This window comes from Cornus florida, unplaced genomic scaffold (assembly GCF_030987335.1).
Source record: "Cornus florida cultivar Cherokee Brave unplaced genomic scaffold, ASM3098733v1 CherokeeBrave_3.0.0_Hap2_Chr09, whole genome shotgun sequence".
NCBI classification, from domain to species: domain Eukaryota; kingdom Viridiplantae; phylum Streptophyta; class Magnoliopsida; order Cornales; family Cornaceae; genus Cornus; species Cornus florida.
Window position 1 is genome coordinate 36,844,104 of NW_026775579.1, and position 72,089 is coordinate 36,916,192.

At 36.5% G+C, this 72,089-nt stretch overlaps 4 protein-coding genes across 4 annotated transcripts in view; 3 read left to right on the forward strand and 1 right to left on the reverse strand.

Moving 5' to 3' along the window:
* Nucleotides 1-10,964, forward strand: part of LOC132272487 (O-fucosyltransferase 1-like) — a 16,069-nt gene extending 5,105 nt beyond the window's left edge. The window contains exons 5-8 of the mRNA XM_059773629.1: nucleotides 5,965-6,121; nucleotides 6,970-7,060; nucleotides 7,633-8,135; nucleotides 10,901-10,964. Of these exons, the coding sequence (XP_059629612.1) occupies nucleotides 5,965-6,121; nucleotides 6,970-7,060; nucleotides 7,633-8,135; nucleotides 10,901-10,964 (815 nt within the window). The remainder of the gene's footprint in view (nucleotides 1-5,964; nucleotides 6,122-6,969; nucleotides 7,061-7,632; nucleotides 8,136-10,900) is intronic.
* A 6,657-nt stretch (nucleotides 10,965-17,621) lies between these two features.
* LOC132272488 (F-box protein At3g07870-like) lies at nucleotides 17,622-18,899 on the reverse strand. Its single transcript, XM_059773630.1, has one exon. It carries the CDS (start codon nucleotides 18,897-18,899, stop codon nucleotides 17,622-17,624), a length of 1,278 nt encoding a protein of 425 aa, XP_059629613.1.
* A 20,135-nt stretch (nucleotides 18,900-39,034) lies between these two features.
* Nucleotides 39,035-40,873, forward strand: LOC132272489 (uncharacterized). The gene has a single exon (XM_059773631.1). It carries the CDS (start codon nucleotides 39,035-39,037, stop codon nucleotides 40,871-40,873), a length of 1,839 nt encoding a protein of 612 aa, XP_059629614.1.
* An 18-nt stretch (nucleotides 40,874-40,891) lies between these two features.
* LOC132272490 (uncharacterized) lies at nucleotides 40,892-41,788 on the forward strand. The gene has a single exon (XM_059773632.1). The coding sequence runs from the start codon at nucleotides 40,892-40,894 to the stop codon at nucleotides 41,786-41,788; it is 897 nt and encodes a 298-aa protein (XP_059629615.1).
* The last annotated feature ends 30,301 nt before the right edge of the window (nucleotides 41,789-72,089 follow it).

Genomic DNA, 72,089 nt, shown 5'->3' on the forward strand with positions numbered 1-72,089 from the left:
GAGCACCTTTAGTTTGACTACGTGATTTACAATTGGGATTTTTACATATAAATGAAGTTAGTGAGCCATATTTACTCATGGATGAAGTCAAAGTCTTATATTTTCACAAAAATGAGTTTGACCTAAATGATGACATGGTACATGAAGTTTTACTGTTTAAAATTTTTGTTACCTAAAATGCCCTTCTCCCTATTCCAATGCATTTACCTTATTATCCTTGTTTAGAAAACATGGTACCTGGAGGTCAAAAAGTGGTACCTTTAGTTCAAAAACGTGGTATCTTTAGAACAAAAGTGGTACCTTCGTAAAAGGGACTTATTTTTGCAATTAAAAATGGCATTAAACCCCACACCGCTAATTAAGTTGCACATTACATCCATAAACAGCTCCATTAGCGCCATGAATAACACAAAATATTCTCCAAGCTAGCTAAGCGAGTATTTAGAAAACATGGTACCTGGAGGCCAAAAAGTGGTACCTTTAGTTCAAAAACGTGATACCTTTAGAACAAAAGTGGTATCTTCGTAAAAGGAACTTATTTTTGCAATTGAAAATTGTATTAAACCCCACACTGCTAATTAAGTTGCACATTAGATCCACAAACAGCTCCATTAGCGCCATAAATAACACAAATATTTCTTAATTATCATATACTACATCTAAATAGTTGGTATGGTAGATTTTTTTTTTTTTCGCACCATTTTAATCGGCAAGGCTGTTTGGGACTTTTGAATAACTATTTTAATAATGCAATTGTTAAAAAAATTATGGTATCCAAAGATCATGTTTGATATGGATCTGGGTCATAATTAAATCTTTAGAATTTTTCAATGATAATAGGGAAACAATTTGGTCTCTAGACCTCTTATACATGAAGGTCATTTAGAATTTTGATATAGATCTGGGTCCTAATTAATTGTAGGATGCTACTTATATATATATATATATATATATTAATTGTATGATAAGAATAAAATGATTATCATGAATTCAAACATACATCTTATACATTATAACTTAAAGAGATTAATGTGTTATTGAGATTCTGGAATGCCCCAGTCTAGAATTATATTTTTCTTTACATACAATTATAATTATACTAATGTGTTATTGAAATTTTGGAATGCCCCAGTCTAGAAATTCTGGAATGCCTCATCTTATGCATTTAATTATATTTTTTCATTTTGTTTAAGAGTTTGAAAATTTGTCCACGTTTTCAGTTCCTCTCCTTCACCTTTTCTGTTTCGCTTACTTCTTTAAGGTTGGTTAATTTTTTTGTTAATGTGATACAATTAAATGTAGTAACCTTTTTTTTTTTTTTTTTTGACAGTGTGATTGGAGAATCGATTCTTGCTATCAAGACTTTGTATGGATGAGTGGGGGCTAATATTACAATCAAGACTTTGTATGGACGAGTGGGGGCTAATAAATGTTCAAACTTAATAATTGTGTTTTTATTTTGCAAAAGATGATTGCTTCCTTTAAATTTAGTGATTTAGTTTTTTATTTTTTGTTGACTTTATTAGATTGGTTGGATGATAACTTTTTTGACATTCGTGGTGACTTAAAGTATTTTGTAGACATGGTACTTCCTTTGATGGTTTTGATTTAATGAAAAGTAATGAATTTTGGTTGTTCTATTTAATAAATACATGTTAGGCTCTTCTATTTAATAAGAAGGTTTATAAATTTTTCAACAGAAGTTTATGGATCTAATGTGCTACTTAATTAACGGTGTGGGCTTTAATACCATTTTCAATTACAAAAATAAGTTTCTTTTACGAAGGTACCACTTTTGTTCTAAAGGTACCACGTTTTTGAACTGAAGGTACCACTTTTTGGCCTTCAGGTACCATGTTTTCTAAACACTCGCTTAGCTAGTTTGGAGAATATTTTGTGTTATTCATGGCGCTAATGGAGCTATTTATGGATGTAATGTGCAACTTAATTAGTGGTATGGGGTTTAATGTCATTTTCAATTGCAAAAACAAGTCCCTTTTACGAAGGTACCACTTTTGTTCTAAAGGTACCACGTTTTTGAACTGAAAGTACCACTTTTTGGCCTCCAGGTACCATGTTTTCTAAACAAGGGTGATAAGGTAAATGCATTGGAATAGGGAGAAGGGCATTTTAGGTAACAAAAATTTTAAACAGTAAAACTTCATGTGCCATGTCATCATTTAGGTCAAACTCATTTTTGTGAAAATATAAGACTTTGAATTCATCTATGAGTAAATATGGCTCCCTAACTCCATTTATATGTAAAAATCCCTTTACAATTTAGATTTGAAAAGTCAATGGTGATTCCATGTTATAAAAGGGACAAATGCTTTATATATATATACATATATATATATATATATATATTGTTTTCTTTATATATTGCTATACTGTGTGCACACCGAATCGTAAACAAAATCAATAAATTTGATTGTAATAATGTATAGTATAGAGTGATAATATTTAATTATTTCTTTAAATTATTCTATATATATGAGGTAGTAATTTCATATATTATTTATTAAATTGCTCACTGACTTATTGATAGAATTCCATATAATGGTGATGAAATTGCATGACCTCATGGGTGTGCTATATATATAATTTTAAATGGAACTTCTAAATATAAGGTCTTTCATGGGGGTTTATGAAGACCGGTAAAGTGATCGTTTCAAAATTAATAGTCAAAGTGAATGATACCTGCTAAAAAGTGACATGCTCATAGAGGTTATTATTTTTGAAATTTTAAAGCATTGGTTTTATTGAGGTCTCATAGTGCACTTACCTACATGAGGGTATTTGTTCTGCCAAAAGGTGATCAATGTCTTAGTGTGGGATAAGTGAGTAGAATATTTGAGAGTGCTTGGATTATAACTAAATAACCCTCTTGCCAAAAGGTAGTGAAAGTGTTTAGTAACAATTCAAGTATAATCAAATAGGTCTATGTGTGATTTAATCACAAGTTTGGGATAAAATAAAATCTAAAATTCTGCCAAAAGGTGTTTTTTAGATGGCATTTTATATGTTCCTGCAGAGTGGACAGTTTTGCATATAATAAAACACCCTATAAATTCGTCTTAAAACCCCAAGCACGAATTAAAGAAATAATCCATAAAGTTGTAACATATTAATTTATACGTTCATTTTTATGTTATTTGATATAACATGTATTACAGTTATGGACGCTTCCGCTATTCAAAGACAGCTCACAGGGATTGAACCATTGAATGGTTCGAACTATACTACTTGGAGGACAAGTGTTGATATTATGTTGGGTTTCTTGGACTATGAGTTTGTACTTTATGAGGAGAAACCCGCTGCAATCACTGAAGAGTCTTCTGAAGCAGTAAAATTGTTACATGCTAAGTGGACTAAGGCTAATACCATGACCATCAGGTTGATCCGTGCTTCTATTGGTGAGACTATTCATGGCTGTATTCCTGTATTTGATACTGCCAAGGCGCTTCTTAATTTACTTAAGAAGCAATTCATGGGTACCAAGAAGCAACTTCAGTATTATTATTTGACACAACTTATGTCAACCAGTTATGATGGCAGTGGTTCAATGTGGGAGCATATCTATAAGTTATGCAAGCTGGTTAATGGTCTCAGAGAGCAGAGAATCACATTTGATGATGAGTTATTGGTCCACATGGTGATTTATTCTCTGCCAAGATCTTTTGATGCTTTCAGGGTAAATTATAATTCACAAGAGATAAAATGGAACATTAATCAGCTATTGGCATTTTGTGTGACCGAGGAAGAGCGGCTCAAGGGTGCTAAATTTGAGTCAGCTCATCTTGCCATAAGCAGGAAAAGCAGGAATAACTTCAAGTGGAAAGGCGGCAAGAAAGGGAATCAGGCAATTCAGAAAAATGGAAAGCAGGACAACAAAGGAAAAGGCATTGAGTATGCAAATGCGAATGATGAATGTTGGTTCTGTAAAAAGAAAGGACATCAAAGGAAAGACTGCTACAGCTACAAAAATTGGTTAAAGAAAAACAAAGTAGGTATGAGAGTTACTATGGTAATCTTTGAATCCAACTTAGTAAATGTGCCTAATCATACATGGTGGATTGATACGGGTGCATCTATTCATATCTCTTGTTCATCACAGGGACTTCGAAGCCAAGAGAAAACCCAGGGCTGAGGAGAAATTGGTGTTGGGTAATGCTGATGCAGTTCATGTTGCAGCTGTTGGGATGCTTGGAAGATTTCAGCAAAATCCAGGTATTGCTCATTGGAGGGCGGTGAAAAAAGTTTCGAGGTATCTTCAGAGAACAAAAGAGTTTGTCTTGGTGTACAGGAAATCAGATTGTTTGGAGATAGTTGGTTATTTTGATTCGGACTATGCAAGTTGTTCGGGTAGTAGAAAATCCACTTCTGGATATATTTTTATGTTGGCTCAGAGAGCTGTATTATGGAAAAACTTTAAGCAATCTATTATCGCAGATTCAACTATATATGCAGAGTTGATCAGTTGTTATGAAGCGACCAAACGTGCTATGTGGTTGAAACAGTTTATTGCGGATTTAAAGGTTGTAGACTCCATACACAAGCCTTTGATAATTTTCTGTGATAATGAAGCTATCACAAAATATATGAAAAATGAAAAATTGACCAAACGTAATATGCAAGGATGATTGCAGATCCTCTCACTAAAGGTCTTCAGCTAAAAATATTTAAAGAGCACGTGATTCGGATGGGTATTCAAGAGTCATTGTGTTATAATGTCTGATTTCTCGATTACATCATGTTACAGTGCAGTTGTTTTCTTTCAGTTTATTTACACCTGATGGTGACAGTTGTTTGCATGAAAATAAAGTTATGATGCATCATCATCATTATTATTATTACATTGTTGTATATGATATGTGGACGTATTATTCTTGTTGCCTGAGAGTGGTATTGCACTCATGAAGTTGTTTGGGCTAGATGTGAAATTGGCACCACATTGGTAAATCCAAACATAACTACTAAAGTTTGCCTGTGGGAGTGTTAACGCTTTATGATCATAGCTTGGGCTAGATATGAGATTGGCTCCATATCGGTAAACCCTCACACTGAACAGAAGGTTGGCGGTTTGCTGTAATATATTCAGGTGACATACCGCGATGGTATGAAGCAGGACAGATAGTGAGGTGTGCGTTTAGACCACATGCAGTTTGCATATCTCATGAAATACAGTAAAACCAATATATTTGCTTGAATCCTAGATGGAATTGGTTTTGAGACCATGGAACTGTTTAGACTAATATATTACTTGTCTACACATTCATGATTCACTATTGAGGAAATTTATGGAGGAGAGTGTTCTAAAGTTTCAATCCATCAATTTCGATAATTGTGTTTTCTAAATAAAAATGAGTGGCCACTCGACTTTTATAAAGTGTGTTGCAATCCATAGTGTCATTTTATAAAACTTAGAGTGCATGGACCAAGTGGGAGATTGTTGGAATTATATATATATATATTTAAATTATAAAATTATTTTATGATCCTATGTATTACGTTTTCTAAATTAGGATTACAATGTGATTATTGATACTTGATGGATTGGGTTGTACTTTCCAATTTGGTGGTCTAATTGGGAGTATGGTTTTTATACCGTTGGATTGTGATTTTCCAACTTATTTGGTGTGATTTAATTCTAACCATTGATATCTAAGTTTCCATGATAGGAATGGAGACTTAGATATGCTTGTTTGTAGAGAAGCCGTCCCCCCTTATTGTTGTTATATATAGGGGTTTTAAAACCCTTATTCAGTCCTATCGTATCACAACTTTCAGAAGGGGGTAAAGCACTCTATTTTTCAGATCTCTCAAAGGGCGATAAAGAATTCTCAAAAAGGTATCTCAAGTTTAATTTTCTAATCAGGTATGAGATCAAACCCTCTCTTTAATTGATGATCAATATTGATTTATACTTGTTGTTTGTTAATTAAACCCAACATGACTACCCTAAATACCAAAGGTTGAGGTGTAAAGTTATTTATGGTGCCCTGTCATTTAAGCAACACATTTTAGAATTGTGTACCAGTGCATTTCGTAAACTTCGTCGACAAGGTCCCTTCATCGTTATAGATCTTCATGTTGGGATGGAGAAGCAGGATATTGCTGAGTAAGTTCTCTAATTTTCGTAACAAATTGAAATGGTTTTGTTCAGAGGATGGGATGAATGGGTCAATTTTGTTTTCTCTAGCAAGAGTCATTTGTATAAAGATGTAAATTGGTATATAGAAAGTATGGACATTCCTCTGGATGCCGTGCAGTGTCAAGCATGAGTTTGATTTAGACACGTGTGGAACAGATCCAGACACGTGTTGAGTGACCTGGAGTTTGAAAATAAAATTTTGTTGGACATGGTAGGGATTTGCTTAGGACATGAGAGTGACACATTTTGGACACTTTCATGACACAGTGGGATGGTTTTAAAAAAGTAGGATTCTATTGTTAATTTTAAAATTAAAAGATTTCATGTGTTAATAAAAAAAATAAATTAAAGTTCTTATAAACAAAAACAACATCCATCCATCCCTAAGCCCTAAATTTAGTGATTAAATCGATGGTATTATAAAAGAAGCAAAAATTAGTTTTTTTTACGTGTATATTATAATATATATTATATAATTATTTTGCTGTCGTTTTTTTGTCATGTCCTTGTCTTGTTTTTTTAAGACTTATCGTATCATCGTGCTACTTCAGCTCCTTATACTTTCCATTAAAAGGAATAAATTACTATTTTTGCAAAAAAGGTTAGGCCTATGTGACTCAACTAAATTGTGCTACTACTAGTATAAGATTGGCAGTAATTTTTAGTGGCACCCCTAGTTTTACTCTTTGAGACTAATGAGAAATCTAATGGCTCTTGGATTTAATTTCCATTTAATTATTTTTTTATTTAAAGTAAAAGAGTAAGATCTCACTAATATTTAAGGAAGTTATATGTTTGATGCGAAATTTATGCAGGTGCTTAACACTGAAGAAATATCCAAATGGAAGCTTTACAGAAAAGAAAGATGGAAGGGCCAAAGGAAATTGCCCATTAACTCCAGAAGAGGTAGTCTTTTCATCCCTATAGTACTTTTTTACAAAAATATGGAAGGGCCAAAGGAAGTTGCCCACAATTGGAAAGCATGTTTCGTAACGTTCATTTGTTGCAAGATTTTTGGAAGCAAAAACATGAAAATATATTTGGTATAAAAGTGTTACAAGTTTGAAAAATATAATGGTTAGTTTTAAAATGTAATTTAAGAGTTTTACAAAAGAAAAAAAAAAATTAAAAATTTACTTCCATTGCTACAATACCAAACGCTACAGTGCGGAAACATACAAAAACATGAAATTGGTGTTTCGACTTTTGGCCACCATTCGTGAAACGTTTGAACACTGTCCAAAACAAAACAATTTTTACCAAATGCGTTTTTTGGTCATTGCTACAATACCCGACAAAAACAAAAATACCAAAAACAAAATGCGTACCAAACAGGCCCTAAGTTTCTTTATGATTTCTGTCCAATTCCATGACTACTATCAGCAGCTCTAATAAAAAATTACTGATCTTTTCTAGCCATCATTGTTAATATCATTGACATTCTTTAGATTATGATATTCTGCCATTGTTTTCTGCAGGTTGGCCTTATCTTATGTGCAATGGGATTTGACAGTTCTACCAGGATATACCTCACAGCTGGGGAAGCCTTTGGTGGTGAGCGATTCATGAAACCTTTTCGGACCATGTTCCCACGCCTCGAGAACCATAGCACGGTGGATGCACAGGGCGTACCAGGTCCTGTTATTGATTATCTGATTTCTCTTAATGCCGGCATTCTCTTGCCTTTCATGCCAATATACGATAGACCTAGTGAATTTGCCAATACTCTCCTGGGCCATCGTATCTACCGCTTTTTGACCACAGTTAGGCCTGACAGAAAGGAGCTTGCACGCATCTTAAATGTTTGGGAAAAAGGAACTGCTGATTTTACACAAGCCATTTGGCGTATGATGCACAATGCCACTTCCAATGAGCCTCACAATTGTCTACCACAAGAGTCTTTTTACGCGAATCCTTGGCCCGAATGTTTTTGTCACAAATCGCTGCTCAATCCTGCTGACAAGTGCCCATTTCGACAAAGGTTTTTTTCCAAGCCATAGTAAACTACTATATATGGTTGACTAGTATATATACATTAGAGACGATTAAATGCATATATTATGCTACACTACAAACATTTTAGTGGAAAATATGTAGTAACTTGAGAACTTTTGATTAAGGCTCTGTTTGGTTAGATGGAAATAAGTAAGAAAAAAAAATGAAAAACGAAAGAAAAGTGAAGTGAATGGAAAAAAAATTATTTTCTAACATGCATTTGGTTAGAATGAAAATTTATTCAAGAAAATTGTAGAAAAATATTAATTTATTATTTTGGATGGCATGAAAGTGAAAAAAAATCGATTGAAGATACCAAATTTACCCTTATCATTTTAAATACTAATAAATAAATGAATTTGTATTTGTTGATGCATATTTTTAGCAAGGAAATAGTAAAATAATGGATTATTAAATTTAATAATATAATTATTTATAATTTATTTATATTTAAAATAAGACTTCATAATATTTTCTGAGGCAGAAGTAGAACTAATTATTAATGTATGAGAAATGAAACTTAAAAAAAATATAGAGATGTATTGATGGTAATACTATATATATATTTTTTTTAGGGAGATTTGATTGTATTTTGTTGTTGTGGGTTATATATGAACTTTTGGAAAAACAAAGAAAGGTGAAAATAAAAATAAATAAATAAATAAATAAAGAAAAAGTTGTTTTGTGGAGAACATGCATCTTAGAAATCCAGTACAAAAATAAACGAAAAAATTGTTTTTCACGATTAAGTTAATGGGTAAAATAAGAATGTCAAATAAAAAGGCAAACATTTCAAGTGAAAAAATTATTTTCCTGTGTTCTGTGCATGAAAAGTTTTGAAAGAAAACAGACGAGTATGGAAACAAACTTTTTCATTAGTTTTCTCTTTCTATCTATTCAAACTCTAAAAAAAATTAAAAATTTTATATTTCCTTTCTTTTTTAGGTGTTTCCACCTAACCAAATGGAGCCTATAGATTTTTAGATGTACACTCTACTTGGTCCTTATAATATTATTACAGAAGAAGAAAAATTGTGCCTCTCTTATTAATATTTATCAACGTATCCTTAAATTCTTAATGCTCTCTCTTTATAATGAAGCTTTCAGATAAGGTTATAACGAAGCTTTTAGAGTTTGAACAGCCAACAAAAGTAAGTGAGAATCAGAAGAAGGAAACCAAGCAACCAAAGAGTTTCAAAAAAACTCTCAAGCTATAATTTCTCAACTGATGAGCATATCTTGAACAATATTATGACTACTTCGTCCTATAGTTATAAAAATAAGTTCAACCAGCAAACAGGTAAGAATAAGAATCAAATTAGGGTTCAGTGATTGTATTAGAAGGGAGTTGTGACGTCATAATATTGTACATATGGGTAAATATATATATATATATATATATATATATATATATATATATATATATCTTTTATTGGTGTGTTTAATGAAGATCAATAGATTTGATCTTGTTATTGGACACGTCCTATTGGAATGTGCTCTCATAAATGGTAGCGCTAATGTGAAACAATGCCACAAGGAACACCATATTTGCACTTCCTTTCTCTTTCTCACTAGTCTTAAATTAAATGACACTTCTAATTTTTTAACTGTGAGTAGTGTGGTACGGAAGCTATTATGTTCAGTAAGTTGTGAATCACACTCTAATAATCTAAAGGGAGTGAATTGGTCAATTTGCCCAATTTTTGTGATTAGTGATTAATTACCCACAAATATTACCAATTAAACATCCACAGTTACAAAAATAAAATCACTATAGTAAAACAAGTAGAGTAGAGTTTGAGAGATAACACCCACAAATATTACCAATTAAACATCCACAACTACAAAAATAAAAACAATATAGTAAAACAAGTAGGGTACAGTTTGAGAGATGACACCGTGTTTTTAGTTAGGAAATCATGATTGGTGAAAATTAATTAATCGACGAAAAAAAATCTTAGAGACTTCTGCCATCTCCAGCGAAACGATCCACTAGTGTCGAAGCAAAATATAATGGGCTTTGACTCAGTCTCACATCCTTTCATCTACCAAGAATAATAGTTGAACACATTTGGCTTTGCAACTCCCCCATTCAACAACACTTGACTTCAGACCTACTTCCTTAATCCATGTAAAAGGATAGTTAGTAGATCAACAAGCACTCCACGAATGCCTTGATCCCCTCGTAGTGTGATCAAAACCTCCTGTTCCTTTAAATCTGAATTTTCTGAAGGTTAATAGAAAATTTGTTGTTTTAATCAACCAGTAATTTCAAGTGTTTGCTCTAAAAAAATACACAATCAGATTTCTTTGAAAAATATCTAAAAAAAAACTTCAATATTCATACAAAAGATGAAAACTTTATTTTTCCAATTAAAGCAATCAATCTCTTCTAGGGTTAGAGATAGACGTGTTATATATATACTACAGAGTCCTTATAATAGGTAAAAAGAAGTTTTAAAATCGTACAAGACTAAACACAGTCAAGGAGATTGAACACAGTGTTGATAGTTTTAGCCTGAAGTGCTTTGAAAGCAATTGTTTGGACTTCTGCAGCTCTGAGTCAAGCTTCTTGATTTAAAACTTCGATCTGTTGATCACACTTAACAACTAATCTTTCACATTCTTCAAGAATTTCATCAACTTCAATGTCACTATCTTCTTCCACTTCACCTTGATCTTGAGAGGTTTCAAGAATAGCCATGAACAGACACTCATCCTCTTGACCTTCATCTGGTTTATCTTTTTCAGGAGCAACATCTCAGTCAGAGATAAAAGCCTTTATGTTGTTAACTATCTCATTGATCCTGGATAAGTAAACTGTTATAGCTTCTCTCTCCTCCATTTTACAATTTTCATATTCAACTTTTAGAAGCTGTCTTATTCTCTTTAATTACATTGATCCCTTCATGAGTAGCCTTAAGAGAATCCCACATTTCTTTAGTTATCTTGCAATTTTTAATCCTTGTGAACTCATGTTGTTTAAGAGCACAAAAAAGGGCATGTTTTTCCCTTTCATCATTAGCCAAAGTAGCCCTGTCATATATCTATAGAGGGATTAATTGGATTGAGAACAACAATGCCAAACACAATGGCATGCCAAACATCATAGGATTGAGACATTAGAAAGGCTTTCATCCTAGTCTTCCAAGAATCATGGTTAGAACCATCAAACCCCTGGTGCCTTATTGGTGACTTAACTTTCTTCCATTGCAAGGATCAACTGCAAGCCTGTTAAAACCTTAATATACAGACTAAAACTCTAATACCAATTGTTGGACCAAAAGGGGGGATGAATTGGTCAATTTTAAATCCTTCTTCAACACATCAATGTTCACAATTGAGATTAAATACAACTAACACAAGGTTTATAAGGAAAACCCTCTCAATAGGGAAAAACCTTGGTTCTTGGCCTTAGACAATATAAGCTCCACTAGTTGTATACAAGTAGTTACACACTTAGCTATCTCACACTCTGAGCACACACCCTTGTACAAGTTGAAACACTAGTTTTCACATCCTCTATAGACATGTACACTAGCTCAACACAGTGCTAACAAGCACTCCTCCTGTCCTAAGCACCCTTGCTTGGACTTTACAAGCTCTCACAGCTCACCAAATACAATAAGAAGTATGAATATTAATAATATTCAAGCCTATACAAAAGATAATTGTGGTTGTGCAGCTCAAAACAACAATTTGTACCTTACATAACACATTCTGCTGAAGTTAGGGTTTTAGGAGTAAAATTGGAAATTTGTGTCCCCAAAATTCTGAGATCAATCCCACATCATTATATCAGCATTACAAATATGCTTAGATGATAAACAAGATAAGTATAGCATGTGAATCAGAATACAACATCAATAAGGCCTTGACAGCAGCTTCAACAATAAATTAAGAACAAGGGTCTTTCAAATTTGTCAAGCCAGTGAACCATTGAACTCAAGGTTCTCTCCATAAAAAGTGCTAAGAACGATGATTATGTCATCGGGGCGAGCAAAAATCATTTCAAGAAGCAAAGTTGTGCCCAAGAGTATTGCGGGCGCCCGCCATGCACTGTGGGCGGCCACTGATTGGTCCAGAAAGTTTCAATTTTTGTGGGGCCCCGCCAAGTATTGCGGGCCCCCGCCAAGTGCAGCCATCAAGCTCCCGTGACACCTTGTAGGCGCTCGCCCTGTGCTGCGGGCGCCCGCCAAGCTACAAATAGCAGGCCACCAACTCCATTGTTTTGCTCAAGTTGTCCCCTTTGACTAAATAAATGGTTATGATACCTTCTAAGGATTTCTGAGCCACGAATTGAGGAAGTTAGATAGGATTTTTGACCTATATTTGGTGGCTTGTATCATGATAGAACATCATCACACATTTGCAAGGATTTTCTAAAGAGAGAAAGATTGTTCTTGAGAGCTTTGGGTTGGAGCTACCTCTAGGTGCGAAAATGGAGGGGTTGGCCATCTCTACTCCTTCATCCCTTGCTTCTATGGGTAAACTCCCTTTCTAGGGAGGTGATAAAGCACTTCTTTGTAAGCATGCTCTAGTTTTGATTTTAATTTGGGGAATGATGTGTGTATATGGTATTTTCATAATCTAGAGCACTTTTACATGTTGTAATGGATATTAATGTCTATAAATGATCATTTTGAGTTGATTATCTTATCTTAGATTGTTTCCTTTCATGATCATATAGCTTGCATCTTCATAGTGAGAATGAAAATGAGATTGTGAAATGGATTTATTGGCATGTTATATGAGAAACTTGTTAGTCTATAGCTTAGGGCCTCCCTTTGATGGATTTTTTTTGGTTCTTGATTTCATGTGCTCTTACCATAGTGATTCAGGGGTTTGATAGTCCCTAGCTTAGTAAGCATGTCAAAGCTACACCCTAATTTAGGTAGTTCAAACATGTGGAACTTTGAGGGATTATACTTAATTCTTGATTCTATGAACATCTTGAAGATAATGTAGTAATCTTGTATTGCTACATATTATTGCCATATATCTAATTTGTTTCTCAAGTTAATTATAAGCTAGCATGTTTATAGGGTTGATAGTTGATTCATTTCCCTAGTCCTCTCTACCAAAGTTTCTTTCTTTTTAATCTCCTTCAATTTATTGCTTTATGCACATTTTAATTCCAAAGTCTAAGTGACAAACAAACCAAAAACTCTACACCTCTTTTATCAAACAAAGTGATTTTAAAGACCTTGATTGCCATAAACTTGCAGTCCTTGTGGTTCGACTTATCCCTATGATAGCCTTATTTTACAATGATTTGTGCTATTGCAAGGGTTGATTAATTTTGGTAGACATTTATCAACCGACCACCTATAACCAATCATTGGCCAAAGAATATTCTGCCATTCTCTGTGAGAATAGACCATAATGCCCTTGCCAATTCAGCTATTTTGTCCTCTAGCTTACTAGAAAATACAGCTTACATTTGCAAGGCTATGTAAGCATTCTTATCCAAAACTTAGAGATTAAGAAATGCAATGTAATGTATATAATCTCACTCTAGGACCACAGTAACGTGTCACACACATGAACTTCAAGCAGAAAAACCAAAATACCCTTGAAACAGCCACTTGTCATTCTCAGCATAAAACTGTTACTAAGACTGTATAATTCACAATGCAACTCAAATCACAGTTGTTCAATGCAATGCAGCAAGATGGACAAATGTATAAAGATATAATACAACTATGAAATGACCATAGTATCCCTAAATAGCCCTATAGCTAATTTTCATATGTTGAATCTCAATTAAAATAGAAAACTCGCTGTAAGTATATGAATAACTGCAATATACTATCTTAAACCATTGTGAAGTTGTACCACAAGATGGAAAAAGACTATACTACCCTTGAGAGATGATATAAGCCATAGTGCACAGCAATGGTAGTGATATAAGGCCATGGCAGCCCTGAAACACCTAGTTTTAACATTAAAGAGGCAAACACAAATAGGTACTAGGACAAACAGTTTCTTTTGACCCGTTTTGAAATAACATTAGTTTTATTTTTGCAATGACTTGACCATAGACTTGTAATTTTTGTAACATAATATAAAAATGTTGTCACTGTATTCTTTTGGGCTATACTTTTGTATTTAGGGCATGTTGATAGTGGTACAAGCATTATTTTGTATATTGGGCATGTAAACCATGAAATTAATCATATGATGTATATAATATGCAATGAATGGAAGGGACTATATTTACCATTGACTCAATTTATTGATTTACATAAGTATACACATGTGTTGGTATTTTATTGATCCATATTGTGTTTAGGTTAAGGTTAATTTCACAAGTAACAATGTTCGACTTACAAAAGAGTTAAGATTACATTTTCTAGGTTCTATGATCGGTCGTACGTAGGATCCCTATGACCGGTTGTCCACTCTACAAATTTAATTTTCCTCCCAGTTCACTGTAGACAAGTGAGATTTGGTTTGAGCGATCGGTCGTTGATCATGCGACCGATCATTGCTTGTCCTGGCACGCGCACGTGTGCACCCTCCACGCGCTCAGGTGCACGTAGGACACTAGGATCGGTCGTCCGACGCTTGCTACCGGTCATCGCCGTGTTCCTATACATGTGGATATTTACACAATTAACCTAGATCTTCATTTCAACCATGATATAACCCCTGCAAATGACCGGTATAACTCTAGTGGACCCATTTACTAATGAAGTGACCCATAATGACCGTTTTATCCTCATTTATTTCTCAAGTTCGGTTAAGGACCCGGTTGCGTGTCATCGATCATTAACGATCCAGATCCACCAGATTTGGATTGTTAAATGTGAAGTTGTAAGCATTTGGATTCTTGAGAGTTTAAATAAAAGTTCTCAGCATACTTGTCTTACGGGTTGGAGTAGGCAATCAAATTAGTTAGTTATTGTATCAACTCTCTTGATAAGCTATTAGCTTCTACTTCTTTGTTATGTTGGTCTTTATTTCTTTAATTTTTGGGTTTTTTTTTTTTTTTGTCCAACAAATCTTAACCAAATAGAATTACGTTTCTGAAAAAGTTCAAGTTTCGTTTATATCTTTGCTTTACCTACAATTTGTTATCCCAAAGGCAACAAAATTAATTCAATATTGTGTTCGTCAATCTGGATCCACCACTATCTATGTGGAAAACTGTGTCTGAAAAATTTAATGTTTTAAAAAACAACTAAAAATTCGCTACTTGTAAAAAAAAAAAATAATAAAAAAAAAAAATAAAATAAAAATCACAAAAAAACGAAACAAAACAATAATAATAATGATACACGTTGAAGGAAAAATGAATGAAGAGAAAAAGGGGAAAGAAATGTGAAAAGAAATAAACGATCAAATTTGTGAGAAACTTTGCTTTTGTTTTGTAAAAGGTCTTTAAATTTATCTAAAGTCAAAATAATTCTTTATTTTCTTCATATTTTCCTAACAGTTGCCCAACACTATCACATGAAGAATAACATGAAATCCTTGTTATTCCATTTGTTTTTTCCCTCCTACTTTCTGAGTTCCAAAAAAACAAAAAGTAAAAATCTAGTACTTAAGTTGCACTTTTATTGTAAGATCTTATTTTATTTTATTATTATTATTATTATTTTTTTTTGGGGGGACAAACTATGGAAGGGAACTCAAATACGGGGACACCAGCTTGGGACCCTATCAACTAGACCAGTGTTATCACCAGACTTAAACTAGATAAAGAAATCTATATTCTAGCACTTTAAAGTGCAAGACACTACAAGTGAATTTGAATCCCATGAAATGACCACGTTGGAATCTATTGCCTCTCATCAGAAGGCCATCTCTGGAAAGCCGATAGCTACCAGTTCCATGCATCCTCATTAACGTTTCTTCTTGTCACCATCGATCACTTGCCAAGGCTTGTTGCGCTTTAGCCTTTAATTTTGGGTGTAAATGACCAATTGATATAAATCCATTTTGATCTACATCAGTCTCAGTAAGTAGTTTTCTTATTGGCCATTGCTGATCTCAATCCACTCAAAGAGCCAGCTTTGGAAAGACGATAGCTACCATTTCCATACCTCTTCATTGACATTTCAATATTTCATAACTTTTGTTCTCGTCACCATCGTTTAAAGTTATATGTATGGCTTCAGCATTTGCCAAGGCCTATCGCGCCTTAGCCTCTAATTTAAAAACAATCTCTCTGTACATTTCTGCAACTGGCCAATGTATAATTCCTTTTTAACTTATTAGCCTTTGTAGGTAAGTCATTGAATATGGTAGGGGAGGCATGGCCCCTAAGTAATTGTAAACTTCAAGTGAAAATCGAACCCGAGTGATTTTAAGCTCATATGGAATAGATGAGTGCTTTTATCAAAATAGGTTTAAAACTGAAATGTAATATGAATTTATTGTCCATTTAACAGCCTAGATATTAAGTTTGTAAAAAAGTATAGGTAATTGAGACAATAACTTTTTCCTGTAACTAATTTCACCACTAGAGCTTATGGGAATTCAATTTTTAAAAAAATTATCATTAAATTCTTCATAGTCTATCCACCAGGGGCCAATTCTTTATAATAAAACTTAAATTGCACAATCATCTCATAACCAATTACAATTATTTAAGCCTTGCTACATGTGTGTAGACCATTTATATTAATGTTAAAAAGAAGAATTTAAAGGTTAACAAGACATTCGTCGAAGGATATTATTGCAAACAAAGATATTGTTTCACAAAATGGCAAGCATGTTAAATCAAAGAACAAAATAGTTAATAATTTTATTAGTATATTTTACTGAATTTTACAAATGAGACAATGTTAATAATTGTGACACAAAAGATAGGAATAAAAATTTAGAACAAACTGATGGAACTTAAAATGGTAATTAAAAATAAACTTGTGAGGTATACGTACAGGTAAATATTATATATTATATACTTGTAAACATAAAGAGGTACAATAAGCATGTTTATTAACCAATATTCAGTAAAATCTGTACTTCAGAAAAATATACATGCATGGAAGACCAAAAAAATGCAGAATGTTTACAGAGACATCAACACAGCCAAAAGAAATTGTCCAATAACCAACGGGTTAGTGGCCTAGCGGTATCAGTCTCTTACCTCCCAAAGGGAGGTCAGGGGTTTAATTCTCATGAGAGACAAATTTGTGCCAATACTAACTAGGGAAAAAAAAACAAAAAAACAAAAAAAAAAAACAAAAATCATCCAATGCATTTAAAAAAAATTGTATGTAAATTTTCTGAGTCACATAACCAAATCAAAGTTTGGAACTCAATATATGAAGGAAAAAGGTGTGCTTTCTCTGGACATTCTTGCAATTATAATTTATGATTAACAATGTCTCAAAAACATTAATTCAAAGAAGAATCCAACTGATATTGCGAAAGCACATTAACTTTATTCCACATACACGGACATAAGTAAGACTTATAAAGCATTATTAGAACATACTGATGCATCTGGAGAGGTAGATTACTGTTTTGACCTGATATTTACCATCCTCAAACCACCTGTGCTTGCAGCATCTTTGAGTGAAGAAAAGCTTGGACGGTAGGGAAGTGCACAAAACTCTAAACCTCGAGTACAGTTTAAGCGCTTTGTTTTTAAATAAAGACCATGCAAGTAGAGTGCAGTAGAACTCCTTTCTTTGGGATTATAAGAAAACATATGTGAATCATACCAATCACATGAAAACAAGATCTCTCCATCTCTCCAAAGTGTGGCGGGTAAGAAGGTCTCCCCATTTCTCCAAACGCTGCTTGGTGGATACATCATAGGCTGAATTGAGTTTTTCAAAATACGGATTTTAGTCCAAGACTCAGCTACTCCATAATCATTCATTGACCAAATATCAAGATAATCCGAGGAATTGTGATATATGCAGAGACAATTTCGCAACACCCCCACTCTGAGAGAATGGATATTTATATTTCTCAAGTCAGGAGGAAGTGGGATAGGGCGGCAGACATGTTCTTTATCCAAATGAAATGAATATATAAATTCAGAACTTGTACCACTCGTCCAATGAACAGCTCCATTCAGTGTAACACCCCACCACTCGATTCCGAGTTCTGGTAATGGAGCATCCCCAACATATCTCCAAGTATCAGTTCCGAGAGTATAAACCACAACCTCCGAGTGAAGGGTTGTTCCTCCCAACACATCTGAACCAAATCCAACGATTTTATAGTGACCCGTTGCCCCACTAAATCCAAATATGCAAATGAAAACCTCTCGCTTCCTTTCGAGTTTGGGAACAAGAACACATTCCCCCAAAATGGGATTGGTTATGGAAAGAGTGTTGCCATTCGTCAAACACAACAGGCCATTACAAGAACCCACTAATCTTAGATGTCGATAATGAGGTTTAAAATGGAGTCTGAACCTCATTGGGGAGTGATACCCACGAACGTATTTCGAGTCCTCTCCAAGGTCTAGCAAGTAAAAAGAATGTAGATCCCAAAACACAATGTCAGTGACGTTTGGTCTGGTCTCACTACAAATTTTAGTAAAATAAGGATCTTGAGCGATTAAGTAATGCCAGGTTTTACAAACGCGCCTGCAATTCAAGAGGGTCATTGTTGGAAGGCTCGAAAGAATAGCGACGAGGATGGAGGAGGGAAGATCAACAAGAGAGGTTTTATTTTCTTCACCTTCTTCTTTTACATTACAACTGCATAATTTCATCAGTAGGTTTGAAAGGGTTGTCCCTAGTCTTGTATTTCTTCGTGTTCTTCTGAGCCTTTCCATTTCGAGACAAAGTGTTAAATGATCCTGATGCAATAGAAACTCATTCAAAATGCTTACCACTTACTTTTATACGTATATATCTATAATAAACAAAAGAACATGTTAGAATATATTGTTATAATCCTAATCCTAGTATACAATATATTCTAACAGAACATATAGGAAAACTCTTGATCTGCACTCCGTAGTAGAAACCCTAAAAAAAAAAAAAAAAAAATTACAATATACAGAGGCTAAAACATATATTGAAAAAAACTTGAATTTTCAACTTCAATCTTATACCTTTTTCTTCAGCAAAACATATATGGAATTCTGAAATTCAGCAGATTGAAATTACAAGGCACAAAATCAAGAAAATAGAGAGCAATTGTTCTTTAACACGGACCACTATAAATGGGTAACAAGAATAAACAGAAGAAGAAAATCGTACCTGGGCTGCGAAGACTAGGGTTTGTCAGATTCAGAAGGAAGATAAGGGCTTGCATGTTCAAAAGAGATTCTAAATCCAAAAGATTAAGGGAGAGCCAAAATTGGAAAGAAAGAATATAGAGGTAGAGTCAATTACGTTTCATTTAAGTTATCAGACCAGTGGATGCAAGTGACGTGAGAGTCCTATTTCCCAATACATGAACCTTAGTTGTGTGGTGGGTTAAAAAAAAGAAAAACCCATAATTTTTTTTTTTTCGCCTCTTGCACTGTGTAACGGGTGCATCCAATCAGGGACGGAGGGGCACGTACCCCTGGCGTGATCCGCCCTCTACAATATTTGTGGTATTTTTTTTATTTTTTTCCATAAATATGAAAAAAAATGTATACAGTATTCCCTTAAATATTTTAGTTTCTAAAATTATCTCTAAACTTTTTCTTTAATTTCCCTTTTATTCTTCAAAATCCTTTAATTTTCTTAAAAGAAAAAGTCAAATTTTCCTTCCTTGATCAAAGTTTAACCTCTTTTCAAATTCTCTCATTTTTTTTTTCCTTTTTCTTTTTATATATTTTAAATTCTTCTTTTTAACGTGCATATTTGAATAACTTTTAATTTTCTTCTTCTTCTTCTTCTTTTATATATATATATATATATCGCATGCCCCTCCACTTGAAATCCAAGCTCCACCCCGCGCACCACATGTATATTACATGAACGATCCAGATGTGTCCCATCCATTCTAGATGTGTCCCATCCCTTCCCGCACATGCGCATGTAGTGCACAACTAGGGCCGGCTCGACCCTTAGGCGACTTAGGCGGTCGCCTAAGGCCCCAGCCAATAGAAAGGCTCAAAAATTTTAAAATTTTCTTATATTAAGTTTTACTATAATTATTTCCTAATATTATTAAACTCTAATTAATATAAAAATTTTATATTAGGCCTCAAATATTTATATCCTAAAATAACTTTTTTGTTTATTCACCACTCGTTTCGATTTTATATTATGCCTCAAATATTTATATCCTAAAATAACTTATTTTTTATCTTTTTTATCTCTCCTTATTCATTCCGATTTTATATTAGGCCTCAAATATTCTTTATTCTAATTTAACTTCTTCTTTTTTCTCTTTTCTCTCTCCTCCCTCATTATGTTGAACTCTAATTGATACATAAATTTAATATTACCCTCCAAAGATTTACTTCCTTATATGACTTTTTTTTCTCTCTTTTTTCTACTCTCATTCACGTTTTACAGTAAAACCAATATAGAAATTTAATTTTAGGCCCCCTAAAAATTTGTATCATTAAATTTTTTTTTCCCTCTTTCTTTCTCTCTCATTCATATTTTTTACAACAGCACTAAAAACATTTTGGGTAAGATACACCAACAGTAAAATATTAAATATCTATTTAATGCTGTTCAGAAAAATAACGAAAATTTTTCATTATTTATTTTATTTTTTATTATGTTTTATATTTTTCTTTTGAATAAGTCTTCTCCTCTCACTCTCATTATAAGTTTACAGTTATTATGAACACATTTTTATTTTATTGAAAATTTGTAGAAATATTGGATTTGGGTTTTCCGAATCAGGTTAAATGGTTCCTTTTCTTTAATTATTTTTTAATTTTATTAACTTTTGTTATTATAAATTTGGGTGTATATATATTTGTATATATTGTTTTTGAGTTATGACTAATTTTATTTATATTATTAAAAAGGCTACTTTTTTTTTTCGCCTAATGCAAATTAGATTGTTAAAAAGGTCACTTTTTATTTTTTTGCTTAAGACTCCAAATTAGATTGAGCCGCTCCTGTGCATAACGATTCTGATGTAGACACGCCTAACGCAAATTAGATTGTTAAAAAGGTCATTTTTATTTTTTTGCCTAAGATCCCAAATTAGATTGAGCCGCTCCTGTGCATAACGATTCTGGTGTAGGCACACCAAATACCTTCAACACTTACCATTTTTGGATTTTTAAAACATTTTATTAGAAGCAAGTGTATCCTAAAATAATTAAAATATTAAAATATTAACCACGTACTCTTCTCTAATCTCCACCTTCTTTGTTTTTTTGTCTTATCAACATATGACAAAATCCCAAAATTAATACACTATATAGAAGCTAAAACATACAAGCGAATTTAACTTTTTAAGAGATGAGTTTTAATATATATATTTTTTTATTACAGTAGTAGTGAATGAATTATCATATTATTCACAGTGGGTTCATAAACATGTAATGGTTTATTTTTATAAATTCAATGCAAGAATGTTCAAAAAAAAAAAAAAAAAAAGAAAAAAAATTCATCTTTTCATTTTTAGATGTCCCAAAATAAAAAGCTTTTATTTTGGGACATCTAAAAATAAAAAGATGAATTTTTTTTTGGAACACAGGGAGTATATTGGAAACAACTTGAATTTATAAGTTCAATCTTATACATTTCTTTTTCAGCAAAACATATATAGATTACTGAAATTCAGCAGATACAAATTACATGGCACAAAATCAAGATAAGAGAGCAATTATTCTTTAATACCACTACAAATGGGTAACAAGAATAAACAGAAGAAGAAAATCGTAACTGAGCTTAGAAGATTAGGACTTAAAATTTTAGATTCAAAAAGAAGATTAAGGCTTGTATGTTCAAAAGAGATTCGAAATCCAAAAGATCAAAGAAAGCCAAAATTGGAGAGAAGAGAGAGGTAGAGTCGATTGGGTATCGCAGAAGTTTTTTTTTTTTTTTTTTTTTCGAATAGTGAATTTCAAGTTTTATATATAATATAAACAGTATTACAGACCCATAAAGATAATCGGCCAAGAGAAAGAAAAGAAATTACAACCCAAAGCAAAACAGGCCCCAGAGGTAGAAGCCCAAGAAGAGCTACGGCTAACAGTTGAAGTTCAGTAGAGAGAACTTCACAATCCGGTGAAGCATGGACAAATCCTCCATATCCCCACTGTTAGGTGTCAGGTGGTTTCGCCGGTGGCCTCAAAACAGACAATGGAAGGTCCCAATCATCAACAATCCTTCTGCTTACAGGTGAGTTAGGGAATGTGGATGCCATCAGCTTCAATTGGACAGTGTCGAGAGTGAGATGTAGGATTGTGTTTTGTGACTTTGTTTTCTTCTTGAAAATTCTTCTATTGCGCTCGTTCTAGACATGATAGACAAGTGAAGCCAAAACAAACTCCGAAACTGAGCTGCTGAGTGTTAAAGTGTCTCTTCTCCAATTATGAGAAATCCATGAGATCGAACTTCCCAAATTTGTTGGCATGAAGTAATACCCACAACGTGCTTGGATAAATGTCCATAAAAGGGTTTCCCAAAAGAGCATTTAAAGAAGAGATGATCGTGATTTTCCAATTCATTGTTGCATAGAACACATATGGTGGAGTTGATGTGATTAGTGCATTTTCGATCTAGTGTTGGCAACCTGTGTCTAATGGCAATCCATAGGGTAAATGAGTGCTTGGGAATTGAGAGCTTAGGCCAAACAAGGTGAGCCCATGGTACAGATCGATGGTAGATGGTGATTGAGATATTTGATGGTTTGTGGAATTAAGAATTCACTTGATGATAATGGTATCCAACTTAGCTCGTCCAGTTTGTGTGGGATTGGTTGTGGTAATCTGTGCAATTGGTGTAACTGTGGGATGATGTTGGTGACAGTAGGAGGAAAGGACCATGTAGAACCATAGATGAAAGAGCTAACCTTCGTCGTACTGTCATAAGGTGACTCACTAAGCTGTTGGGGGTAAATAAGCTGGTATAAAGGGCCAAAGTAACACCATTTGTCAAACCAAAAATTAATATGTCTTCCATCCCCCAATTTCTAGATTGACAAGAGGCCTAAATGCAGCCCTAAGTTGAAGAAGTTTCCTCCAATTCCATGAGCACTGGCTAGGAGTCTTCACATCCCAGATACTTCTACCTTTAAATAGGTAAATGTCTACCCACTGCACCCATAACATGTCTTTGGATTTGAACAAATGCCAAAGGTGCTTCATTACAGCTACTCTGTTCTAAGTGTACAAGTTTGGTAGTCCAAGACCCCTAACTATTCTAAGTAAGCAGTAGTACTCCCAAGCCACTTTGGTTCCAGTTTTCTTGAGTGCTGGCCCAAACCAAAGAAAGGCTCTGAATATTATGTTGAGTTCCTTGATGATGCTTGCAGGGAGTATAAACTTTAAGCTCCAATACATTTGAGCAAAAAATAAAACAGCCCTAATAAACTGCAATCTTCTTGCGAATGATAAGTCTCTGCTGGTCCAGTGAGCAATTCTGGAGGTAACCTTATCAATTAAGGCCCTGCAATCATGGGCTTTAAGTATAGATGTGATCAGTGGAACACCTAAGTATCTCACTGGAAGTTCACCCTTTTTAAGTCTTATAAATGATAAGATGGTGTGCTTAGTTGCTTCATTGATACCAGAGAGGAAAATTTGGCTTTTGCTGAGGTTTATTTGGAGGCCTGATAGGAGGGAAGAAGTATCAATTGCAAGCTTACGTTTCTGAATTGATAGGAGGCTGCCATGAGAGAAGAGCATCAAATCATTAGCAAAAATGAGGTGAGTGAGTGATAAGGCCTTGCATCTCCAGTGGCATCTAAAGGGTCCTTCTAATGTGAATTTGCTTATAATAGAAGAGAACACTTGCATTACAATAACAAAGAGGAATGGTGACAGTGGATCCCCTTGCCTAAGGCCCTTGATGCCTTTGAAGTAGCCATTAAATTCCCCATTAAGTGAAATGGTGACGGAAGGTGTAGTAACACATGAGTGTTTCCAGGAGATGAAAGTTTGAGGGAAGCCAAATAAGTGTAGTGTGTCAAAAACGAAATCCCAAGATACAGAATCAAAGGCTTTTTGGAGATCCATTTTAAGTGCACATCTTGGTGAGTTCCCTTGCCTGTGGTATCCAGTGAAGAGTTCTTGGGCTAATAGGATGATGTCATTATTGTTCTGCCTTGAATGAAGGCAAATTGTCCAGGACATATTATGTGGAGAAGTGTAGGCTTAAGCTTGTTAGCTAATAGTTTAGAGATACACTTGAAAATAGTTGAACAACATGAGATTAGCCTAAAATCATTCATGGATGTAGGATTAGATTTTTTTTTTTGGGACTAGAGAGGATGTGGAATTGACTTTCCCAAGCAATTTCCCATTGAGAAAAAATTCTCTAATTGCTAAAGTGACATTATGCCCAATCACACGCTATGCAGATTTAAAAAACTGGACATTGAAGCCATTTGGCCCAGGAGCCTTGTCACTATTTAGAGAGAACATGCATTGGTGGATCTCCTCATCAGAAGGAATGGCAAAAAGAGAAGGTAGAAAATGGTGTGGAAGATTGGGTTGGATGAAGGGGGAGGGAAAATCTATACCTGGGTATAAATGAGGATTCATACCAAGTGCCTTCTGAAAGTGTGAGACAAGTTCATATTTGATGTCCATCTTAGTATCAAGTAATCCCCCAGTGGATGATGTGATTGAGGAGATCTTATTCCTGTTGTATATTGAGGATAGAGACTTGAAGAAGAATGAGGTGTTCGAGTCACCTTCCTTTAGCCACAGTACCCTAGATTTCTGCTTGGAAGTGGACTCCTCTGCATTTCTAAGACTGGTATAGACTGAAAGGAGTAATTGTTCCTGGGCTCTTAGTGATTGGTCATTTGGAACACTGTCAAGTGCTTACTAACAAGCAGATAATGCATCATTTGCATCTTGAACATCTCTTTGAATTGTACTAACATTCTTTGAGAATTTCAGCTTGAGGGGATGTTTAAGACTCTTGAGCTTAGAAATAAATTGTCCCTGAGCATGATTACTCCATAAGGAGTGGATAAGGGCCAATAAGTCATCATTTTTGGCCCAACAGTTGAAAAATCTGAAGGGAACTTTCCTCTGTGGTTTGGGTTTCCAAGGTTAATTAACATGGGACAATGATCAGAGATGCCTAGTGTATCAAAATCGCAGTGGAATAAGGGAAAGCATGGGTTCCAGAGGTCATTAATGAAAACTCTATCCAGTTTCTTGGAGATATTAGAGACACCAGGGCTCTTATTGGTCCACGAGTGAAATATTCCTGAGAAATTAAGGTCCTCCAAGCTAGAGTGTTATGTAAACAGTTTCTGAAATCAAGTATTACCTTAGTGGTCCTCTTTGAGCCTTCAAAATTTTCTCCACCAGATCGTATGACATTAAAATCGCCACCAAGAATCCATGGAGATGAGGAAAGTGTGGAGGAGTGGCTAACAATGTCAGCCCAAAGACTTTCTCTTTCAAGTGCATCATTGGCTCCATAGATGAAGTTAATATAAAAGGAAGTTCTGCAGCTTAGAATAATGGCATGACAGTGAATAACTTGTCTGAAACAATTGAGGATTTGAATATCAATTGAATTGGGATTCCACAGAACCTAGATTCTGCCCAGTGGAGAGAATTGGTAGTTATGTGCTATCTTCCAAGAGCTGGCAATAACTTTGCGCACCATTCCAATATTTGCATATTGAATTTTGGTTTCAATGATAGATGCAATGTCTATCTTCTTATCATTTAGAAGCTTCTTAACTTCTTTCTGTTTTAAATGGAAATTAAGTCCCCTTATGTTTTAAATAGCTATTGATACCATTTAATGGTATTAAAAAAGCTACCACCTGGGAATAAATTCCCACTTTGAGGAGTGCCAAGCTTCCTGGCCTGTCCTTTCTTCGACTTGCTACCTTGTTTGATTTTTTTCTTATATAGCATTGCAGGGAGGCTAGTGAGTGAATCAGTGTCAGAGATATTAATTAGCAGCTGCCTATGTGGAGGGTAATGGTTGAGAGGTGATGACACAATTGAGGGAGGATGAGTTTGGTGAGTTGGTGACAACAAGCTCCTCAGCATTAGTTTCAGGGACAATCTCAGAGCATGACATCTGGTATGAGGAAAAATCAACCATGAGTTTATCTTGGGGCATGAAGTAGTGAGTAATGACATTTTGTCCACGGTGAATGGGTTGGTGAGTTTTGAATGGGGTGAGTTATTCGATGATTGAGACTTCAAGGGTGAGAGATGTGAATGTTGATGGTGGGAGGGTAAGGGTATGATTTTCCATTCAGATGATGGAGTTTTCCTGGTGGGTGATCCTGCAGGGTATGAGGTGGTTGAGTGGCCGAAACATTTGCATTTGTGGCAAATAGCAGGACAACCCTGATACTTAACCTTGGCATTGATAATTTTCCCTGAGCTTTAATGAATCTTGAGTGTTGATGGAAAATCAGAAGTGGCCTTGACCTCCACACAAACTCTAGCAAACCTTGTTTTCTGCTTGCTTTCAGTGATATGGTTAGCAAATAATGGTTTACCAATACTGTTTGTGATGTAACTTAGCCCGGGTCTTGTCCAGAAGTTAAGAGGTAGTCCTATGAGCTTTATCCAAATGGGTATGGTAGGGTGTTAAGTCCTCTGGAAGCATGGTTCCCAGTGATTGAGAATCAGAGGCTTGTTGGCAAAAAAACCAAGGTCTATCCTCAAGGATGGCTTTGCATTCTTCAAAAGATGTGAAGTTGAACTCGAAACTACCCTTTTCAAAACTAGTAACCTTGGCAAGACCCTTGCTAGAGTTCATTTGAGATGTCCCTCACCATGCTGAAGGGAAGGGGTTTATGGACAAAGTAGCCCATTAGACTTCAATTTAGAAGAGCAAGGCCAGCATGCTCAATCTTAGGGGGAGGTGAAATAGTACTATTTGTGTTGCATAAAGGTAAGAGGGATTTTGGGTTGTGACTTTTGGACAATGGCAGCCCATGTAGGTTGTGGGGAGGGGGAGGGGGGAATGGTTGTGTCTGATATGTCATTTTGGGGGTGATGATTCGTGTTTGGCTTAGGCAGTGGTAGGGGTAGGGGTGGTGTATAGATATGGTTGATTAGGTTAGGTGGAGGACTAAGGGGTGGTGGATGTTAGGTGGAACCACAGTGCTTTTTGCCTGACAGGGAGGGAGGGTGGGACTTTGGTGAAAAGTGAGGTAGGGACATACCTAAAATAGGGGAATTTGAATTTAAATTCAAATTAGGATCAACGGCAAGCACATAATGATTCTGGTGGTCTTGGTGGTGGAGGGATGAGCTGCCTTGTTGGAGTGGTGGCTGCTGCTGGTCATCTTGATCAGTGTCTGAGATATGATTATGTTGGATGATTTGGTCACTAAGGATATTGATGTGTGCTTTCAGGGCCTTTTGGTGCTTCATTTCGTCCCCAATGAGCCCTCTAAGCCACTCCACTTCCTCAAGCAAGTAGGAATATCTATAGTTGCTCTAGAATTCAGCAAGCTCAACTCGTAGCCTAAAGAATTCGTCAATCATGGCATGGGTGTTACTTGGATCAACATTAGCAAGAATGTTGTTATGATCATCAATGAAGTGAGAGTGTTCATGGTCTGGTTTAGTAACTGAGAATGTGACTCTTTTTGGAAGTTGGGGTGGTGGATGCTTAATGGTAGAGGTGGTTTTGGGTTGTGAAGTTTTCCTTGTAGGAAGAACATTGGCTGAGGTAGGTGTTCTTTTGAGGATTGATGTGGATGGTTGTTGAGCGGAGTGGGAATGGTTAGTAGTATGGATAGTATGATGGTTAAGTGATGGAGGTGGGTGGAATGGTGGTTTGAGAGGGAGAATGGGAATGGTTAGTAGTATGGATAGTATGATGGTTAAGTGATGGAGGTGGGTGGAATGGTGGTTTGAGGTGGTTTGAGAGGGAGTTCCGGATGGAGGGTTTGCTGGTTCTCGGAGCTCTCATTGTTGTTGCGTACAACTGATTCATCAAGTGAGTGATCATGAAAACTTTCAATTATTTCTGTGTGTGTGTGTGTTGTTGCGTACAACTGATTCATCAAGTGAGTGATCATGAAAACTTTCAATTATTTCTGTGTGTGTGTGTGTGTGTGTGTGTGTGTGTGTATGTATATATATTCATACATCTTATCCAAACACACACACACGCATGAATATTGATCATGACATCCTTCAATTTTCAGGGACGAGATCTAACGCATCAAGGCTGTAAATCCCGATATTAGCCACAGAAAAGCCTTTAGTGCTGCTGCAACTGCAAAGAACGTATCGCATCGTTGAAGTTATCAGACCTATAGTGGATGCCAGTGACGTAAGAGTCCTAATTCTCAAGACATGAACTTGTGGGTAAAAAAATTAAGGGTGACCATATTTAACACGCTAACTTGACTCAAACACCACACCCGATAAGTAGGTTTGAGGTTGGCTTAACTCAACCATCAACTGAATTCCTTCGCCTCAGGGAATACATTTTAACATGGAAACACAATTGGGTATGCATCAAACAAAAAAGCAAATTTCAGAACAGTTGGATGTTTATATATTAAAGATGAAGAACATTAAGTACATATATCCTCAAACAAAATGTGAATGGCTTGAATAATGTCATTTCCAACACACACAACAAGAAAAGAAGTGTCAAGAATTGATTAGAATGTCTGTTAGTGAAGTCCCAAAACCAACTCCATATATCTCTAACCATAGGACAGACCACAAAAAGATGGTCCCAGTAGCTCCCTTCAAACAATCATGACTGTGATGTTTGGGAGCTGGAATAAAACAAAAAAAATGAAGAAGGTTAAGTCAGACTCAGATTAGGCTGGGCCGTTAGGATTCTAGGGCTTCTATATCGAACCCAATTTTAGGCCCGTATAACCAAATATCTAAACACTAAAAAATTCGATCTGTTACTATGTTTAACTAGTTTAAAGGTTTAGGCCCAAATGGTGGGTTCAAACTTCATACTGTATAATAAACTTTCCTTCTCTCTTCTTCTTTTTTCTTCTATTGTTATTATAATTATTTTTAAAATTTTTGTATTACTAAATGACTATGTTAAGGATGATTAAACCTACTTTCATTTATTATTTTCCTTAAAAAACACAAAAAAGAAAAAATGCAAAATTAAACCAGAAAAGTCCATACTGGTAGATTGTAAAGTATCATAGAGAGGATAGCATAATTCGTTCAGAGTAAAGTTGAAGTTGATAAAATAGAGAATCTGTATAGAGTTTGTAAAGGTATGAACATTTAGGAGGAGAGTTTTGGGGACTGATTCTATATATATATATGAATCACATTTGTAATATCGAATTATAACTTATAAATAGATAGGGCTGCAAGTTGGCTCAGTCCCAACCCAACCTCAACCTGAAATCGGGTTTGGCTGAGCCAGTCCAAATTCTACTCAAAATGGGTTATGTCCATAACCCGACACAAACTGGTCGAACGGGTTTCACTTGTCTTATCAAAATTTTTAAAATGGTTAGGGTAGGGCTGCAACTCGGGCAGGTTGGGCACTCATCTCAAGCTAGGCCCATATAGAAAATCTTCAATCCAAGCCCAGCCCGCACTAAGCCTGCATAAATCCAAGCACATTACCAACTTGACTACACTCTTATGATTTAAATATAATTATAAATATATATAATATTTTCTGGCTCGGGTTGGGTTTTCGGCTTCATCCATATCAACCCAAACCAACGCGAATTGAATTCGGGCTCAAAATATATAGCCCAAGGCCAAACTAAAATTAGAAAAATATTGCCCAAGTCCACAAAATTTCGGGCTGAGCTCAGGTTATTTCAGATTAGGCTCGCCCGAGTTACAGCCCTAGTTGGGGGTGGAGGTGGTTGGAAAATTTGAAAAAACTTCCATTTAAAAAAACTTATGATTAACCTCGGGATAAGATTTAAAAAACTTCCATTTAAAAAAACTTATGGAAAAACTTCATTTTTAAAATTTTGATAGAAGTTTTTTCAAATTTTTCAAAAATTTTTAATTCATTAATAATTTTTAAAAATCTTATCAAAATTGTGGCCGTGAAGTAGGGATTGAAAAATAAAATTGAATACAAACACCCCATGAGATTTGGCATAAGGACAAATAAATAAAAGTTGTACTATTTTTTAATAATTAGACCCTCTCAAGTTGGATAAAATAGACAAAGACACCCGATAATGATAAATTAACTTTAGTACCCTTGATATAAAATTAACAAATACAATTAATTTAAATACCCTTAAATCAAATAAGTTTAAATAGATTATTTGGTAAAACCCATTTGATAAACTAAAAATCCTTACTCTCTTCTTCTCTTTCCCCTCTTTCGGACCCTTACCCACACAACTAATACACGCGCGCACATATATATATATATATATATATATATATATATATATATATATATATAGTTTTTGCAATTGGGTCTTGTGGCTCCTGTAATTGTGTTTAGAGCAATTGGGTCTTGCACATTGTTTAGTGCTGTGCGTTGAAGAAGATGAACAGTGACAGAGGGCATAAGGTAGTGTTTGGGTATTGGGAAATTTAACCACCTCCTCGGAGAAGATGTACAATACTTTGGTTCGGAATTGAGCCCTCTGTTTGAGGAATTTAAGGTCAAAGTGATGAGTTCTAGTCAGCGATTGCAGACCCGAAGTGTTATTCAAGTGCAATTTTGATTGAAAAAAAATTAAGATATGAGATTAACCCAAGTATTAATCGTCAATGATCTGGTGATAACCGGGGTTGTAGCCGTCGTCGCCGATCTAGTGATTGCTGGTGGTGTTACCGATGATTGGTTGTCTCAATAGCAAGAAGTGGAGCAGAGATGGGTTGCGGGTGGTGGTGATTGTATATATATATATATATATATATATATATATAGATATAGGTATGAACAAACAAACAGAATAACAGAAACTACAAAAACCATCCAAGATCACTGAGTTTAGTGGCATTATATTATATGATTATTCTGAATTCTGAAAGCTACCTGCATACAACAAAATGCAACTTAATTTCAATACAGTTTTCTTATCTAGTGGGTGATCTGTGTGGTTGTGCCATGTTTGTTTCCACGTGGATTCACTTTCACAACTTTGGGGGATATATATATATATATATATATATATATATATATATATATATATATATATGGTTAAGTGCCAAAAACCCCTTTGTGCCGAACAAGTCTCTACTTTTTGAAAAAGTGCATGCAAGTCCACAAAATTCAAAAAAGGTGCATAACCGGTCCCTCTGACAACTTTTTACAAAAAGTAAAACTTAAAACCCCATTTTACCCTTTTGTTACCTATTTTGCCCCTCACCATTTGTGCATAAAAGACTCTCACCATTTGTGCATAAAAGTCCCTCACCCCTAAACCCAATTTAGCATTTGTGCATGAAAGTCCCTCACCCCTAAACCCAATTTGTGCCGCTGTTTCTATTGCTGATCTTTTCTTGGTCCTCTCTCCAAAAATGAGATTCTTGTTTCCCAACATGTTAAACATGATTTCCACAAACCAAAAACCTTGACTATTTTGAATACACTAATTTTTCTGCCAAATACGTTGTACCCTTCGTTTTCAGGGTCTGCCTGAACTTCAATTTCATTTTTTTCACACTTTTGGGTATTCAGAATTGGTGTTCTACTCATCATTCATTTAAAGAAACTTTCCACTCTAATTGAGTCACTAAAAACCAAAAAAAACATCCAGAACAGGTAGTTTTCTGATCACAAAGCAGAGGTGCCTTTAATCTATGGAGTACCCTTTTAATTTCTAGGGTACCCTTGTTGATACTTGATGCTATTACATGGGTCTTCATGAGTATGTGAATCATCTGAAGTTAATTTCTTTATAGAAGTCTAAAAATCCATTATGAAGCATATGGGTTTTGGCCTTTTGGGTCAACACTGGTCTTCTTCCCAGTTTATAAAGTTTGAAGCTTAAACCATGAAATTCATTACCACAATGAGACTGCCCCTTCTGATATTAATCCTTTTCAATAGTACTTGTGTGTATTGCCAAAGGCTTGCTGTTATAAATATAGGTGCACTTTTAACTTTCAATTCGCTGATTGGTAGAGCTGCTTGCGAACGGCAAACCCGAACTGGAACAGCGGGCGATGGAAACAGAAAGATATGGGTTTTGATTTTTTGAACAATATGAAATGATATGTCGATATAGGTTTTGAACTTTTGATTCTTGCAGCAGATAGATAAACTAAAATATATGGGTTTTAAACTTCGTCACTGGATCAGAGCGCCGTTTCACCGCCTAGCTCACTAGTTCACCATCGGTATCTTGCGTCGCTAGGCTCGCTTTCTCTTTCTACAGCCCCTGTGATCACCGATAGCAGATCTGCCATCCATCGTCATCTACAAGAGTCTGTGCACGCCGTTCCGAGCTCACCGTCCTTCACCGTCGTTTCGAGTTGCTTGCACGCCATTCAGACCTCAAGCCGATAAGCACCGATAAGAGCATCACCACCGTTCAATTCAGACCCAGTCCTTGCTGTCACCATCATCGGAATAACCACTGTGCTTATCTCAACTGGAATCGCGACTCTTCCAGTAGATGTTCGTCGCCACACTCTGCCGCCACCGCGAAACTACCGTTCTTTCTCGCCATCAACTGAGCACATCCTTGCTCGTCTGCCGTCGCCGGAATAACGACTCTCATTGTTCGTCGCCACATTGCCGCCACCGCATCACCGTCGTTCTTCTTGCTCGCTGTCGATTGAGCACATCCTTGCTCGTCCCCAGTGGGTTAGTCATAGCTTGCTGCCGCCCGACGTTCCATCTGTCCTCGCTCGCCGTCCCGTCCAGTCCCTTGTGCACCTCTGTTTGGGACATCATAACATATATATACACACACACACACACATACACATACATATATATATTTTTTAAAATATGAAAGGGCATGTTTGGTTTTTAATTTAATTATATTCAAGTTTAGGTTATTCCAATTTTATACAATTTCAGGTTTATATTATCCTTCTGCCAAACAAACCCCATTTTATACAAATTTGGACAAAAGGGTCATTTTACATAGCCGGTATTATAATCATTAATTTATTCAACTGAAGTGAGGGTATTATCGTCATTTTACACCACCAGGGACCCAATCGCACCAAATTGATAGTATAGGGGGGTTTTTTGCACTTAACCCATATATATATCTATATACACACACACATACACATATAGAGAGATGAAAAGGGTAATTAGTCATTTAAGTATTTTGATATTTTATAATTAAAATTAATAAAATAGTAAAGGGCAAAATAGACTTTTCACTTGTTTTAAAGTTGCGTTTGGATGGCAAATTTCACAAAAGGGGTGTGGTTGTCCAAAAATAGACAAACTTTCATCTGCATAGTCTTATTCCAAACCTCAGGGAGTATCAATGTACTTTACCCTTAAATTAATTGTGTAAACTCTTCCATGCATCATGACTTGTCAGAATTAATACACCTAGGAAATTATTATTATTATTATTATTTATAATTTTAAAAAAATTAAGTTTTTAAATATTTGTTGGATCTCTTAAGTCCCTAAATTAATAAGAATTAAATTTTAAGTATTAAGTTTTATGTGTTAATTTAATTTAAGATTTTTTTTTTATGCAATATGAATTTTAGTAACAAGTGACATAGTGTTGACACCCATTTTGGTATTTGGATTGCTAACCCATCTTCAGCCCAGTCATGAAAACCAAATACCCTTGGCACCCGTTTTGGTAATTGGGTTCTGGTCCTAATTGGATTTGATGAGCAGTGAAGCATTGGGCCGAGAGAATATAATGGGCTGAAACATGTGACAATGAGGTTGGGCTAGGAGGTATGTGGATTTGCAAATGATTTGGTTTCCGGCTGGGATAATGCAATGCAGTTAAGATGTTAGGCCATACACATCACATGGATATGGATTACAAGAGAAAGGGCAATGACGTGCTACACACAAGGGCATCACCGATCATATAGATTATATTTGAAATACTTTTGAATTTTATGTTGGATAAGATTTATATGTTTACAAGGTTTTAGTTAAGAATTAATATTTATCTAGGAACTTTAGTTTGAATTTAAATTCAGTATTTAGTGATGAGGTAGAGTTTTATTGTAATTAGAATACTTATTGGTAGGAATTTGTTTCTAACAATTTCTATAAATAAACAAAGAGGCATGCTGAACTAGAGGTCCAGCACCCTCAGAATCCTTATTATTATTTGTTTGCTTCTTTAAGCCTTTCTAAGAATAACATCCTTGCTATTTCTTCTTCATCTCTACCTCAATTTCTTAGTATCTCTCTCTTTCTCTCTCTCTCTTCTTCTCTCCTCATTCTTTCCTTTTCTTTTCTTGCTATATCCATTATCTCCCCCTTTCTATTCTCTTGTTACGTTACTATAATTTATTCATTGGTAAAGTCCTTTTAACTAAGGCAATATTGAACTCATTTAGGAGTTTATTTGTTCTCTATCTCCTATAATCGCCTGAAGTCAACATTCCCTAAGAGACTATAAGTTGACAACTCACAATTGAACCATATATTTGGTTCTGGCACGCCCGCAACACATCAATTTAAGATTGGCTCTAGCCAGCTGATTTTAGGGTCAACATTTTTGGCACGCCCGGTGGGACCTCATCAGGTGAGCAAGTATAGTAAGGATGCCTCCAAAGATAAGAGGTTCGAAAGGCGTGAATACAGGAGATAATACTAACGAAGAAAATCCACTGCGTAAGCGATGATGCCGACTCTTCTATTCCATCCGACGTTCCTTTGGGTCGGGTACTGGAATTGATTATGCAAAATTTTGATGCCCAGCAAGCTCAGATCGGTGAGGTGAGATCTCAAATGGGAGAATCAAATCAGCTTTTGGTTTCTCAAATTCATGAGATGAGATCGATGACAGGGGAGTTGAACCAAATGATGTATGCTCAGTTGGAGAAAATGAATCAAAAACTTGAAACCAATATATCGGTTAATCAAAGACGACATGATCAAGCTGAAGCATCTCATGTCAATGAGTCCATATTTTAGTGTATGACGGCTCCATTGGTGCATATATCCCAAGGACTACGAACAAGCACCGTACCGCCAAGTGCAGGACTTGGTGTTACGATCAGCAACGTGCCGAATCATATACTTGGCATGCCAATAGGAAATCCACCAATCTTATCAAATCCATTGGTGGTGAATCTTGTGCCGGTGTTCTAGCCATTAATGAATGATCAGCCTGTGCAGCGTTCCAATGAGCAGCTGATTCCACCAGTAAGAAATCAGCAAGAAGGTGTCGGCGATCTAAACCAAGGTAGGGTCAATCCTTTGATACCTCCAGTGGCTGCTGGGGGGCAAGTGAATGCCGATCCACAAAGGGAGTGGGTTAATCCATTCATTCCGCGGCACCCAAATGATCCTCCGGGAAGAAATGCAGGGATTGATAGGGCTCAGATTTTAGCTTTTATACAGGCCGAAGTGGCACAAGGTCGTAGACGTGCTCAGCCGGTATACAGAAAGCCTATCCTGATCGCATTGATGCCCATGAGTTGCCTAGAAATTATCGGTATCCCAATTTTTCTATGTACAGTGGCAAAGAAAATTTATCTACAATACAGCATATTGCAAGGTTCACTGCACAATATGGAGAAGCTGGTCCTAACCCTTGGTTAAGGATGAGGTTATTATCTAGCTCTCTTGCCGGGGCAGCTTTTGAATGGTACAGTAACTTACCGGCTAATTCTATTTAGACTTGGGATGAGATGGAGGAAGCGTTCCATACCCAATTCTACCGAACAGAGACAGAAGCTACACTGGCAGACATATCTCGATTATCTCAGTTACCGAGTGAATCGGTTGAGACTTTTGTTGCCAGGTTCAGAAAGGTTAAACTCAAATGCCGAGTAAGTTTGCCAGAATCAGAATACATCAAGTTGGCATTAAATGGTTTAGACATTGAACATCGCAAGAGGTTTGATGGGGTGGAGTTTCAAAATCTCTTTGATTTGGCAGGCAGGGCTTCTTAGTATGAGGAGATACTAAAAGAAGAGAAAGAGAGGAAAAATTCTTCTAAGGGTACTTGGTACAAGGACCCTAATTATGATGTATTCTCGGCAGAAGTTAGAGATGAATTAGAAGTTGACGTCGCAGAGGTTAATATAAAAAATTCATACGTTTGTGAGGTGTTGGTTAAACCAAAACCGACCACGGGGGGCAATTCATTAACGTCAACATCAGCAGCAAGGAAAAGTCCTGCCAATACCGGGAAAAGTTATTCTTTCGACTTGTCGAAAACAAATCAAATTTTCGATCACTTGATAGCCGATAAAATGATATCTTTGCCTAAAGGGTGTAGGATTCCATCGGCAAGTGACTTGAAGGGAAAAGAGTATTGTAAGTATCATAACTCTTGGAACCATGCTACTAATGATTGTACTATTCTATGAGGTGTATTGCAGAAAGCTATTGATAAAGGCACTTTAAAGTTCCCGGAGAAAACTCCGGAGACCATGAAGGTGGATACTAATCCGTTTCCAACAATCACATCTACAAATGTAATAAGCTTAGCTAAGCGAAAGGATCGGCAGGAGGAAGAGAAGTTATCTGGTGAATTTCTTTCGTCAACTGCGACACCTGAAAAGATGGCAAAATTGCAAAAGTAATTAAGGGAGGCTCAATTAGCCTTGATTGATAATGGTTGTTGCCCAAATTGCAAAGGAAAGCAACAACCAAAGGAAGATGTGCTAATGGACGTTCAACCAAAGAAGAAAAGAATTCTTGAGAGGCTTATTTTCCCGTTGAAGCCTGGGAAGGAGCTTCGACAAAGTGATTCCAGCAACAGCCATTTAAAAGCAGGAAGGCCAACTCGGCAAGGTGATATATCTAGCCGATTTCATTCCCAAAATTGGCATCCCAGTTTTAAGAGGCAGTCACCAATTCAGTCAGAGATTTGGGTACAGAAATGAGCTAATTCATATAGAGTACGAACTGTGAAACCAAGGACAGACTCGACTAAAGATAATTGGACTCGAGTTAATCATCCAAAGTTCCCTAAAGCTCAACAATCTCAGAATGGGGGTCTAACTCGATCTCAGAAGTGTAGAGAACAAAGGAAAAGGGCTGAGAAAAAAAAGAAAAGCTGAAGGAGGAAGCAAAGCAGTGCAAGTTGAGGTTATTGGCATTCCAGATAAAGATAACTCGGATGAAGAGCATCAGCCGACGTGGCCTAGATGTAACAATGAATTCAGAATTCAGTTTGGCAGTTTCCCAGACGAGATGTCATGTAACATGGCATTTGTATTACCAGCAATGTTCCAGGCTCCATCGGCATCAAATGCAAATACTGAGAAGAATGAGAAGGAAACTCAGCCGATTCGGAATTTATCAATTCTTTCCTTAGAATCGGCAGAGAAGGTGGTTTTTGAAAAACCTCTGTTAGCAATGACTCAACAGCTCAGGCCTTTGTATGTTAAGGTGTGGGTAGAAGGTCAACCTATTAATCGAGTCTTGGTAGACAATGGCTCGGTTTTGAATGTTATTCCAGCAAACACATTGAAGAAACTCGGCAAGAGTATGGAAGATATTATTCCTACTGATGTAGCAATTTATGGTTTCAATGGAGGTTCTACCAGCACTAAAGGGATCCTTCCTTTAGAAGTAGAGGTTGGAGGTAGGACGTCTTATGCGGCATTTTTTATTATTGAATCCACGGCTTCCTATAACTTGTTATTAGGCCGTGATTGGATTCATCCGAATATGTGTATCCCATCATCATTACATCAGATGCTGATTTTTTGGGATGGAGATAAAGTAAAAATAGTAAATGCCGATGATAAGCCATTTGTGGCAAAAGTGTATTCGGCAGATGCTGTTTTATATGACGAAGAATGTGTTCCTATCCGGTTTGTGGGAATAGGAGCCGATGGAAGACCAACCTCGGCAACTATGAGAAGAAGTCTTGCCGATCGTAAAATAAGCGAGTTACAGCAGGAGAATTCTAGGCCGAAGGTAAAATGCCCTCAGCTTGCTATAATTGAAGAAGTTATTGATGGAGACGAAACTTGAAAGGGAAGCTGCTCGGCAGCAAGCCTTTAGGGCTGCTTGCATCAGGCTTCAAGCGTACATCACCGAAAAACGACTAGAGAAAGAAGCAATAATAGAGCCAGGACCATCGGTCAATCTTACTGAAATTAATCGGTTCAGTATTGAAAAGTTGGATGCAATTTAGTTGGAAGACTTGGAGTTAGCACCAGTAAAGCTCGACGATCTTAAAGCAGATACTCAGGATCCTTTAAAGGAGGTGAATTTAGATACTGACACAGAACCTAGACCTACTTATATTAGTACACTGTTAGAACCAAAATTACAAGCCGAGGTTATCGGTATGTTGAAACAATACAGTGACTATTTTGCTTGGAGCTATGAAGAAATGTCGGGTTTATCCAAAGATTTGGTGGAACATCGGTTGCCCATTAAAGATGGCTACAAGCCATATAAATAGCCACCTCGTCGAATGTCTCAAGAAGTAGTAGACAAAGTCAAGATGGAAATCGAACGATTGTTGGATGCTGGCTTCATTTGAATTACAAGGTATGTTGAATGGTTATCAAATGTTGTCCCTATTATCAAGAAGAATGGAAAATTACGTATATGTGTTGATTTCCGAAACATAAATTTGGCAACGCCAAAAGATGAATATCCAATGCCAATAGCCGATCAGCTGATTGATGTGGCTGCAAAGCACCAAATTATGTCTTTTATGGATGGACACTCAGGCTATAATTAGATTTATATAGCCGAGGAAGACATTCCAAAAATAGCTTTTAGGTGTCCCAGATCGATTGGAACTTTTGAATGGGTGGTAATGCCTTTTGGGTTGAAGAATGTTGGGGCCACATATCAACGAACCATGAATTCTATTTTTCATGATATGCTCGGTAAGTTTATGGAGGTGTACATTGATGATGTGGTGGTAAAATCAACAACAAGGAAAGAGCATCTAATCCACCTCAAAGCATTTTTTGAGAGGATGAGGGCTCATAAGCTAAAAATAAATCCAATAAAGTGTGCCTTTGGAGTATCGGCAGGAAACTTTTTGGGTTTCTTGGTTCATCAAAGGGGTATAAAGATTGATAGGAATAAAGCTAAGGCGATTATTGATGCTAATGCACCGAGAAGCAAGAAACAATTGCAGAGGTTACTTGGACAAGTGAATTATCTTAGGAGATTTATTGCTAATACAGCTGGGAAGTTACATGTGTTTTCCCCGCTACTTAAGTTAAAGTCGATGGAAGAATTCAGATGGGATGATATTCATCAAAGGGCATTTGACCAGATCAAGCAATACTTGTCGAGTCCTCCTGTCATGATGCTACCAAGGAAGAAATGGCCGATGAAATTATACTTATCGGCAGCTGAAGAATCCATTAGAGCTATGTTAGCACAAGAGAATGAAGCAGGAAGCGAGCAAGCAATATATTACCTCAGTCGAGTTTTAACTCCAATCGAGTGTAGATATACACCGATTAAGAAATTATGTTTGGCCTTGTATTTTGCAGCAATGAAATTAAGAGTGTATATGTTGCCTGTTTTGGTTTATATTGTTTGCCAAACCGATCTTATAAAGTATATGCTATCGAGGCCATTAATCACAGGCCGGATTGGCAAGTGGGCTTTGGCGCTAATGGAATTCAACTTTGCATATGTTCCACAAAAGGCAATTAAGGGAAGAGCATTGGCAGATTTTCTTGCTGATTATCCCTCGCCCGAAATTGAGTCACAAGTATTTGATGAGCTTGACTCGGCATCCATATTCATGACTCCATGGACTTTAATGTTCGATGGGTCAAGTACCAATGAAGGCTCGGGTGCTGGTATAATGATAATATCCCCAACAGGGAATCAAATCTTGTTTTCTTTCTTTTTGGATTTCAGGTGTTCAAATAATCAAGCCGAATATGAAGCATTAATTATCGGCTTGGAAATTCTGTTGGAAATGGCAGTCAAAGATGTCCACATTGTGGGAGATTCGAGTTTAGTGATTAATCAAATCTCAAAAGACTTTAGATGTTTGAATTGGCAATTAAGACCATTCTATTCGTTGGCAACCCAATTGGTTAACCAATTTCACAATGTGACTTTAGAATATAGACCAAGGGCCATGAATAAACTAGCTAATGATTTAGTACAGACAACTTCCGGAGTAAGGGTGCCGAGTGGAATGAAGGAAAGAGTAATGAAGATTACACGCCGATCTCTTCCATTAGCTGAAACAAGAAATCAAATTATGGAAGAAGTTTTTGCCACTGATGTTGCCGAATTGGATGATGATGATTGGCGAATTCCTTACATCTTGTTTTTGCAACATCTAACTCCTGAAGCCGATCGAAGAATTAAAAGAAGTGCAATCGATTATGTGCTTATGGATGGAGATCTTTATAGAAGATCGGTTGATGATGGTTTATTATTTCAGTACATAAGCAAGTTTGAAGATTTGAAGATTATGGCTGAGGTACATGAAGGGATATGTGGAGCCCACCAAGCTGGCATAAAAATGAGGTGGTTGATACACCGATATGGATATTATTGGCCAGGAATAAGAAAATATTGTATGACTTATACAAAAGGTTGTATAGACTGTCAAAAACATGGTCCAATGCAGTGGGTCCCAGCAATAGAAATGCAATTAGTAGTTAAACCATAGCCTTTTAGAGGATGGGCTATGGATCTAATCGGCAAGATTAATCCTCCTTCATCAAAGGGTCATCATTGGATTATTCTAGCTACCGATAACTTTACTAAATGGGTAGAAGCTGAGGAATATGTATCGGTAACTCATAATACCATTATACATTTTGTGGAGCGACATATCTTTCATCGATTTGGATTACCGGAAACAATTGTTGACGATAATAGATCTGTTTTTCAAGCAAATGAAGTATTACAACTTGGCCGTGATATGCAGGTGAAAATGGTAACTTCAACACCCTATTATGCTCAAGGGAATGGTCAAGCCGAGGCTTCAAATAAAGTTGTTATTGAAATTATTGAGAAAATGATAAAAAACAAACCAAGGTGTTGGCATGAAACTTTTTCAGAAGCCTTATGGGCCTATAGAAACTCAAAAAGGACAAGTACGGGAACAACTCCATATCGATTAACATTTGGTCATGATGCAGTGTTGCCGATGGAGTTAAACGTTAAATCGGCAAGGATAGCTTTGCAACATAATCTCATACCTGCTGATTATAACGAAGCTATGCTTATTGAGTTAGAAGATTTAGATGAAGTCCATAAACTTGCTTTGGACCACCTTATGGTTCATAAAGCAAAAGTAATGAGGGCTTACAATAAAAGGGTGAAGTTCAAGTCATTTACAGAAGGCGATATGGTGTGGCAAACAATCCTTCCAGCTGGGAAGGTGGATATAGTTTATAGCAAGTGGTCACCTACTTGGAAGGGTCCATATTTGGTTCATCAAGTATTACATGGAGGCGTTTACAGGTTAAAAGATCTAGATAGTGAAATCCATGAGAGACCAATAAATGGAAGGTACTTGAAGAAATATAATCCAACTATTTTTGACCTTATGGAGGAAAAGAAGACCTCCACTAAGTAAAAAATAGATTGGATTGTATTGTTTTGTTTTATGTTGTTTCGTTTTATGTAAGTTATTTTGAAGCAAATAAATCAAAATAAAGATATAGTAAAATGAAATTCCGGAGGTCATTATACCAAATATTGTCCAAAACATTAAATCAAGCCCACGAAAAGTAAGATTGTTCAAAACCATATTACAGTCCTTTGTAAACAGATAGTTCTTGGTGTAAGAAAAATGATCAAGGTTGGGTAAAGTTTGTGTAAAAAACTTCAAATTTGCCTTGAAACCGGCCCAGGAGGTAATAGTTTGTTGGAGCTTGGTCTCTGCTTGCTTCTTAGACCGCTCCAAATGAGGCAATTGGGTCTGCAACGCCTTGAATTTGGGAGCAGCAGTTTCAGCTTGGATTTTTAATTCTATCACTTTTTCATTAAGCTGGGTCTTGTCTAGCTATAACTGAGCCAGCTCGGCTGGAAGTTTCTTCTCTCTGATCTCTAACTCAGCAGCTTCTTTCTTCAAAGATGAGTGGAGTTTTTTGCCCATTTTCAAAGTTTTGGCCAGCTTTTCCTTTTCTTGGGTTTGAGTAGCACAATGGTGGAGGGTTTGAGTAGACTCGGCATAAGTAGTCATCATAGAAGGGACTTGAAGTTGGAAGTTCTTGAAGAGAGCTTGGTCACTTGAAGAGAATCTTGGATAACTACTCAAGAAGGACAAGGTTTCAGTTAACCCATTTTTGAATGAAGAGGCTAGAGACATGTAATGACCCGGTCATTTTCATTTCTTTCCCTTTCTTCAAATTTTGCGAATAAATTTTTTTCATTGTCTTTTCCTTTTCGGGTTCGATTTCCCACCTCTTAGTGTCATCTCGAGTACTCGAAAATGGTTTATGAGACTATTTCTTTTAGATTGACAACTTCCTTTGAGGACCGAGACATTTCCAAATTTTTTTGTTTTTTTGACACTATTCATTTTTTCGTCTTTTCCCTTTTTCGTCCTTTAGTCGTTTTTCATTTTTCCTTACTTAACCTCACTTTTTGTGCTCGGATTTGATTCCGGCTTGGTATACGGCCATGACATTTAAATTCCATGACATCTACATTTTTACTTTGGTAGAAATGCATATTAAATGCTTACTTTCTTTGTAAAAGCTATGAAAACAAGACTTTTTGTAATTATCCATAACTTGAGGGGTTTTTAGGTAATTAAGTAAAGTACTTATTTTTTTGTCTTAGGGACTATTTTGCAAATTAAATTGGAAGATATTTTCAAAAAGGACCTTTTTGCAATTTCTGAAAAATGTGACAAGTGTCACATTCCTATGGTGCCACTTGTTGATTTTGTGGTGGAAACACTTGGAAGCTTAATCTCATGACACATTGAGGGTGGAGATTCACCCACTTGTTGTCCTAGGATTGGTGCACTTGTTGGCATGGATGGTTAACAAGTGTAGGGTTAATATTTAATCTTGGAAACTTACTTGGATTCATGACAAGTGTAAGACTCACCTTTAGTCTTACATTAGTGTGTGTGTGAGAGGTAGTGCAAGAGCACCTAGTGAGTGGAGAAGCCCACCAATTTAGTTTAGGGTTTACACATTTTAATTCATTCATCACTTTCCTCTCAAGAACCCTAAGGAAGCCACCATTGGAGAAAAGCTTGACTAATAGCTTTGACTTCATTTTTGGTGCCCTTTCACTCACCTTAGAACTTTAAACTTGGAATACTTTAGGCTCCTCCCACTCTCCTCTTCAAAACCCTTGAAGGATCTAGCCTAACTCCTAGTTTAATTTTGGTATCTAGAGATTCAATTCTCTAGTGAGGTATTGATCTATTATTTTGAAGTATTTTTATGTCATTATTGAGTGTTTTACAGACATGGAAGAGAAGGACTTGTATTTTGCCCTTAAACTATTTTAACTTGAAATTAATCTTGTCAAATTAAATATAGAATATAAAAATATACTCAATTAGCTTTCATTTAGTTTTGCTTTCATTTAATTTGGATTTAAAATGAATTAGTTATGAATTTTTGAAGTTGCAAGCTAGTTGTTGGAAATTTGAAGCTTTTCCTTTTCGGTCTGGAAATGAATTTTTATATGGAGCTGTGGTGCTTCAATTGCCTTGAAATTTTTACTGGAACTTTCCCCATGGTTTTACACTACTTAGAATTTTTTCACGATTTTAGAGCATTTCTAATTTTTTTTTTAAAAATCTGAAACTATCTGCTGTCCATGTTTTTATTGTAGCTGAAAAACATATTTTTAAATGATTTATTTCACAAACCTTTTGACATTGGATCATGGATTAAATTTTCAGTTTTACACTCTCATATGTTTACTTCTAAAATAAATTAGGTTTGCCCAATTTGGATGTCAAATGAATTTTTCATGAATTTTCAAAGTTGGAAGCTACAGGCTGAAAATGTGTTTTCTGGGCAGAATTTGTTTCAAAGTTGTGGTTCAAAACTGTTTCAATTGGGAAAATATTTTGTTAAACTAAATTGATATTATCAAATTACAGTGTTTAAGCTTTCATTGGGCTTTGGATTCATTCAATTTGGGTTAGAATTGAATATTTTATGAATTTTACAAGTTGAAGGTAGCAAGCTGAAAAATCTGTTTTGCGGACCGAAAATTTGGGGCGATTTCATTTCGGTGGTAATTGGGATTTTCATTCCAATTGAGATAGGAAATGTTTTAGGATTATTTGTGTGTTGTATTGTGTGCTTCCCATGATTATACAACATATATGTATGTCTTGTATCAAATCTAGAAAGTTAGTAATTTTTATTTCTTTGTATAAGATTTAAAATTTATGATGATGTATAACTTTGATTTGAATTGTAACATACTAGGAAATTATGCTCAGATATGTTGGTTAACATATATTAAATTTGGATCATTTGATTAAGAATTACAACTTTTATTTAATATTTATCTTTAGTGAAAGTTTAATTCACATGGTTATATCAAGTGTTAAATCAAGTTGTAATGTGATATTTAAATAGGCCTTGGCATGTTCTCTAACATAGATTAAATTGAGGGCATTTGGAATTGTTTAAAAATCTAGAGGAAATTAATTAATTAGCTTGATTAATTTTGTTTTAAGTGTTTTAATCACTTAACTTGTCATTTGAAGTTATATATATGATGACCATGACATGTCTTTTAATATATATTAAATTGAGATTATTTGGATTAACTTGGCATTTAGAGAATTTAACTATTTATGTTTAATTAAATTCTACTTTATTACTCCATGGATTTAATTGCATTTTGGAAGTTGTTTCTATATTTAAATCATGGATTTGGATTTGATATATGTTCACTTGATTACTTTTGAGCATTGGATAATATAGTTGTTACTTTTATATTCCTGAGAATATATTTTTCCTTATTGAATATATTATTGCTATGTGTAAGGAATTGCACACTTTATATTTGACATCTTACATACCATAGTAGTTGTGAATTTTGAGCATGTATTGTATAAGTTTCCAAAATTTGAATTGTGCTTGGTAAATAGTTGATATCTTATACAATACGTTGTTGCACAATTTGTTGATTTTGGAAACTTGGGGATGTCGTTGTTTGGCTACGGTTAGGACTTGGTTCTAGTACGAGGGACTGTCTCTCTATACAGTCTAGTGCGCACATAGGGAGGTTACCCATGGGCTAGTAAACCTAAAGTAACTATGTTGTCGGTCTAATCCGGCGTGACGTCCGAGTATCCACTTTGTTTGATTTCGTATTTCATTTCAAGTTGATAACTAGATGATATCGTAACTTGTTGTTCCTTATTTGATTTTCTATTTTGAGCTTAAGATGTAGCTTTGTGAAAGCATGCTTCATGCATTGTATTGGAAGTTCCATTATTGGTTAAATTGCATCGATATCATAATCTGTATTTTGATGTTCAAATGTAGTTTAGGAATAACCTTATAGATTCATTTTGAACATAGACGTTAGGCGGCATAACCCACACTTGTTGTTTTCATATTTTGGATTTCAAGTTGAAGACTTTGAGAATCTATATCTTGTTGCCTTCTATAACATGTTTCCATGTTGTTTGAATTGTATGAACAATGTGATTATGATAGAAATGATCTAGGTAGCTTAGGATGCTCCCTGAGTCTCATCTTGACATAGACGTTAGGTGGCATGAGCCCCTTTAACATGTTTCACCATAAGGTGATAAAATTGTAAAATGTTAGGTCGATGAATGCTCATCTCCTACGAGTAGCTTTATGTTACTCACCCCTACGATACTGGGGCATATTTCAGGTACAGGACTCAAGATTTGAAGATTCCATTGCTCCTTGGATGGCTTACAGTTTCTATGTTTTTATTTTATACAAGTGTTAGCATAAGATGCCTCTTTGTAACCCTATTTGTTTAAACTTGTATTCGTTGATTCGTATATGTAAAGTGTACATAAGTGCACTCTTTTCAATGTATTTAACATGTATGAGATGAGGTCAAAGGCCAATGACATGTATCTCATTTTCTATGCACTTTTGTTTTCGAAGTTTATTATGAAAATATTGGAAAATGTTAAGTCATTGCTTCATAACTTTCACATCGGGTGTTGGAATTTCATATCTTTTCTGCCCGGACTCAGAATCAGACGATTCTTGAGTCTAATTTTGTTCATTTTTCGTTGTCCTTCCAATGGTGTGCACGGTGGCACCCTTTTCAGTGAGAAATGACCATTTTGCCCTTAGTTCATCTCTTTTCGGGTTAGGCATTCTTGCTTCATTTGCTTGGCTCATTTAAGTTTCGTGGCTTCATGGAGAGTCATTTTGGGGCCTTAGGGATGACGTACATCTCTTGAGGTCATTTGGCTTCTTTCGCTTCCGCATTTTGGGTTCGTTATCGGGTCAACTTTCGGTTCATCACTAACGCACCGGGTTGAGAAATTCGGGTCGTTACAGGTGGTATCAGAGCTCCTAGGTTTAAATACCTTGGACGATTGGTTTTAGGTGCATATCATACTTATGTTGCCATGCTCTATGTGTTTATATGCTTCATGATAACATGTTTTGGTTTGATAACATGTTTATGTGCTTACGTGCTACATGCGGTATGCCATTTGTTTAGCATGATTTAATTATTATGTAAAGAGCATGACATATGATGTATTCTAGATCAGATTTGTATATGCATAACTGTGTTGCATATTTGGCATGACACAAGATTGGTCATTGAGGCTCGAGTTGAGGTTGATGGTGATTGTAGTCACGGTTGTATTGTAGTCACGGTTGTATTGTAGTTTAGGTTGTTGTTGACCTAGAGTTAGTTTTGAGGTAGGTGGAGAGACACCTTTTGTTTAGGCTCTCGTGGGGTGAGCTATTAGGCACAACCGTAGTACTGGATTTGTTGATTTTAGGCCATGGTTAGGTTTTGGACCTTTTGGGATCCTTGGTTATTTTCGAAGGTCCTTTGAGATTGCAATTTTCGTGGGCGGGTACGTTGTGGACGGGTGCATGGCACTGTCATGCTACCGTACTGGCAAGCTACGAGTGCAGTTCGGATGGAATCAGCGTTAGGTTTTGTTCCGACAGGTGTAGTCCTTTTGATGGATAATGATGATGGTTGTTTTGGGGATCAATCGTAGTGATCGATTTGGTTGTCTGATTGTATGGCTAGAGTTGCCATTTTCTTTGAGTTCTCCTTGCGCGATAACCTTTTTAGGGTTAAGTCGCATTTGATAGATGCTTCGGGTAGAGAGAGCATTGCATTATTAGTGTCACTTGTAGTGTCACCCTTAGATTCAGAGATGGATTGTAGGAGTCTTACCATTATGGTAAGGGCTCACGTTTGTTTTGAGACAGGTTGTTGTTGCATTGGTTTTTGGAGTCAGTGTATGGCTAGGACTGGTCCTTCTTTTTTACCTAGGCACTCTAGGACACGATGTCCATAGGGTTCATTGTTGCATCACTTTTGTTTTCTACAGTTTCATTTACTACCATGTTAGTAGTATGATTTATGATATTGTGATGCATGAGTACGTGGAGGTCTATCCACATTTGCCTTCTTGTTGTGTGGCAATAACATGCCCTTCTTATATGCTTCGAGATGCCATGTTGTTACTGCGCTTTAATGACATGCTTTTGTGTTTATGTGGAGACGTGCAGCATGTGCTTTTGATTTTCATCTATGTAAGTAGATTTTCTTTCTGGTAGTTGCATTCCTTGTCATATACATAACTTTCAGGTTTGGTTTTCCCATTCGTTTCCCTTGGTCGCACGTAGTCTGTATGCGGGTTTCCACAATGGTTTTGTGCTGGTTCGTGTTAGGGACTTCATAAGGAGTGAGTCTCTTCCCTCCGTTGCATTGTGCATTGTTTTGGGGTTGGTTAGTCCATGAGGATCATCGTTGTTGTCTTGAGTCCTTGGTGAGGATTTGATAGATTTTGGTTGACTTACTTCCAAGTAGGGGGTGAAGTCTTTGACCTTGTTGTCTTTTGTTTCAGAGGTGGAGTCGTGGTGTTATCCTTCTTAGGACTAGTGGTTTTCCTTCATTCGTGTCTTCCCTTGGGGAGTTTTTACCGTGTTTGTTGACGGAGTTATGGTGCTCAAGGTTAGTTGATTTGTGTGAGATCATTTTACGAGGACTTATGTCCATATTATTGAGGATCTTTTTGATTCGTGAGGGGAGCTCGATGCTCTTTTGAGGATGTCTTTTGGAGACTTGTTTCGATTTTGGAGACCTGGATGTGGTTGACCCTTAGGAGAGGTTTTGAACGATCGCAGTTAGATTCGGCTTGTTTGTGAATTTTTCTCGTCATAGTTATGGCTAGGCATCGTTTTAAGGAATTGTAATTCCAGTGATTGGGTATGGAATGAAATTGAGGAATTTTGATTTAGCCTGGTATTGCCAAGCACGATTTTGAGAGACTCTTTTTTTTATGACCATGGATGTCAGAATTTTGATGTGTATGCCACGTGGTGGACTTGTTTTTTAAGGACTTAGTTATCCATGATAGGGATGTGGATCTGATATTTGATTTCGGTGTAGTTTTGTAGTTAATCTGTTTTAGGGAGATATGTGGGACTTTCGATGAAATGTCTTGTATTGAGGTTCGTTTTGATTCATGGTGGTGTTGATTTATCTAGCAGGCTTTGGATTTTTTATTGATGTTGTTAATAGGAATGTTTTGAGACATTGGAGTTGTTGGTTTTGTTGTATTGAGGATTTAAGACCTTAAGCGTAGCGGTGCCTATGACATTGTTGTCAGAGTTTTGGGTTAGCTACCCCAACTCTCACACGATGCCTGGTTTTCGTAGTGCACTTGGTGATGATCTTTTCCCGACATTAATGTCATTTGTATCAAGAGGTTTCATGAGTAGACCTAGTGGGAGGTAGGTCATGAATTAGTACCTAGTACCGTCATGCTACCTTACTGACGAGTAAGTGTGGGCGGGTTATGGTCGCTATTCGTACTACCACATTATCTTTGTTATATACCCTGATTTGATACGTGGTTATCTTGGAGTTCTTTTGGTGGTTGTTTTTGGATCGGTATGATGGTTCATCAAGAGGAATGCTTATGGTTGTTGTCTTCTGTTCCTTTGTCCAACCTTGGGTTCTTTGTGTGTGACTTTTGACTAATCGTGTGACCGTGTGGTCAATTTCCTTTTGAGAGGTTGTCCTATCGTAAGCACGTGGGTGCGAATGACATTGGTTTGTACGTTGACTTTCAGCTTTGGGATTGCTTTTGTAGCACGTTATGTAGGGTACTCGGAGATATACTCCTAGTTATCCTGGTTTCACCTTTAGTTTCTTAGGGCTGGACTTCGGGGACGAAATCCCTTTAAGGTGGGAAGGTTGTAATGACCCGGTCATTTTCATTTCTTTCCCTTTCTTCAAATTTTGCGGATAAATTTTTTTCACTGTCTTTTCCTTTTCGGGTTCGATTTCCCGCCTCTTAGTGTCGTCTTGAGGGCTCAGAAATGGTTTATGAGACTCTTTCCTTTAAATTGACAACTTCCTTTAAGGACCGAGTCATTTCCACATTTTTTTATTTTTTTGACACTATTCATTTTTTCGTCTTTTTCCTTTTTCGTCCTTTAGTCATTTTTCATTTTTCCTTACTTAACCTCACTTTTTGTGCTCGAATTTGATTTCGGCTTGGTATACGTCCATGATATTTAAATTCCATGACATCTATATTTTTACTTTGGTAGAAATGCATATTAAATGCTTACTTTCTTTGTAAAAGCCATGAAAACAAGATTTTTTGTAATTATCCATAACTTGAGGGGTTTTTGGGTAATTAAGTAAAGTAATTATTTTTTTGTCTTAGGGACCATTTTGCAAATTAAATTGGAAGATATTTTCAAAAATGACCTTTTTGTAATTTTTGAAAAATGTGACAAGTGTCACATTCCTATGGTGCCACTTGTTGATTTTGTGGTGGAACCACTTGGAGGCTTAATCTCATGACACATGGAGGGTGGAGATTCACCCACTTGCTGTCCTAGGATTGGTGCACTTGTTGGCATAGATGGTTGACAAGTGTAGGGTTAATATTTAATCTTGGAAGCGTACTTGGATTCATGACAAGTGTAGGACTCACCTTTAGTCTTGCATTAGTGTGTTTGTGAGAGGTAGTGCAAGAGTACCTAGTGAGTGGAGAAGCCCACCAATTTAGCTTAGGGTTTACACATTTTAATTCATTCATCACATTCCTCTCAAGAACCCTAAGGAAGCCACCATTGGAGAAAAGCTTGACTAGTAGCTTTGACTTCATTTTTGGTGCCCTTTCACTCACCTTAGAACTTTGAACTTGGAATACCTTAGGCTCCTCCCACTCTCCTCTTCAAAACACTTGAAGGATCTAGCCTAACTCCTAGTTTTACTTTAATATCTAGAGATTCAATTATCTGGTGAGGTATTAATCTATTATTTTGAAGTATTTTTATGTCATTATTGAGTGTTTTACAGACATGGAAGTGAAGAACTTGTATTTTTCCCTTAAACTATTTTAACTTCAAATTAATCTTATCAAATTAAATATATAATATAAAAATATACTCAATTAGCTTTCATTTAGTTTTGGTTTCATGTAATTTGGATTTAAAATGAATTAGTTATGAATTTTTGAAGTTGCAAGCTAGTTGCTAGAAATTTGAAGCTGTTCCTTTTAGGTCTAGAAATGAATTTTAATATAGAGCTCTGGTGCTTCAATTGCCTTGAAATTTTTACCAAAACTTCCCCCATGGGTTTTACACTACTCAGAATTTTTTCACGTTTTTAGAGCATTTCTAAATTTTTTTTAAAATCCGAAACTATCTACTGTCCATGTTTTTATTGCAACTGAAAAACATATTTTTAGATGATTTATTTCACAAAGCTTTTGACATTGGATCATGGCTTAAATTTCTAGTTTTACACTCTCATATGTTTACTTCCAAAATAAATTAGGTTTGCCCAATTTGGATGTCAAATGAATTTTTCATGAATTTTCAAAGTTGGAAGCTACAGGCTGAAAATGTGTTTTCTGGGCAGAATTTGTTTCAAAGTTGTGGTTCAAAACTATTTCAATTGAGAAAATATTTTGTTAAACTAAATTGATATTATCAAATTACAGTGTTTAAGCTTTCATTGGACTTTGGATTCATTCAATTTGGGTTATAATTGAATTTTTTATGAATTTTACAAGTTGAAGGTAGCAAGCTGAAAAATCTGTTTTGCGGACTGAAAATTTGGGGCGATTTCATTTCGGTGGTAATTAGGATTTTCATTCCAATTGAGGTAGGAACTGTTTTAGGATTATTTGTGTGTTGTATTGTGTGTTTGCCATGATTATACAACATATATGTATGCCTTGTATCAAATCTAGAAAGTTAGTAATTTTTATTTCTTTGTATAAGATTTAAAATTTATGATGATGTTAACTTTGATTTGAATTGTAACATGCTAGGAAATTATGTTTAGATATGTTGGTTAACATATATTAAATTTGGATCATTTGATTAAGAATTACAACTTTTATTTAATATTTATCTTTAGTGAAAGTTTAATTCACATGGTTGTATCAAGCATTAAATCAAGTTGTAATGTGGTATTTAAATAGGCCTTGGCATGTTCTCTAACATAGATTAAATTGAGGGCATTTGGAATTGTTTAAAAATCTAGAGGAAATTAATTAATTAACTTGATTAATTTAAGTGTTTTAATCACTTAACTTGTCATTTGATGTTATATATATGATAACCATGACATATCTTTCAATATATATTAAATTGAGGTTATTTGGATTAACTTGGAATTTAGAGAATTTAACTATTTATGTTTAATTAAATTCTACTTTATTACTCTATGGATTTAATTGCATTTTGGAAGTTGTTTCTATATTTAAATCATGGATTTGGATTTGATGTATGTTCACTTGATTACTTTTGAGCATTGGATAACATAGTTGTTACTTTTATATTCATGAGAATATGTTTTTCCTTATTGAATATATTGTTGTTATGTGTAAGGAATTGCACACTTTGTATTTGACATCTTACATGCCATAGTATTTGTGAATTTTGAGCATGTATTGTATAATTTTCCAAAATTTGGATTGTGCTTGGTAAATAGTTGATATCTTGTATATACATGTTGATATATATACGTTATTGCATATTTTGTTGATTTTGGAAAATTGGGGATGTCGTTGTTTGGCTACGGCTAGGACTTGGTTCTAGTACGAGGGATTGTCCCTCTATACAGTCTAGTTCGCGCATAGGTAGGTTACCCATGGGCTAGTAACCCTAAAGTAACTATGTTGTCAGTCTGATCCGGCGTGACGTCTGAGTATCCACTTTGTTTGATTTCGTATTTCATTTCAAGTTGATAACTAGATGATATCGTAACTTGTTGTTGCTTATTTGATTTTCTATTTTGAGCTTAAGATGTAGAGTTGTGAAAGCATGCTTCATGCGTTGTATTGGAAGTTCCATTGTTGGTTAAATTACATCGATATCATAATCTATGTTTTGATATTCAAATGTAGTTTAGGAATGACCTTATAGATTCATTTTGAACATAGACGTTAGGTGGCTTGACCCACACTTGTTGTTTTCGTATTTTGGCTTTCAAGTTGAAGACTTTGAGAATCTATATCTTGTTGCCTTGTATAACATGTTTCCATGTTGTTTGAATTGCATGAATAATATGATTATGATAGAAATGATCTAGGTAGCTTAGGATGCTCCCTGGGTCTCATCTTGACATAGACATTTGGTGGCATGAGCCCCTTTAACATATTTCACCATAAGGTGATAAAATTGTAAAATGTTAGGTCGATGAATGCTCATCTCCCACGAGTAGCTTTATGTTACTCACCCCTACAGTCCTCGGGCATATTTCAGGTACAGGACTCAAGATTTGAAGATTTCATTGCTCCTTGGATGGCTTACAATTTCTATGTTTTTATTTTATGCAAGTGTTAGCATAAGATGCCTCTTTGTAGCCCTATTTGTTTAAACTTGTATTCGTTGATTCGTATATGTAAAGTGTACGTAAGTGCACTCTTTTCAATGTATTTAACATGTATGAGATGAGACCAGAGGCCAATGACATGTATCTCATTTTCTATGCACTTTTGTTTTCAAAGTTTATTATGAAAATATTGGAAAATGTTAAGTCATTGCTTCATAACTTTCGCATCGGGTGTTGGAATTTCATATCTTTTCTGCCTGGACTCAGAATCAGACGATTTTTGAGTCTAATTTTGTTCATTTTTCGTTGTCCTTCCAATGGTGTGCACGGCGGCACCCTTTTAAGTGAGAAATGACCATTTTGCCCTTAGTTCATCTCTTTTTGGGTTAGGCATTCTTGCTTCATTTGCTTGTCTCATTTGAGTTCCGTGGCTTTATGGAGAGTCATTTTGGGGCCTTAGGGATGACGTACATCTCTTGAGGTCATTTGACTTCTTTCACTTCCGCATTTCGAGTTCGTTATCGTGTCAACTTCCGGTTTATCACTAACGCACCGGGTTGAGAAATCCGGGTCATTACAAGATAAGTCTTGTTGCACCAATTAGGGCAGGATTTGGATGGCTTTTGTAACTTCTGGGGGTGTGTCAGAGGTTTGTTCAGGTGAAATTTTAGGAAGTTCAAGATCAGGTGGGTCAAAGACAGAATCAAATAACAAGTCAAGGGTTGCAAAGGGAGAGCTTGGGTTGGTACTGACAGGATTGGTTGGAATAGTTGAGCCTTGGTATACCTGAGATATGCCATAGCTATAATAAGTTTACAAGAACAGGTTATAAAAGAAATGTATAAACACATATATCATTACTTACTTCATCAGAATCTCCGACCTGTTCGTGAATTGATGCTGCAGCCAAGGGTGGAGAAGGCACAGGGGACCTTTGTTTTTCACCAATTGATAACTCGATTTTCTTTTCTTCTCCAGCATGGTCTGTAGAAATTTCTTGAATTGATTTTTGTTCTGAAGAAAGTGGAGTTTCCTGAAAACAATGCCGACTTAGTTATATTATAAGGAGAAAAGGTAATATACGAGGTCAGGCAAAAAAGAGATTACACTGGGAGAGGCAGCAGCAGGTTTCCTTTTCTTGGATATAACCTCTTCGTCATCCTCCTCATCATCATCATCAATCAGTTCAAAATGTCTTTTGGCTCGTGACTTTTTGGGTTTTTTCCCAACCGTTTTCTTTTTTGTTGTTTTCTGGACAAAAGTGTTAGCAAGAAAAGGGTTATGCATCAAAATAATAAATATATAATTTAGTTATGGGTGTTACCTTAGTAACCGAGGATGGAGGTATGCTTTGAAGAGGGACATAAAAATCGACTTAAGTTTCTTCAGATTTGGTGGATTTCTCTGGGGCATTGGAATGAGTACCTGAATTTATGATTAATAAGCATATAAACCAGATAGAAGTTCTATGGAAAAGATAAGGATATATAAAACTTACTTTGCCGAGAGCGAGATCTGGTCCTACCTGGGAGCTGCGGGAGGAGGACGAGTTAGTGCTATATTTGTTATTTTCTCTGGTTCAGGAGCAATAGAGAGGGCTATGGGTTCAATGGAATCCAAACCCTGAAAGTTAAGGGAAATGAACTTATAGGAGCCAAGGAGAGTGCACATGAGCTGACTGGAATCCACGGTCCTGGTAAAAGTGATGTAGGATGTCCACCAATCCTTAAACTTTAGGTCAGTACTGGGTTTTTCAAGGAAGGGTTTATACTGAAACCCTTGAAGAAGTTGAGTGAATCGATTAGACACATCTTGAACCTATTCACTGTTGGAAAGTTTCACCCACCGATGATAGTTCTTGTTGTAAGAAAAATGGGGGCCGAGCTAACTGTGCTGGGTTATAAAACTCAACCCCAGTTCAGCTCTTGGGCAAATTGGGAGCAACAGTATTACAAGGTATATCTCTTGTGACCAAGAAGTGGCCTCATGAAGAGATATAAAGGTCAATCTGTTCAGGAGAAGACTCGGCAGTAGGGGGAAACAACCAAGATGAAGCTAGTTGACATTTGGAAAAAGGAAGGAATTGGGATTGACTCCTGATCTTACACTAATGATAGAAGAATTGAAAACAGTCATTAAAGGAATAGTCTTTGGGTTTGACTCTAGCATATCCAAATGATAGTAAAGGATCATTTGGAGCAGGCCAAATGGGAGAGGATAACTCAGGGAAATATGCATGTAGCCAGAACTGATATAGCCAGAATGGACCTTCAGATCTTGCAAAGTTGGAAGTAATAAGGTCGGATAAACCTCTATACAAGGACGCTAACAGGAATGGAGCTAAAGCCATGGGTTTCCCTTTGGATAATGCGATAGCCAATTGGGTAAGGTCCTTGGCAATCTGGATAGCAGGAGCACACAATAAATATCTATACAGCCACAGTAGTAAAAATCCTATGTGTTCTTGTTCATCTACGTCAGTTCCTTCTTCTCATAACATTTCTTTCAAGAATGGTCTATGTGATTGCACAAAGGGTTTAGCCCCTTTCTGTTCTAGGAAGTAAAAGGAGGTTTCTTCGTCTTGGAGGAGATAGTTGATTTCATCTCCTCCAGGTTTTAAACCTGTTAGAAAGCAGACGTCCCTCAGGGTAGGGGCCATCATGCCATAGTGCAAGTATAGTGAATTGGTTGTGGGGGACCAAAAGTGCAAAGAGGCAAAAAATAATGCTCGGTCAAAAGAGAATGGAATCTTACTAAGCTGAATGAGGTCAAAGATACCCATCTTTTTCCACTGCTCTCCTTTTGCTTCTGATACACGATCCACCTAATCATTCCATTGGAGCATTGATGGATGCCAATTTCTGACAGAGAGAGTTGGTCGGTCTCCCTCCGCTGTTAGATAAAGAGTTTTGGAATAAGGAAGGTGAGGTTCGGCTTGTGGATAAATTGAAGCTAAGGAAAGGGGAAATCGAGTAACAAACGCTGGGCCAAGTCCCTTAACATTTTCAGAGATATCGATTAACGTATTGGAATTCAATTCGCTTTGATCTAGGGTTTTGATCGCTGATTTTGTTAGTTGGGTATGCAATGTCGCTTCTAGAAAAGGGTTTTCCAAGTTTAGATCAGTTTGTTTCATTGGTTTTGAAGTCATGTTGCAAAAAAGGTTCCGTTAGAGAGAAGATTGGAGAAGAAGGGTTTGTGGTAGAAAGAAGAGTCTGCAAAAGGTTATGGGTTATGGAACAATCGTGTTTGGTTGAAGATAAATGATTATTCTAAGACGGTTAAGTCATATAGATAAAATTTAGGCTCTAATACCACTTGTTACCCAAGAATAGACTCTAGAGGGGGGTGAATAGAGTCCTTGTCTAATTATGGCAAATTCAAAGTGTTATAGAAATGTAATTTCAATAAACTACTTAAACTAATATGCAATGTTGAATTGACTAAATAGATCAGTAGATAAACACAAATATAAACTGAAATGTAAAGAGGAGAGATAGAGAAATTGCAAACATAGACACAACGATTTTAGCGAGGTTTAGAAACTCCAACTCCTTAGCTCAAGACCCCTCTTGAGACTTCCCAATCCAATATGCCTGCTCCTTACGGGTGGAGAGCAAACCTTAAATAGAAGCAATTCATTTCTTCTCTTGGTTAAGAGATAGCCTCTCTTAGTTTTTAACAAGGGCCAAACCAGCCCTTACAATAACTTTGCTGAGAGAATTCCTTCTCTTAGTCTTACAATGAAATATATAAAAGTTTTACAAATATCTCACTCTCTCAACTTGAAATTACAATTAACACTCTCTGGAGAATCAAATGATACAAATGAAGCTCACTCTCTCTAAGTGATGTAAGTGTGTGAGAGAAAAAAGATTAAAAGTCTAGCTTGGAGTATAAATGAAGGATGGCTAAACTTTTTTTACTCTGCAAGATGGTATGTATATCTCTTTGTATATTGAGGCTCAAGCACACCCTTTGCAGACAAATAATCTCAGCATATATAGTCTTCTTCTTTGGTCAATAACCGTTGTAAAATCTCATCAAGATTAAGACATGACATAGCAATATTTGGTAGAGAAGCTTCTTATGACAGAGAAACCTTGTTTGACAAAGGTGCTCTATGCATTGGGTAGTTATCACATTTGGAATCATGTGTATGGCTCTTTTATAGATAATATAGTTGTTGACCTTAAGACAAGAACATTAACTCAGCTAGAAGACAGTCAACATGTCAGTATATACATGTGAAATAAACTGCAAAAGCATAAAGTGAAGCATGGGTTAAAAGATAGAGGATTTCTACAGTAGATTTGTTTGACCAACAAAAGAAGTCGACTTAGTTGAGAACTGAGTTGGCTCAGTTCAAGAACAAGTCCACTCGGTTGATAATTGAGTCGGCTAAGTTATGAATTTTCAAGGTTCTGAAAGTGATAAGCCTCAGCCTGATTGAGTCGACTAGGTTGTTAAAGCAAGTCAGCTCAGTTGTGAACTGAGTCGGCTGGATTGTCAATTGAGTCGGCTAAGTTGTCTAGTTTCAAGATTTTGAAAGTGATGAGCCTCGGCCTAATCGAGTTGACTGGGTTGAAAAGGGAGTTGGCTAAGTTGAGAACTGAGTCAATTGGATTGCTAACTGATTCGGCTAAGTTGAGCCTTAACCTATTTTCTTGTTGTTCGATGATACTTCTGTATTTGGATACTTAATGTGAATGATGGGCAACTCAATTAGTATGAATGTGATGGATTAAAGTGTGTGAGTGATGTATGATCTTAGAATGAGCTTCAAATGATCTAACAGATTCTTTACATTTTGTTCCTAAGTCACTCACCAACCTGTCTATCCCACAAGCAAGCTTTGCTGTTCTTTGAGGTTGCATGAACTTCCTTGTGCCAGTTATATTTTGCTTTGGTGACATATTCCAGAGAGATTTTAGCTTTAATGACTTGGAAGTGATCTTGTGCTTAAGTTATCCTCCATTCCTCAAGTGTTCATTTTGATCTAGAATTAAACTCAATGTAAACATTAGTACATTGAACATTACTAATGGTTTATTTTCATCAAAAGTACTAGATTTCCCTTAGGAGAAATCCGTAGTTACAACAAAAGGATAGCGCCACTTTCGTAGGGAACACGATTGCATTTAGTGTATGCAACAAGCCTTTTGAACTCCTAGGTTACCCATAGTGGATGAGTGAAGTCTCATGAGGGTTTACAGAAATGATACCCATAAACATTAAGCCCTTTCTAACTAAAGAGGCACCAATATACAAAACAAACATCGGGAGAAAACTAACTCAAGTTTGCACTTTTTCAACCATCTCTAAGCAACTCTCCAAAATTTCAACACCAAGCAAGCAAATATGGCCCTCCACACATCAAGACAATGATTATACAAATCTAAACAACTCTAGAATCATTTTTAAATGAACTGGCATCAAATATTTTGTTATCTAAGCTAACTATAGAATTGATCAAATCCGGCCTCAAGCTAGCACACAAATATAATACCGATCATCGAGACAAAGAATGAACATTTTATTAAAGCTTTATTCAACTAGGTGCACTTATTCTTTTCACTCGATTTTTTTTTTATAGGATCAAAGATGGAAGCATGGTGCAATGTAGTGTTCTCTTAAGCTTTCTAAAAGATTCATGAGACGAGCGTGAGGTCAATGACTCCCAAACCGAACGGCTTTAGGGCACTAGGTATAGAGACACCCCTAAGGACTTACAAGCTCAAATCAACTAGGCTACAAATCAAAATAACCTCCATCTAATCATTTCCTACTCCTCACCTTTGGTAAGAAGTCCTCACTATATTTGCTTTTGCAAACTTACATTCTTTTTTTGTTTTTTTTTAACTAAGAGTTTGGGCCCTCCACCTTTCGGCGCGAGAAATTCAATGCTAGATGAGGCTAGAATCCCGGCTACTTTGTGAGAAGGGTTTGTTATCCACCTTTGTCAAGAATAAAAGCTTTCAAAGCACTACTAGCTCAATTGGGATATAACCAAATCAATAATCAACAAAGCATGTACCTCATAAATGAATGCTAGTGTGTGTCTGTGCTAGTGTAGAATCCTAGAGTGAATCTCAAAACAATCACAAAATCAGGATGATGTGGACGACAAATGCAAGCATGATATCAATCTTTTGAAAAATTTACTCCTAAATAGCATCCACATGACATACAAGGAGTATTAGACTCTCAAGTCAAGTAATATTTAATATCTAAGTATCATGGTCCTCAATAGATCAAAATCATTGTTATGCTCTCAAATCATACCACATGCATAGAAACTAAGTGTGACATGTAAAATATGCTAACACACCGCCAAACTTAATCTGTACATTATCCTCAATGTACCAAGAAACAACAAATAATGGAAAGAGTATACCAAATGGGTGTAGCAAATAGGACCCGGTAACAGAAGCTTAGCATTGGAAGGCACATCCCCAAACTTAGATTCCAAAAACCTGTCTGAAAAATGGTCACACTAGCAACTGTTAAAGCATATGCATCAATGATATAAATAAGAGGGTGGAACTGAGAACTGGGCAAAAATCATGGCCTATAGTAGTGTAAAGCTCAGAATATCCAAAACCGAAATCAATAATATCATAAATCCAAAAATCCATAGATAAAAAATATATCCACAACCAACATCCAAGAACCATGTATCATGTGTAGTGCAAAATATCCAAAAATAGTGCAAAGTATCAAAACAGTGCAAAAATATCCTAGAATAGCAATGTATCAAAATGTATCATAGCATGGAAAAGTAATAGAGAGAGAGAGTGGTGGAATCAGGGTGCGGCATCCGATGTAAGCATGTCGGCAATGATCTGAAGCATATCTGACATCTCCCGGCTATGTCGAGTGAGCGATGTCTGAATGTCTGTCTGTAATATGGCAATATCTCTCCTTACCTAGGAAATGTCGGTCCTCAAATCATCAGATCGCCAGACTAAATCATCATGCCTCCTCACCAAATCATTATAACGCCTCGTGATTTCATCGTACCGCCCTATCTTATCATCTCTAAAAGAAATAAAAGCTATATGCAGCTGAAGCAGATCAATTCTTTAGCTAGAATTGGAACTATCAAAATGTGATCGAGTGTCATCCTGTAGCATCGGCTCTATAGGAGGGACCTGTGAGGGGTCGGCCTGTTGAGATGAATGGGTAGGGAAAGGTAGATCCAACTGTGAGGTAGATATTGAAGTAATAGTGTAATGCCTCTGCCTAGGTCTGGAGGGAGAATGTGATCCCTAGGATCCCTCGTCTGCATCTTCTGTTGCTCTCTGCTGGGTTTTCTCCCTTTTTTATGCTTTATTCTTTCTATTCTTTTCACAAGCATTAAAAGTATTAGTCCACTTTGCAATGTCATACGCCCTTCTCGCTCTCTACGCGATAGTCTCTGAAATCTCAGTTGGGTCAAAGGAATAGCCCTAGTCGACCAGTAGCTGTGTAATCAGGTGGCCACATGGTAAAGGCCAAGCATCAACTCTAGAATTGTGCTTGAAGATCAGATTTTCCCAAAACTTGTGAATAATCTCCCAGATGAAAACAGGAACAGAAATCCAGCAACCCAGGCTCAAATAGTATAGAGCCTGTAGAATCACATCCCTCATCTAAGTACCATGGCCTGAAGGGAAGGCAATGAAATGCAGCACAGAATCTAAGAACCAGTATTAGGGATCAATATTAACCCGGTCTGCAAATGTGATCGGTTAAAATTCGATCTGTAATAAATTAACCCTTCGTAATAGCACAAATCATTGTAAAATAGGGCTATTGGACGGGTAAGTCAAACCACTAGGACTGTTAGTTTATGGCAACCAAGGTCTTTAAATTACTTTTAGCTTGATGAAAGAGGTATAGAGTTTTAGTTTGGTTTGTCACTAAAATTAGGAATTAAAATTGCATAAAAACAACAATTTGCGAGAAATTTAGAGGAAAGAAATCTAGGTAGAGAGGACTAGGGAAGTGAATCCACTACCAACCCTATAAACATGCTAAATTGCTATTAACTTGGGAAACAATTTCACTACATGGCAATGATATGTAGCAATACTAGATTGCTACATTATATTCAAGAAATTCATAGGATCAAGACTTAAGTATAATACCTCAAAGTACTACATGCTAGAACTACCTAAATTAAAGTGTAGCCATGACATGCTCACTAAGCTAGGGACTATCAAACCCCTCAATCACTATGGTGATAGCACATGGAGTTAAGAATCAAGATAAAATCCATCAAAGGAAAGCCTAAGTAATGGACTAACAAACTTCTCATACAACATGCCAACAAAACCCATTCCACAATCTCATTTCCATTCTCACTATGAAAATGCAAGCTATACAATCATGTGAGAATATAATCTAAGACAAGACGATAGATTCAACATAATCATTTATATAAATAAAGATCCATTACAAATGTAAGGTGCTCTAGATCATGGAACCACCATATATATGAATCATTTCCCACATTTAATGAAACTAAAGCATGCTTACAAGGGAGGGCTTTATTACTTCCCTAGATAGAGAGTTAGTTACCCATGGATGCAAGGAATAAAGGAGAAGAAGAGGCCTCACCCTCCATTTTCGTACTTAGGGGCTCCTTAGCACACAAACCCACTTGAACCCAATATTTCTCTCTCTAAACTTAGCAAAAAATGTGAGTTCCATATAACATAACCTCCAAGCCCTGATCTAGCCAAAATAATCTCATTTTCCCCCCATTTTCATGGCTACACAACCCTAGGATTAATCGGGACCACACAAATGGATCAAGGGGACAGCCTTGAACCAAATAATGCAGAGCTGTCTGAAAATTGGCTGGCTCCCATAGGCGCTGGGCGGGCACCCGCGCCTTGATGAGCGCACTGGCATGTTTAACGAGCACCCGCGAGGGCCTGGCGGGCACCCGCAGTGCTTGATGGCGGGGCCCGCGAGACACGGCGGGGCCCCGTGCTGGCAAGATACCACTGGAGTCTTTGGCGGGTGCCCGCGCCTTCTTGGCTCTTGCTCTGAATGTATATATCTTGAACCTCCTTCTGCACGGACTGCTGATGCTACATTTTTTCCTTGGACTTTGCGCGTCGAGCGTCATGAGTTCCGTGGATTACTTAACTTGGCCAAAATGACGGTCCCCGGCAACGGTGTGCTTTGATCTTCAAAAACTTATCAAAGCGTCACTTTTACCTCTCTTAGGGGAACCAACTTGAAAATAGACAAAATAATACAATTAAGGCTAATATATACAGTAGAATCAACTAATGGACTTAATTGATGCAAATAAGGGTGCTTGAATATGCAATATTTGGTGCTTATGACACCCCCAAACTTACATTTTGCTAGTCCCATAGCAAAACCAAAAATGAAACTCTTAACAAAATGACAAGATTTGAAATGCTATCAATATGCATCAATCATGGTGCAAGAAAATACATACATAGCTCAAATGTAACCTAGAACAAACAAAATATTGGAGACGGGATCATTAAGCAGACTACTTTGCATATATGAAGCCTTGATATACAAAATCGCTAAACATATTTTAAATCTCATGCATCAACATTATAGTCTACATAAATACTTCAATTGTCATCTCTTGAATAGAAATCAACTCTAACTTCAGTTAAAGTGAACCGGATTCCTAATATGCGGCTTTTACCTTCTTTTTTCAATTTCAAAACACGAGCTTCAAATCATTGAATTTCCCTTTTGAATGAGGTCTCTAAGGCGTAAATTTATTCAAAATATAACTTTTTTATTTTTTTTTATTTTTTTTATTTTATGATACATATTATGGTCGTGCAATGCCGAAGTCCCTTAAGCTTTCTAACCAACCCATGTAACAAGCATTAGGCCAGCAACTCCCAAACCGGATGGCTTTAGGGTGCTAAGTGTAAAGACACTCCTAGGGCTTAATAACTTGATTTGGCAAGGCTACAAACTCCAACGAACTATATTTATTTATTTTTATTTTTGTGAATGACCGTGCAATGCCTAAGTCCCTTAAGCTTTCTAACTAACCTATGTAGCAAGTGTTAGGCCAACAAATCCCAAACCAGACGGCTTTAAGGTGCTAAGTGTAAGGATACTCCAAAGGCTTAGTAACTCGAGTTAGCAAGGCTACGAACTTAAACTAGTCATTATCTTTATTCATTTTATTTTTTAATTATTATTTTTTATTATATATGTGCCAAAGATATCCATTCATTAGGGTCTTCAATTCAAATCAACTGAGTCAAGGTCACTTAGGTTACATGCCTCACAATTGAATTTTCGGTGTGCATCTGTGCAGTGTGAAGCATAGAAGAGTATGAAATCCGATGAAAATCTAATTGAAGCATTTATACTAACCAATTTGAATTCACATGATCATTTTAAATTTTTCTTCATTTTCAAAAGTTATCATTTGCCTCTATACACAAAGTATTAAACATATGCGTCAATCTCCCACAAGTTCCAAGATTACTCTATCATTGCTTCCCAAAAATGATTTTTATTAACTGACATGAATCAAGTTAAACATGCAAGCAAAAGTGTAATACCAAAAAAAATGCAATAATGCACCCCAAAACTTGAATGTCACAGTGTCCTCATTGTGAGAAGACAAAGAATGAAAATGAAATTAAAAAGAGGGTACATGGAACAATAGTACCAAGTGGAGGAGGAAATTTAGTGGCGGCGCAAAAATAAGCTACATTGCGAATTCCAAGAGCATGCCCCCAAACTTGAATTCAACAACCTATCAAAAGATATCTATACACCACAAACATCAAATGAATCCAACAAAAATAAATATAAATAACTGCAAATTTATTTAGCTAAAAACCAATTATCCCTACAAAGCAGTAAAAGTATTGCAGTTAAAAGTTCAAAATAGGAATTGAAAAGTAAATGCCAAACGCGGCCCAAAATAAAGTCTAGCAAGTACTACTGGAAAGTAAGATAGATATGGAAAGCACAAAATCAATCCATCGGAGCGGAGGATGAGCCACCGGCGCCGACTGGGGCGTGGTCAATCAGGGTCTGGAGCATGGTCTGCAATGTCTGTTGTCCATCCTGAGTCGCCAGAAGCCTCTCCAGAGTCTCCTTATGGAAGTCCGTAAGGATGCCCTTGATGCTCACAACTCCCAGCTGGAGTGTATCAAGATAAGTGCTGAGCGAGTCATAAGCGGCCTTAGGCATAGCATGCGGAGGCGGGGCAACAAGAGCAATAGGTGGAGCCGAAGCAATAGGAGCAGCTGGAGTTCCCCAATCCAACACATCACTTATGCAAGCTTAACGGGAAGTCTTGAGTTGAACTGTGCTGGACTTCCAAACCCCAAGATCAAAATGAAACACATCGGTCAGCTTCTCCTCATTTCGGGGCGCTTTAAACCCTTTTTTCTTAAGCAATCGGGTGATAAAGTATGGAAAATGAAATGCCCAAGTGATGGCATTACTCAATCGTATTACAATTAGGTCATTGTAGACCTTGAGAATTTGATCCCAGATAAGCTGCGGGACGCAGAACCACTATTCCTTCTCAGCAGCATAAAGGGTGTTTAGAAAAGCCCCTTTTCGTTCAGAATGCTTCGGCACAAGAAGGACATTTTTGGCTAGGACCGAGTCTAGGAACCAGAGCCGGCATAGGAGAAATGACTTATTTGTGCTGGTTGTTCAATTGCCAGTATACTGGTTGTAGCAAATTTTTTCCACAACATCCGCCACTTTTAGATTATTTGAGGCGCACCCGCTTCATCCACCGGAGATGCCAATGGGCAGAGCAAAGCCACGGCAAGGTCCTGAAGTTTGAACTTGAAAGCGACGCCATCAATAGTGGTCTTAATGACGTCCGGGTTGTCGCATGAATGGAACATGTTCGCGTAAAATAGGCAGACCACACGTGGATAATAACCACTAGTGTGTGGCTTGAAAAAAGAGGCGAGGCCACGCTCCGTCAATTCGCGGACCGCCCACGCGGTTTCCGGATTGTTTTCGAAGCCTTCTTGGATGTCAAATTTGGCCTCGATTTCGATGGGCCAATCCGCCCAATTTGGCGTGGGAACTTCCCCAAAAGGTCCTTCGGAAGAACGAGCGCGCTTGGAAGAGGTTTTGGGGGCCATTTAAGAGAAAAAATTGATTTGGGCAATTTATCGAACACCTGGCATGCACAAAAATTGGGAAGAGAGACAGAAGGTAGTTAGAGATGTAAAAACCTAAAAAATTTGAACCCTGTAATCAACAATGTAATCCCCAAACATAAACTACACTTCAACTGGATCAATCCCATCCTCCACATGATCAAAAAGTGAAAGAAGAAGAAGGTTAGACACTTACCCAACAATGGAGAACACAAGTTCCCTTTTCCTTTGCTAATGGAGATGAGGATGGGGGTTGAGGAATGAGGAAAAAGGTTGGGGATGGAAGAAGAGGATATGATGAAAGAGGAGGAAATGAAAGGTTTGAAGGGTGAAGGAGAAGCTTGGAGGCCGAAAGAGACAGAAGAGAGGGGTTTTAAAAGATGTAAAATGGGCTTAGACGCCCATTTTAAAAACATGAGCAACGGGCGGCGGGCGCCCGCTGCAACAAGAGCACACTGCCCCTTTTTACGGGCGCCCTGGAGACCTGGGCGGGTGCCCGCGACACCTTGATAACACCTTGATGAATCTGGACGTTTTCACGGGTGCCCGCGAGACTTGGGCAAACGCCCGCCAAACTTCTAGGTAGAACCTCCAAAGAAATGATGTTTTGTCTAACGAAGGCCGGACCGGGATCGAAAAATCCTGAAATTGGAAACTTAAGCTCTTTTAAACCTGAGACACCGTGTAGAACCTTCGAAATAAAATTCGAATTAGAAAGGCTTGAAGAAGCAAAGAAATAATAATAAGGATTCTGAGGGTGCTGGACCTCTAGTTCAGCATGCCTCTTTGTTTATTTATAGAAATTATTAGAAACAAATTCCTACCAATAAGTATTCTAATTACAATAAAACTCTACCTCATCACTAAATACTGAATTTAAATTCAAACTAAAGTTCCTAGATAAATATTAATTCTTAACTAAAACCTAGTAAACATATAAATCTTTTCCAACATAAAATTTAAAAATATTTCAAATATAATCTATATGATCGGTGATGCCCTTGTGTGCAGCACGTCATTGCCCTTTCTCTTATAATCCATATCCATGTGATGTGTATGGCCCAACATCTTAACTGCATTGCATTATCCCAGCCGGAAACCAAATCATTTGCGAATCCACATACCTTCTAGCCCAACCTCATTGTCACATGTTTCAGCCCATTATATTCTCTCGACCCAATGCTTCACTGCTCATCAAATCCAATTAGGGCCAGAACCCAATTACCAAAACGGGTGCCAAGGGTATTTGGTTTTCATGACTGGGCCGAAGATGGGTTAGCAATCCAAATACCAAAATGGGTGTCAACAATGCCCCCCAATTTTGGTAGTCGTTTTAACCCTTCGGCTTCTAAAATTCAAACACACCCATTACATCATAACTCTATATATATCTAATAATTCTATCAGTTTTATTTTGATTCGCTTCCCAACACATATCGATTTTGATGATTACTCAGCTGCTTCTAGACTAGGGGTACCAATTTGACCCCAAGGAGATTCCAGAGCCTGATGCAGAGAAATCAAAGAGAGCTTATGATCTGACCCGGTGGAATAAGACTTTCAATTCATGCCGTAAGAATAGGGCAAACAGGGATATGAAGAGACTACAGGCACAGCAGTGGAGAGCAGCAACTGCAGCAGACGATGCTGTAGAGGATACAACAGATAGATCTCCCCCAGACAGAGACATTTTATTACCACTTTAGGTTCTACCTCAAACCCAGATGTACTTACTGCATCTCAGCAGATTGGCCTTTTACATGCCCCTCCTACTAAGCCTACAGCACATACCAGCACTGATTCTAGCTACAGATCAAAGGTAGCCCAACTGCATAAAGACTTTATATCTTTTAAAGCTGATATGATTGGGCGACACGAGGATATCACGAGGCAGCATGATGACCTGGTGTGGAGACACGGTGATTTAGTTCGACGATCTGATGCGTTGAGAGATGAGGTAACTGAGGTGAGACATGAGCTTGGAGCTTTAAGGACAGACCTTACCACTTTGCTCACTCACCATAGCACCGAGATGTCTGCCATGCTCCAGCATATTGCGGATATGATTACTCCAAATCCTACTGTCTGATTGTACCATTTTCTCTCCTCCTCATTATCTGATATTTAACTTTTATTGCTGAGACATTTCTATACTATCTTGATACTTGCACTGGGTTTTGGATATTTTTGGATAGTTTTAGATATTTTGGATATTGTTGTTTACATTGCACCAATACATTACTTTATCAATATCTATCTTGCATTTACTTTCTGGATTTTTGGGATATTGATATTAGTTTTGGATATTTTACATTGCTAGATGCCATGCTTATTGCCCAGTTCTCGGTTTCACCTCTAATTTATATCATTGATGCATATGCTTAGATAGTTGTTAGTGTGACCACTTCAAATAGGTTTTTGGAATCTAAGTTTGCGGATGCGCCTTCCAAGGCTAAGCTTCCGTTGCCGGGTCTATTTTGCTTCACCCATTTAGTATACTCTTTCCATTATCTGCTACTTCTTTGTACATTGAGGACAATGCACAGATTAAGTTTGAGGGTGCGTTAGCATATTTTACATATCACACTTGATTTCTATGCATGTGGAATGATTTGAGAGTCCTGGGCTATGATTTTGATCTTTTGAGGACTATGATACTTATAATTTAAAAATTGATTGACTTGAGAGTCCAATACTCCTTGTATGCCTTGTGGATGCCATTTAGGAGTAAATTTTTCGAAAGATTGATGTTGTGTTTGCATTTGTGGTCCACATCATCTTGATCTTGTGATTGTTTTAAGATTTACTCTAGAATTCTACACTAGCACAGGCGCACACTAGCATTCATTTGTGGGGCACATGCTTTGTTGATTATTGATTTGGTTATATCCCAATTAAGCTAGTAATGCATTGAAATCTTTCATTCTTGATAAAGGTGGATAGTAAACCCGTTTCATTGAGTAGCCGGGATTCTAGCCTCATCAAGCACTGAATTTCTCGCGCCGAAAGGTGGAAGGCCCAAACTCAAGGTTAATAATTGAAAAAGAAAAAAAAAAGTTTCAAAAAGCAAATAAAAAAGTGAGAATTTCTCCCAAAAGGTGAGAAGTAGGAAATGATTAGATGGAGATAGTTTTGATTTGTAGCCTAGTCGATTTGAGCTTGTAAGTTCTTAGTGGTATTTAAACACCTAATGCCCTAAAGCTGTCCGATTTGGGAGTCATTAACCTAACGCTCAACCACATGGCTCGCTAGAAAGCTTAATAGATCACTATATTGCACCATGCTTCCATCTTTGATCCTCCAGGATAGTAAAAAGCTTTAATAAAAGGTTCATTCTTTGTTTTGATGATCGGTACTAGATTTGTGTACTAGTTTGAGGGTAAGGATGTGATCATTTCTTTAGCTAGCTTAGATAGCAACATATTTGATGCCGGTTCACTTAAAAAGGATTCTAGTGTTGTTTTGATTTGCATAATCATTGTCTTGATGTGTGAAGAACCATATTTGTTTGTTTGATGTTTAAATTTTGGGAGATCGCTTAAAAAGGGTTGAAAAATTGCATACTTGAGGTAGTTTTCTCCCAATGCTTGTGTTGTATATTGGTGCCTCTCTTGTAAGAAAGAACTCAATGTTTGTGGGTATTATTTCTGGAAACCCTCACGAGACTTCACTCGTCCACTAGGGGTAACCTAAGGGTTTAAAAGGCTTATTGCATACGCTAAATGCAATCTTGTTCCCTACGAAAGTGGCGTTATCCTTTTATTGCTTTCTAGTTCATAGTTGTATCTTGTTTCCTACGAAAGTGTCGTTATCCTTTTATTGCTTTCTAGTTCATAGTTGTATAGTTGTTTATGTCTTTCTTTTCCCTGTAATTCATTGCTAGGGACTAGCAATATCTCAGTTTGGGGGTGTGATGAGTGCTCAAATGTGACGCATTTTAGCACCTAAGCTAACGTATTTTAGTTCATTCATCTATCTTACTTTCATGTCTTAAGTACTTATTTGTGTTATTACCTATTTTAGGTGAATAAAGTTTAAACAGGCTAATAAGAGCCATTTAGCCCACTTTTGGAGCTAAGGGGCAAAGTTGGAAATAAGCCAACAAAATGCACCAGAGGAGCTTCGATCAATCGAAAGGAATCCCAATCGATTGAAGAGGTCTACAATCGATCGAAATCAGGCGGTGCCAGCTCAGCCAAGTGGATACGACCAAAGAAGATATTTTCAAGCCACGTCATCTTCGATCAATCAAAGTTAAGTGTTCAATCGATCGAAGAGCTTCGATCGATCGAAGTGCGTACTGGCAGTGTGTTGTTTAATTCCCGAGCGCGCCGATTTCTACCTAACTTGCATAGTTGCGAATTTTCTCCAATCACAGGCTATATTTCTGACTTGGTTTCTACTCAAAGTGGAATGTAATGAATCAATAAAGAATAATTGATTAATTATTGTAATTTAGATAGAATATATATTTTCCTTTCTAGAACTAGGGTTTTGGGAAGAAAGCAAGGATGAAGATGATCATGTCAACCTCTAAGCTAGCCTTTGAGGGTTTCATGACCACTACAATGAGTGGCTAAATCCTTCACTTGGGGCTAGAGATAGTCCCTAGGATTTTTTCCTAAACCTAGCTTTTGTATATTTTTGGGAATTTTAGTTGTAATAAATGTTTTAACCATGAATAAGTATAGATCTTGTAATTTCTACTTGATTTATATAGATTAATTTTTTCAATTAACCATTTAGTTCTATCCATATGTCTATGTATGCTAGAATAAATGTTCATGTGTTTTCCTCTAGATTTAATGGAATTGATGCATGTCTATGTGTATTGATGTTGTTAATCTAGTGATGGTCAAAGCATGGTGCTTAATTGAATACTCTTATGATTTATTTGATAGTTCACACTTGTTTCTTGATAAATTATCCCACACCCTTAGTTTTATTAGCTTAATTTTCATGTCTCTAGCCTAGATGTAGTGTAATTGATTTAATTTCTTAGATAGATGGGCAATCCATTCTTGTTTCTTGATGTTCCATACTTATGAGTGCAATGAGTACATTTCTCTAGATTATTGTGTATGTTCTAATTGTGGTTTAATAGAATGGTTTATAGTCTCATTTGATGGGTTGTGCTATTCACTATATTGACTAGACAATCTATGCTTATTTGCCATCCATGCTTAGTTTTCAATTAAAAACACACACACACACATGTTACAACTTAAATGTCCCCATTAATTTACAACTGTTAGTGTTTGGTGAAGTGAAGCTTAGTAGCGAATTCTAAGCCCCAAGACCTCTCTCTCATTTATTTCCCTCTAAATTCTAGATTGATAATTGCATTGTTTTTAATTAAAATTTAGTTTAATCAAATCCAATCTCTCTTCTGATCATTCGACATACTAATCCAACAATTGATTCCAAAGCACGACTCATTTTCCCTTGGGACCGATCCCTACTCACTCTTGCTATATTTTAGTTAGAAGTGGTAGTGGTATTTTATAAATTCAAACTTGGCCACATTTTATCACACCAATTTGGTGCACACTACGGCAAGCGACACACCACTAAGATAGCTTTCAGATGCCCAGGATCCATTGGGACCTTTGAATTGGTTGTCATACCATTTGGGTTAAAGCACGTCGGGGTAACATACCAAAGGGCCCTGAATGCCATTTTTCATGACATGATTGGCCATTTCATGGAAGTATACATTGATGATGTAGTCATCAAATCCTCGGCCAAAGTTTAACATATCCATAATTTGAAGATGACATTTGAAAGGATGAAGCAACATAAGTTGAAGATGAATCCCTTGAAGTGTGCCTTTGGGGTTTCAGCTGGAAACTTCCTATGGTTACTGGTCCACCAAAGAGGTATTGTGATAGACCAAAATAAAGTAATGGCCATTATTGCAACAAAGCCACCGGCCACTAAGAAAGAATTACAAAGATTTCTTGGCCAGGTTGGATATTTGAGAAGGTTTATTGCGAACCATGCTGGAAAGACTCATGCTTTATCCTCATTGTTGAAATTAAAAGAAGCTGAGGAATTCAAATGGATGGAACAGCACCAGCAAGCATTTGAATGGATGAAAAGCTACTAATAAGCGATGAAAAGTACGCATCTAAACCCTTAATCTTGAGTATTCTAAGACCTTATTTTATCTTATTTTCTCGTTTTAGTCTAATTTCATGTTTTTCTCCATTTTAGGTGCTTATCCCCAAAATAAGTCAAATCAGCTGAATTAGAGCATTGAAAGAAGCAGTCTAAAGTTTATTGGAAAAAAGGAGCAAAGTGGAAGCAAAGTGGTAAAAATTCCTGGTTCAATTAATCGAACCATGCTATGATCGTTCCAACCCTATCTTGATTGATCAAGCACTCATCCTTATCCTCAGGAAAATTTCCTATTCAATCGATCTAACCTTTTCTTCGATCGATCCAACCTTTTGATCTTATCCTCATAACTAGTTTTGTCCTTATCCCCATAAATATCTCAGCCTTTGTCCTTATCCACATTATGCGCTAACATGCTATGATCGATCGAACCACAACTCTGATCGATCGAACCATACCTATGAACGATCGTGTTGAGAGCAGTTTTAATATCAGTTTAGGCTCAAACTTTATAGACGAAGGCTATGGGTTTGAACTATTTTTGGGCATATTTCTGACTTGTTTGGGACTCCAAGGGCCACATATAAAAGGCCAATTAAACCATTTGTAAAGGATGTTTTA

Bases quoted from the DNA above. Each gene is read 5' to 3' on its own strand.
- LOC132272488 (XM_059773630.1), bottom strand. From the start codon at position 18,899: ATGGAAAGGCTCAGAAGAACACGAAGAAATACAAGACTAGGGACAACC.
- LOC132272489 (XM_059773631.1), top strand. From the start codon at position 39,035: ATGCCTTTTGGGTTGAAGAATGTTGGGGCCACATATCAACGAACCATG.
- LOC132272490 (XM_059773632.1), top strand. From the start codon at position 40,892: ATGGATCTAATCGGCAAGATTAATCCTCCTTCATCAAAGGGTCATCAT.